This window comes from Gossypium hirsutum, chromosome A03 (assembly GCF_007990345.1).
Source record: "Gossypium hirsutum isolate 1008001.06 chromosome A03, Gossypium_hirsutum_v2.1, whole genome shotgun sequence".
NCBI lineage: Eukaryota > Viridiplantae > Streptophyta > Magnoliopsida > Malvales > Malvaceae > Gossypium > Gossypium hirsutum.
In genome coordinates, this window is record NC_053426.1 from 58,839,967 (window position 1) to 58,912,055 (window position 72,089).

The window sequence follows — 72,089 nt, forward strand, 5'->3', positions numbered from 1 at the left end:
TCTTTCACTTGCAATTGATAGTATCCAGAATGAATATTTATTTTAGAGAACACAGCAGTACCTTTCAGTTGATCAAACATGTCATCAATTCATGGCAATGGATACTTGTTCTTGATGTAACCTTGTTGAGTTGCCTGTAATCAATACACAGCCTCAACGATCCATCTTTCTTCTTTACAAACAGAACCAGTGCACCCTAAGGTGAATGATTAGGTAGAGCAAAGCCCCTATCTGTCAGTTCTTACAACTGTGCTTTCAACTCTTTTAACTCTATTGGGGTCATTCGATAAGGTGCTGTAGATATAGGAGTTGTTCTTGGAATAAGATTTATAGAAAATTCCACCTTTTTGACTGGCAGTAATCCGAGTAATTCTTCTAGAAACACATCAGAAAACTCACAAACAACTGATACTGACTTACTCTTCGATTCAAATACTTTAGTGTCCAACACATATGCAAGATAAGCATCATACCCTTTTCTGACATATTTCTGTGTAGATATAGCTAAGATTACATTAGATAACCCATCAAGTTTATCAGATTCAACATGAAGTCATTCACCATTCTGACATTTCAACACAATGTATTTTGGTTTACAATTCACCACCGCATCATGTTAAGTTAACCAGTTTATTCCCAAAATTATATCAAATTTATCAAAAAGGCAGTAGCATCAAATCAGTCGAGAAATAATAACCCTTTACCATCAACAGAAAGTTTTTACAAACTTTATCCACCACAACATACTGGCCCAGGGGGTTTGAAACTTTAACCACAAATTCAGTGAACTCAACAGGTAAATTTTTAATAGACACTAAATTTGTGCATATGTATGAAAGTGTTGAACCAGGATCAATCAAAGTAGTAATATCAGTATCAAGAAGAGAAAATGTACCAGTAATGACGTCTGGTGTAGAGGCATCCTCTCTTGCACAAATAGCATATGTTCTTGCTGGTGGTCGCGCTTCAGATTTAACTATTGGATCTTTCGTGGCACTTTGGCTACCATTAACATTGCCAGGGTGTCGGGGTGGTCTACCTCTTGAGGCGGGGTTAGTCGGCTTCGAAGTCTGATCAATATCTTTTTCAATCCTCTCTGGACAATCTTTAAGATAATGGTCAAGAGAACCACATCTATAGCAAGCTTCACTTCTCATATGACACTCCCTAAAATAAAATTTATTACAATGTTTACACCTCAATTTGGGGTTACCAACACTTCTAACACTTGTTACAGATAGAGACAAAGATCTTGAGTTAGAGCGTTGAGAACCTCATTCTTTTTCGAAATATCCCACAAATACGGTAAAATGATCATGATATTTCTTTGATTTCTTTGAAGCAAATGATTGTGACTTGCCCATAAATCTTTTACCAAAAATCTGGGCTTTTCTCTCTGCTTATTTCTTTTCTTTGCTTAATTCCTCAACTTTGTGTGTCCGATCAGCCAGTACTACAAATTTTCTTAATTCAAGAATTTCAATCGATAGCTTGATGTCTTCATTTAATCCTTCTTCAAAACGTTTACATATATCAGCCTCAGTCGAAACCCATTCTCTGGCATACTTGCTTAACTGAATGAATTCCTAATCTTATTCAAATACTGTCATATTTCCTTGTTTAAGCTCTAGAAATTCTTTCTTTTTTTAATCTAAAAATGTCTGGCTAATATACTTCTTTCTGAATTCTGTTTGAAAAAACTCCCATGTAACATTTTCCTTTGGCACAATAGAAACCAGAGTATTCTACCACTGATAAGTTGAATCTTTTAACAATGATACAACGCATTTCAGACACTCAGCTGGTGTACATGATAATTCATCTAAAACTCTGATAGTATTTTCCAACCAAAATTCTGCTCTTTCTGGATTATCTTTGGCAGTGGCCCTAAATTCTTCTGCCTCATATTTACGGATTTTATCTACTGGAGGCTTACCAATTCTAACAGGTTCATCACTTTGTGGCATATTGGGAATCGATTGAGGAGCAAGAGGGAGAGGTTGTTGTACAAAAAGATTTATTTTTAAGAATTCTGTGAACTGCTCGTTCATCATTTGAAAGAGGGCTTCTTTTGCCTCCTCACCTCGGCCCTCAAATATGGGCCTTCTACTACTACTAGATGCAGCTCTTTGTATAAAAGCTTGAGCAGTGCTCTCAGCTTCCTCGGATTCAACTCTAACTTGGTTGGATGATATTACTATATGAAAAACATGTTTAAAATGGTCAGGAGATATCACACTATCACAAATTATATAATGGCATGTATAGCTAAACTCGTACTTGCTACATTAGTCTGAGAATCGGCTAAACCGTAGCTTTGATACCAATAAATGTAATACCCCTAACCTCCATCTGTCACCGGAATAGGGTCACAGAGCATTAACAGAGTTTACAAATCAATTACAAAAAATTTCATATCTTTTACTATTCATATTTGAAATCAATCATATCGTCCCTTAATTAGATCCTCAAGGACCAAAATACACATTAGAATAAAATCGGGACTAAACCAAAAACTCAAAAAAATTTCGCAAAATTTCAAAATTTTTCTTAGGTGTAGGGGACACACGCCTGTGTGGTCATGCCGTGTGGCTCAAACGGCCAAGTGATACACTAGTGTCTTAGGCCGTGTGGGCATTTGATGTGAGATACACAGCCGTGTCCCAGCCTGTGTTCAAATTAGGGTAGCTACTGACTTGGGTGACACGACTGGCTACACGCCCGTGTGGACAATTTAATTTTCAAAAATTAGGTGCATGATTCACATGGCCAAGACACACGCCCGTATCTCTGCCCGTGTAACCAATTCTGAGCATTCTGTTTCTTAATTTTTAAGATGCTGAGGACAAACGGCCGAACCACACGCCCATACACATGGCCGTGTGTCACACATGGTAGAGACACGCGCCCGTGTGTCTGCTCGTGTGGACAAAATAAGGTTATTCCCAAGCCTTATTTCTCACCCTTTTTACCTTGCACCTATACAAATATATTCACCAACCAATTCGAAGCATATAAATCAATCAAATAATCAAGTTTTATGCATGACACATTTACTCATGCTTTCAAGTATCATATTTATATTAAAATTATATACTTACCCAAACTTAATTGCATCTAATATATTAAACCAAACACATTCATATACTAAATATAATAAACCTTATGCATAAGTAGGCATTAAATTTACTATCACTAGCCATTCCAATGACTAGTTATAACCAAAACATTTGCATACTCTCATTTATTATCATTAGCTTATACATGCCATTATATCAAGGTAAGATTCCTATTTATACCAAAACGAGCTGGAGGATAGTGTGATGATGCTCCGACCGATCTCCAACCTCTACAACTTTCCGAGTACTATAAAACAGAGGAAAGAAAACCTAGTAAGCATTTTATGCTTAGTAAGTTCATATAACAAGAATTTAACTTACCAATCATGTACATTCAAAATAAGTATACAAACATGCATCCAAATCATTATGGTCATTTTCCTAAACACATATGATATCAAGAAACTTGTTAGTCATGTATATCATGTAAACATCAAAAATCAAAGATGAGCTCATCATTTAATATCTTTCACAAACATGTGCTTTCCATATCATATTTCCATATAACATGTACATTTCCATAATCAATCATCTTAATCTCATGTTTTCTTATAACAAAAGTTTTATCCGTTGAATTATTGAAATGTCGATGGATACCCAAGTAGCATACGCGAGGTATACAAATCAATGATCCGTCAATTCATGTTTAGGGGTACCCATATGAGCACATAATCAGGAAGCACACTCTCGAGTCATATATCATGATGCTCATATGAGCCATGTAACAGGAAGCTTATCCGGGCTAAACAGGAAACTCAAAAGAGTTTAGAACAGGAAGCTCATTGAGCTTAATAGGTATCTCTGAAGAGTTATTAACAGGAAGTTCTGGATAGCATAACAGGTATTTCAAGCGAGCCATGTCAGGAAGCTTATAAGAGCCTATATTGGGATGCTCATGAAGAGTTGCGTTTGTGTCTACAATAAATGCTGGACCACAACCGATCGAATCGTGTAATAGGATGCTCACAGAGAGCTGCGGTAGTGCGCAACACATGCAAGATCACTACCGATCAAGATGCTCGCAGGAACTATATAACAGGACACTCGAGAGGGCTTATAACAGGATTGCTTGTCTGAGCTATATTCTATCCGCAACATATGCAGGACTATCATCAATACGAAAAAATACTGTATCCATCGCATTTCATTATTCAAACGTAACTATCATTTTATCGAGCAATATCAGGCATGTAATCAGTTTCATACATTAAACGTTTATGCAATTCACACAAATACAATATTCTATTCAAACATATTAATACACATAATTAAGTTACACGAACTTACCTCGACACTTGTTCGTATACAGAAATCTACTAATCCGACACTTTTCTTTTCCTCGATCTAGCTTTGTATTTGAAGTTTTTGGATCTAAATAAATAAATTTAATTCCAGTTTAATCCATTTCATACCTAATTTAATTCAATTCACATCCTAAGCAAAATTACCAATTGTGCCTTTATACTTTTCATAAATGATGATTTTGTCCCTAGGCTCGGAAAATGAAATTCATGCAATTTAATCCTTATTTCAAGCCTAACCGAATTTTACATGTTACAATAATAGCTCATAAATTTCACAAAAATAATAATTTTTCCATGGATTTTACCATTTTTTCAATTTGGTCCCTAAATCATAATTTCATAAAAATTCTCTTTGTAAAAGTTGTTTATCTATCAACAACCTTTCATTTTCTACCATAAATTTCAAAATTTCAACATTTACATCCATGGAAAAATTTCTATACTTTGACATCTTTACAAATTAATCCCCAAAATAGATAGATTAAGTTGTTACAAACTCGAAAATATAAAAATTACTAAAAACGAGACAAGAATCTTAACCAATTAAGCCAAGAAAGCTTGCTTGAATGTTTTTCTCTTTCCTAGGGTTTCCATGTATTTTTGGGGAAGAAGATGATAATAATAATAGGTTATTTCTATTTAATTTAATTATCATCCATTAATTTTTTTTAACATTTCAATTTAATCCTTTTCTTTTTCCAATTTTGCATGGATGATTCACCAAAAATATCTACTAACTTTTCTTAATGGTCTAATTACCATATAAGGACCTCAAATTTTGAATTCCATAGCTATTTGATACTTATAGCAACTAGAACTCAACTTTTGCATTTTATGCAATTTGGTCCTTTCCATAATTAAGCATGCAATCAATAAAATTTTCTTATCAAAATTTTCATATAACATTCCTATCATAATGCAAACCATGCAATAATATTAAAATAAATTTTCTTTTTGACTTGGATTTGTAGTCCCGAAACCACTGTTCCGATTTCACTGAAAATGGGCTGTTATAATATGGGGTTAACATTGTTAATAATTGGCAAGCCAACCAATGTAATTATGTCAGGATAAATATTTTATCCAAGCTATTAATGTCATGTGTAATACTAAAATGTGGCTATTTGCAATGTTTCAAAGAATAGATCGGTGATTGAACTGATCAAATCATCAAATCTCGATTCAATTGATTTGATAATTGATCTAATAATAATTAATTAAATTTCATAAAATTTTAAAAATTATAAAAAAATTCAATCTTCAATTTTTTTTCCTAATTTCCAATTTTTTTTTACCATTTTCGAGCCATTTTCTCATAGGTTGATTCAATTCTTTTTATTTGGATCGATATGTTAATTGATTCTTGATTGGCCGAACAAGTCCATTTCAATTCCAACAATAATAGCTATTTGAATATTAAAAAAAAAAACTAGAGCTGTAAAAACAAAAATGTAGAAGGAAACTAACACTCGACAAAGTAAAAAAAAATATAAGGAAAGTAAAAAAAGCAAACTCTGTAGGCTTCCGTCTCTTGAAATCCGTCTTCTCCGAAAAAAAGAACCATTCAAAAGTTCATCATGTTCAAAGTTAAGCAACTGAATCCTTAATAGCAGAAGTTTGATATTTATCTTCTTTAAATTATGTTTCGAAATCTTTACCTTTTTCTAGTTTAAGAGGAACTAAAAATTTTCAAAAACAAAATATGGAGAATCACATGGTAGTTAAAAAAAACATTTTATGTATCCTCTAATTTAAGCTCAATAAATGTTTTTGCAGTGTGCATTCTCCAATTCGGGTGTCAAAAACAAACAAAAATTCAAAAAGAAAATTTTATGGTTGTGAAAAATCACAAGAGGCAATTTATTTAGGGTTAGGAATGATATATATAATTTATAGTAAAGCTTTTAAGCGAAATTGACAACATTTTAAGTGACAGGCTTCATTATTTGTAACAGCCTATTTTTAAGTGAAATCGAAACAGTGATTTCGGGACCACAATCCGATTCAAAAATAAAATTCATTTTTATTTTATTATGAGGTCCGTAATATGTTAGAAAGGTCATGTGAAAATCCCGATAAGAAAATTTTATCGATTATGTGCTTAATTACGAGAAGGACTAAATCGCATAAAATACAAAGGTTGAATTCTATAGCTACAAGGATTAAATAGCTATGGAATTCAAAACTTAAGGTCCTTATATGATAATTAGACTATAAAAGAAAAGTATGTAGATATTTTGGTGACTCGTCCTTGGAGATTTAGAAAAAAAGGGTAAGGACTAAATTGGAAATTGAAAAAAATATTTAATTAATTAAAAGATGATAAAAGATATCATCTTATTTTTATGTCATATTTAACCTAAAATACATGGAAACCCTAGGAGAGAGAGAAGAAACTTTCATGGCTTAATTGGGTAAGTTTCCTTGTCCCGTTTTTAGTAATTTTGATATTTTTGAAACCAGGATAGCTTAATCTATCTATTTGGGGTATCAATTTGAAAACTTATCAAAGTATAAAGTATAAAAATTGGTTCATGGATGAATATGCTGAAAATTAGAAATTTATGGTAGAAAATGAAAGGTTGTTGATAGATAAACAATAGTGATTTTTGATGAAAACATGATTTGGGGACTAAAATGTAAAGTTATGAAATTTGATGAAAAATTTTGAATTTTTTTGAATACATGTGCTGTAAATTTTTTGATGGGATTTTGGTTAGGCTTGGAATAGGGAGTAAATTGAACAAATTTCATTTTCCGAGCCTAGGGACAAAATTAGAATTTATGGAAAAGTTAGGGGCAAAATGGTAATTTTACCTAGGATGTAAATTGAGTCCAAATGAATATGAAAGTTTGAAATTGATGGTTAAATTCATTTATATAGATCTGAACAATATAAATTCAAGGTTAGACTTAAGAAAAGAAAATGTTTCGGATTAGTAGATTATATATATGAACAAGTGTCGAGGTAAGTTCATGTAACTTAATCGAGCATGTAAATATGTTAAATTGAATGTTGTGTTTGTATGGAATGTGATTTATATTGATGTGAATTGTTTGATTACTATGATGAAGAATTGGATACATGTTTGAAACGGTGAAAAAGGGTTAAGCTCTGTTTGAATATTGAATTCTGATGAATATATGTGCTTTCCCAAATGAATGAGGTCCTACAATTGTTGTTGACGGGATTTAGCTTGAACAAGTAATCCTATTGATCTCATTATAGAAAGGATTTAGCCCGGACGGGTAATTCTGATGTAATCCCTCTCGAGCATATGTTACAATTAGGGTTTAGCCTGGACTAGTAATCCTAATTGAGCTCTTCTGAGCATATGTTACATAAAGGATTTAGCCTGGACTGTTAATCTTGTAATACGATATGTGGCTCGAGAGTGTGTTCTTTGATTAAGTGCCCGAATGGGCACCTTTAAATATGAATTGACGGGTTATTGAATTGTACACCTTGAGTGTACTACTCGAGTATCCATCAGAATTTCAACGATTCAATGGACAAAACTCTTGGCGTAATGAGAGAATTATGAGATGAAATGATAATTTCTTGGAAGAATATTGCATGATGAGATCATCTATGTTTACTTGATGTATATGTAAATTTTGTGACTGACATGTTTGATTGAATACATGTGTTTAGGCAATTATGCCAAATGGATGGAAAACATGATATTGTATGCTTAGATTTAATAAACGGGATTGGTAAGTTTAGTTTCCATTATATGAACTTACTAAGCATGTAATGCTTACTCTGTTTCATTTTTCCCTGTTTTATAGTGCTCGAAAGCTTACAAAGGTTAGAGATCATTGGAGCATCATCACACTATGTATTAGTTTATTTTGGGTATATATAGTAAAATCATTTTGGTATGATGGCATGTATAGGCTAATTTGGCCATAGATGGCTTAAATATGTGGTTTGTAATCTAGCCATAGGAATGGCTAGTAATAGTTGTTTTTGATATACTTGTAATGTCATACTATGGTAGTTATATACATGTTAAAAGATTGTTCAAATTATGCCTATCATATGTAATATACCAAGGTAAGATTATAAACATATATGCATGTAATGATATGCCATGTTGAATGATAGAGTTTGCTTAATTTGAATGCTTGAAATGGTTGGTATTTGGATGTGAGTTTAAGTGCAGGTCATTGGTGTGATTTTGGGTGAGAAATGAAGCTAGAAATGACTTTATTTTGTCTACATGGGCAGACACACGAGCGTGTGTCTAGACCGTGTATGACACACCGCCTGGTACATGGGTGTGTGGTTAGGCCGTGTGTCCCCTGCACCTTAAATTTGAGAAAGCAGAATGCTCAAAATTGAGCACACAGGCAGAGACACGGGTGTGTGTCTTAGTCGTGTATGCTACACCGCCTAGAACACGGGCATATGTCTTGGCCTGGTGAAACTTGCACCTAATTTCGAAAGTATTTAATTAACCACAAGGCCTAGCACATGGGCGTGTGGCATGGTTGTGTGCACAAGAAAGAGAATTACACGGGGTCGAACACGGTCAGTAGAACGGGCATGTCCCTTGGACCACACGGGCGTGTGAGCTCTGCACCTTGGAAAATTTTTGTAATTTCGCGAAAAATTCTTAGTGTAACACCCCTAACCCAAATCCGTTGCTGGATTAGGGTTAAAGGTATTACCGGACAAATCAAAACATTTCACAATCATCCAAGCATCAAAGTCACACTTCAATATAATGTCCTTTATGTAGGTCAACGAACCTCAAACATGCTTTAGAAATGGGTTGGGACTAAACCGAGCTTATACAAAATTTTTCCAAAACTTAACAAATTTTCGAAGTTATACAAGTCACATGTTCGTGTGAGTAGGCCGTGTGCCTCACACGGCATTAGACATGCTCGTGTGTCTAAGCCGTGGCAAAACAGGGCATACATACTGAATTCACACACGGACACAAGACATGCCCGTGTGTCTTGGCCGTGGTCGAAACTGACTTAGGTCACATGGCTGACCACACACCCGTGTGTCTAGCCCGTGTACCCTTTGAAATGGCCACACACACCCATGTACCAAGGCTGTGTGCCTCACACGTCACCAGACACGCCCGTGTGTCTAGGCCATGCTTGAGACTGACTTGAATAACTAAATTACAACAGACACACGATCGAGACACACGCCCGTGTGCTCAACCGTGTAGGGTGAAATTAGGCTTGGTTTAAGCCATATTTTCCACCTATCTCAAGCACTCCAAAACCACTTGATTTTAGCATTATTGCATACATTCATAGGTAACCAATTTAACCATTCTGTATATATTTCGTGCCATTCAAATACTATCCAATTCACTACTCAATTTCTCAACCAAAACATACCTAATCAATGTACCAAAATCATCACAACTTATATAAGTTTCAAATACATAAACTCATCATTTTATCACATACTTCATACCACAAAACTTGCCAATTCAACATTCCATATTCAAACCATCACATGAACATTATATACATCATATGACTTACCTATCAAACACATCATTTAGGCCAACATAAAAGGCCATACATACCAACATTTACAAGCCAAATCTCATGGCTAGATATTCACATCACAAAACATACTATGTGACAGCCCAAAGTTGACCCTAGTCGGGAAGTGGTTTTGGGACCGCTAAACCGAGTCACCGAAATGTTTGAATGTGATACTTATTGTCTAGAATATGTAATTATGAATGTGTGAAAATTTCAAGCTTCAATTTGGTTGATTGCATGTGAATTTAGTCAATAGGACTTATGTGAGAAAATTCTAAAATGTGATAGGTCAATGTGTGAGGACCTATTAGTGCATGTGGACAAAGGGGGGACTTGCATGTCAAATTCCCCCCCTACTAGTAGTGGCCGGCCATGACAAGCATGGTAGACCAAGTTTGATGGCCAAGACATGTCATAGACATGTCTTGTTGGTGCATCATGGGTGGAAAAAATAAAATAATGGGCATGGAAATTAAATAATGAAAAGGAGTATGGTGAATACAAAAAAAGAAAAAAGAAAAACGTGTGTAGTTGTTTGTTTCCCCCCATTGCCGTGAGCTAAAGAAAAGAAATGAGAGAATTTTTGTTCATCCTTTTCTCATCTTCATACTTGCCGAAACTAGAAAGAAAAACAAAGAAAAAAGAATTACTCATCCTTTGGTTCATCCTTGGCCAAAAATTTTAAGGAGGAAAGAAGAAGAAAGGTGAAGAGATTCGGCCATGCATGTAGCTAGGCTAAGGTATGTTGATGATGTTCCATGAGATGCATGCATGTTTTAGTTGTTAGCTTGAGTTCTACCTAGCCCATGGTCTAAATCTTGCTATGTGATGGAAATGACATTTGACCATGGATGCATCATTCTTGGTTGATGTTTGATTTGGTGGTGATGAGGCAAGAGGATGAGTTAAAATTCGGCCTAGGTAGAGGTTGTGTTAATGCCATTGCATGCTAAATATGAAGTTTGTTAATGATGCATGTGATGATGACTTGATGATTCTTGAACCTCCTTGTTAGCATTTTTGTGTGAGCACATATGTGCATTGGTTGCTAAATGGAGAAGAATCGGCTAGCAAGTTGTGTGCTAAGGCCGAATGTAACTTTGCATGTTAATGAGCAATGCATGTGTTGAAATCGACCCCAAAAATAGACATGCATATTCGGCCAAGGGGGAAAAATTAGCTAATATGTTGTGTTGATGCATGATTTCACATGTATGTGACTTTAATTTCTAATGTATAAATATGGGTTAAGTGCTTCGTGTTCATCTTTTTGATGCCTAAATGATGAAATCAATGTATTTGTTTAATTAAGCTCAAGAGCAAAGGGGAAATAAATCCGATAAAGGGAAGGAAAAAGTGGTCAAATAGTTAGCAGGATCGTTCGACAACACCCGAGGTAAGTTCTTGAGTAAGAGAGCTTAAATTACGATGTGATTAAATCATGTTTTAAGCAAATGAAAATCATGCTCTATGTGTCGCTATTGAGCCGAATGTGCAAGGATGATATGTGCCTTGTGTTTGAGTTTTGCAAATGAAAATGAAATACGAATGTGCCATGAATTATTGTTAGATGTGCATGATTAATTGAATGCTGTCCGGGCTAAGTCCCGAAGGCTTTGTGCTAAGTGACTATATCCGGACTAAGATCCGAAGGCATTTGTGCGAGTTATTAATTCCGGGTTAAGTCCCGAAGGCCTTTGTGCGAGATACTAATTCCGGGTTAAGTCCCGAAGGCATTCGTGCGAGTTTTAAAATCCGGGTTAAGTCCCGAAGGCATTGTATGAGTTACTATAACCGGGCTATGTCCCGAAGGCACTTGAACGAGGAGCTATATCCGGTTAAATTCCGAAGGTACGTGATTTTGGTAATGAATGAGCTTGCTGTAAAATTTCCAGCTAATACTCGAAAAACATCCCAATATGGGGATATGTTACGTATGTGTTGAATTTAATCGAGCCCTTACAAATAAATATTCGCTCAGTTGATGAACGAGCTACCGGCCTTCGGCTAAGTTGGTCTTTTGTGTATGTACATAAGGGTTAACGTTGTGAAGTAAGTTTGATATCGGAAAAATTGTGTATTATGAAATATTCCGTTTAGCTAAATGTGTGCTATGCTTTCGTTATGCTGGAATTTCTTGCTCAAAACTTACTAAGCATAAATTGCTTACTTCGTTCCATTGCTCCTCTGTTTTATAGATTTTTGGTTCTCCAGCTATCGGACTCGGGATCTTGAAGTCGAAGTCGTCCACACTATCAAAGGCTCTTTTGGGTACTCTTTTGGTTGAATTTTGATATGGCATGTATAGGACGACCCATTGTTGTTTTTCGAGTACTTTATGTGATGTATAAGTTTTGGGTAGCCATGTGAAAATGGCTTATATGTGTTTAAGTATAATGTTATAATCATTTAGTGTGGATATGCTTGACAAGGATTGGTCACGGGGATGGTTAATCACTTTCATAAATTGTGCTATGTATGCAAAAAGGGCTAGCTGAACCATGAAATAGGTAAAGCCTACCTTAAAGGTAGATGCTGACAGCATCAGTGACGTAGATTTGGAAAATCACTAAAAATAGTAGGAATGGAATTAAATAGTAAATAAATTATGTAAACAAACTTTGAATAATCTATTTTCATAGGAAAGTAACGAAACAATCATACGGACAGTATGTTAAGAGATATTAAGGTTCTCGTGAGATAGGGTCAGAACGGGTTCTGGATTCCTTGTTCCGACTTTGGAAATTGATTATAAATTAACCAGAGATAATTAGGAGTCATACCATATATGTATAGATTCCTCTCTGAGTCTAGTTTCTATAGAAACAAACATCATCAGTATTGGAGCCCTGTACAAGGAGATATCCAAGTCGTAGTGCGCAAAGGTCAGGGTAGTCGATCCCTGTAACATGGGAGACTTTAACTAGTAAACTGTACTAATTGGCCTGACCAAAAATTCTAGAAAAAAATATGTAGATTGGCATATGAGTCTAGTTTCAGGAAAAAATCACAAAACTGATTTTCTAGTTGTGAAGCTCAAGATATGATTTTTAAAGCGACTAGTACCCAGATTGGGCAGTGTCTGGAAATTTTTCAAAGTTTGTTAACACCTCGTGTTCGACTCCGGTGTCGGACTCGGGTTCGGGGTGTTACATTTTATTGGTATCAGAGCTACGGTTTAGTCGATTCTAGGACTACCGTAATATGTTGGGTCTAGCTATACATGCCATTTTATGTGATTACTTGATAGTGTGGTGATTTCTGACAATTGTAAATGTGTTTATTTATAGTAATGGATCCCGATCGTGACCGAGAGGTAGCTGATGATCTTGAGAGTGTAGCGCCTGCTCCCGCACAAGGGACAGTGCCGGCAGACTCTCAACCTAATGCTAGTAATCCGAATGATGAAGCTAGACAAGCATTCTATAGCGTGATGAATGATTGGTTCAACCAATACATTCGAACTAATATGGCTGTTCCACAACCTCCATTCCCGACAAGTACTACCCCCGCACCTACAATACCACCGGTAACGGACCAAATAAGGTCAAATAAGCCCCCAGTTGACAGAATCCGAAAACATGGGGCTACTGAATTTAAGGCTATGGATAGCGATGATGCCGAGCAAGCTAAATTTTGGCTGGACAACACTATCCGGGTACTCGATGAGCTATCTTGTACACCCGATGAATGCCTAAAGTGTGCTATCTCCTTGCTACGTGATTCTGCCTACTATTGGTGGAGGACTCTGACTTCTGTTGTGCCCCGAGAGCAAGTAACTTGGGAGTTTTTCCAAACTGAGTTTCGGAAAAAGTATATCAGTCAGAGGTTTGTTGATCAAAAACGGAAGGAATTTCTTGAGCTTAAGCAAGGCTCCATGTCGGTTACTGATTACGAGCGAAAATTTGTTAGACTTAGCAAATACGCTCGGGAATGTGTTTCGTCCGAAGCTATTATGTGTAAACGCTTCGAGGATGGGCTGAATGAAGATATAAAAATGTTCGTTGGCGTTCTTGAAATACGAGAGTTCGTGGTACTTGTTGAACGAGCTTGTAAAGCCGAAGAGCTTAGAAAAGAAAAGCAAAGAGTTGATGTGGGAACTGGAGAGTTTCCTAAAAGATCTTCGGGAAAGTCTCTTCAACAGGCATCGAAGAAATTTCGAGATGATGCGGGCCAGTTTAGAGGCACTTCGGGCCTTTTTAGACGAGATCGTGATCAACCCCCTGTGGGTACACGAGGCACTTCGGTCGATAGTGTTGGGAATGAACGTCGAGATAGAACGAAATGTCGATATTGCGGTAAATGGCATTCGGGGAGTTGTAGATTCCCTGACCGCTCCTGTTACAAGTGCGGATCAGTTGACCACTTCATTAAAGATTGCCCGAGGTTGTTTGAACAGAATGAAAATCAGAGTGGGAAACCGGGTGCTACCACTGCTCGAGGTAGACCATTTGGAAATGCAAGCAATACTGGTGGTGGTCAGAGAGGATCTAGAGATGATATAACCAGATCCGAAGCTCGTGCGCCTGCTAGAGCTTATGCTATACGTGCCCGCGAGGATGCTTCTTCGCCTGATGTTATTACCGGTACATTCACTCTCTTTGATACTAATGTAATTGCTTTGATTGACCCCGGTTCTACTCATTCTTACATATGTGAAACCTTAGCATCCAGTAAGACTTTACCTATTGAGTCTACTGAGTTCGTAATTCGGGTGTCAAATCCCTTGGGTCGTTACGTGCTTGTCGACAAAGTGTGTAAGAAATGTCCCCTGGAAATTCGAGGTTCCTGTTTTCCGGCGGACTTGATGCTTTTGCCGTTTGATGAATTTGATGTTATCCTTGGTTTGGATTGGTTGACCGCGCATGATGCGATTGTGAATTGCAAGAGCAAGACTATTGATTTGAGGTGCGCAAATAACGAAGTAGTCCGAATTGAGTCTGCGGACTTGGAGGGGAGGCCAGCTGTAATATCAGCAATGTTGGCACAGAAATATGTAAGAAAAGGGTGCGAAGCATACCTTGCGTATGTACTTGATGACAAAGAATTAGAAAAGAAACCCGAATCTGTGCCAGTGGTTTGTGAATACCCGGATGTTTTTCCGGAAGAATTACCGGGTTTACCCCCTGTTCGAGAGGTAGAGTTTGGTATTGAGCTTGTACCTGGGACTACGCCGATTTCGATAGCTCCGTATCGTATGGCACCAACCGAGTTAAAGGAGTTGAAAGCTCAGTTGCAAGAACTGAAGGATAGAGGTTTCGCTCGACCAAGTTTCTCACCTTGGGGTGCACCAGTATTGTTCGTGAAAAAGAAGGATGGAACCATGAGGTTGTGCATTGACTATCGTCAGTTGAATAAAGTGACGATAAAGAACAAATATCCGTTGTCGCGCATCGATGATTTGTTCGACCAACTGAAGGGAGCCTCAGTGTTCTCAAAAATAGATTTGAGATCGGGCTATTATCAGTTGCGAATTCGAGATTCAGATATTCCCAAAACTGCCTTCAGAACGAGATATGGTCACTACGAATTCTTAGTGATGCCGTTTGGGCTCACTAATGCCCCTGCGGTATTTATGGATTTGATGAATCGGATCTTCAGACCGTATTTGGATCGGTTCGTAGTTGTGTTCATTGATGACATTTTGGTCTATTCAACAGATGAGACCGAACATGCTGAGCATCTGAGGCTAGTGCTGCAAATTTTGCGGGATAAGCAGTTATATGCTAAGTTCAGTAAGTGTGAGTTCTGGTTAAGAGAGGTTAGCTTCTTGGGTCATGTGGTATCCGCGTCGGGTATTCGAGTTGACCCGAACAAAATTTTAGCCATACTTGACTGGAAACCTCCGAGAAATATTACTGAAGTTCGGAGCTTTTTGGGGCTCGCCGGTTATTACCGACGATTTGTCAAAGGTTTCTCGATGATAGCCACACCAATGACGAAGCTACTTCAAAAGGATGTTAAGTTCGAGTGGACGGAGAAATGTCAGAAAAGTTTCGACCAACTGAAAACTCATTTGACTGAAGCTCCAATTTTGGTGCAACCCGAATCAGGTAAAGAGTTTGTCATTTATAGTGACGCATCCCTACTTGGGTTGGGTTGCGTATTGATGCAAGAAGGTCGAGTCGTGGCCTATGCGTCGAGACAATTGAAGCCACACGAGAGGAATTATCCGACCCATGATCTCGAACTAGCTTCCATCGTGTTTGCTTTAAAAATATGGCGACATTATCTGTTTGGTGAGAAGTGCCATGTATTTTCGGATCACAAAAGTCTCAAATATTTGATGACTCAACGAGACTTGAATCTGCGACAAAGACGTTGGCTTGAGTTGTTGAAAGATTACGAGCTTGTCATTGATTACCACCCGGGAAAGGCTAACGTGGTTGCGGACGCCTTAAGCCGGAAGTCATTGTTTGGTTTACGAGCGATGAACGTGCATTTGTCTGTTCTACCAGACAATGTGTTAGTAGCTGAATTAAAAGCTAAACCATTATTGACTCATCAAATTCGTGAAGCTCAGAAAGTCGATGATGAATTGGTTGCAAAACGGGCTAAGTGTGTTCCGAACGAGGAATCGGAGTTTCAAATTGATGATGATGATTGTTTGAGGTTCAGAAATCGTTTGTGTGTTCCAAGGAATTCGGAACTCATTTCGATGATTCTGAACGAAGCCCATTGTAGCCGAATGTCAATTCACCCGGGGAGTACGAAAATGTACAACGATTTGAAACGTCAATTTTGGTGGTATGGTATGAAACGGGACATCTCCGACTTTGTTTCGAGATGTTTGATATGTCAACAAGTGAAAGCGGAACATCAAGTGCCTTCAGGATTACTCCAGCCGATCATGATACCCGAGTGGAAATGGGATCGAGTCACAATGGACTTTGTGTCCGGACTGCCCTTGTCAGCAAGTAAGAAGGATGCGATATGGGCTGTTGTTGATAGACTGACTAAGTCGGCTCATTTCATCCCCGTACGTACGGATTTTTCATTGGATAAACTAGCTGAATTGTACGTTTATCAAATTGTGAGATTACAAGGGGTACCTGTTTCTATCGTGTCGGATAGAGATCCGAGATTCACCTCACGATTTTGGAAGAAATTGCAAGAAGCTCTGGGTACCAAGCTGCATTTTAGCACTGCTTTTCACCCCCAAACCGATGGTCAATCCGAGCGGATAATTCAGATACTTGAGGACATGTTGAGATGTTGCATCCTCGAGTTCAGTAGTTCATGGGAACGGTATTTACCTTTGATTGAATTCGCTTACAACAATAGTTTTCAATCAAGTATTAAGATGGCACCTTACGAGGCTTTGTACGGTCGTAAATGCCGTACACCATTGTTTTGGACCGAGCTCGGTGAAAGTAAAATTTTCGGAGTTGATTTGATTAAAGATGCTGAATAGAAAGTAAAGGTAATCCGTGAAAGTCTGAAGGTAGCCACGGATCGTCAGAAGTCGTACGCAGATTTGAAACGAAAAGACATCGAGTATCAGGTGGGAGACAAAGTGTTCCTCAAGGTTTCACCTTGGAAAAAGATACTCAGGTTCGGCCGTAAGGGCAAGTTGAGCCCAAGATTCATTGGGCCGTACGAAATCTCCGAACGAGTTGGTCCGGTTGCGTATAGATTGATTTTGCCCCCGGAGCTTGAAAAGATTCATGACGTCTTTCATGTTTCGATGCTTCGACGCTATCGATCTGATCCATCGCACATAATTAGCCCATCAGAGGTTGAAATTCAAGTCGACATGAGCTATGAAGAAGAACCGATGCGTATCCTAGCTCGTGAAGTGAAGGAGTTGCGAAACAAAAGAGTTCCGCTAGTAAAGGTGTTATGGCTCAAACACGGGATCGAGGAAGCTACTTGGGAGACCGAGAGCTCGATGAAAGAACGATACCCAAACCTATTTACCGGTAAGATTTTCGGGGACGAAAATTTCTTAAGTGGGGGAGAGTTGTGACAGCCCAAAGTTGACCCTAGTCGGGAAGTGGTTTCGGGACCGCTAAACCGAGTCACCAAAATGTTTGAATGTGATACTTATTGTCTAGAATATGTAATTATGAATGTGTGAAAATTTCAAGCTTCGATTTGGTTGATTGCATGTGAATTTAGTCAATAGGACTTATGTGAGAAAATTCTAAAATGTGATAGGTCAATGTGTGAGGACCTATTAGTGCATGTGGACAAAGGGGGGACTTGCATGTCAAATTCCCCCCTACTAGTAGTGGCCGGCCATGACAAGCATGGTAGACCAAGTTTGATGGCCAAGACATGTCATAGACATGTCTTGTTGGTGCATCATGGGTGGAAAAAATAAAATAATGGGCATGGAAATTAAATAATGAAAAGGAGTATGGTGAATACAAAAAAAAAATGTGTGTAGTTGTTTGTTTCCCCCAATTGCCGTGAGCTAAAGAAAAGAAAGGAGAGAATTTTTGTTCATCCTTTTCTCATCTTCATACTTGCCGAAACTAGAAAGAAAAACAAAGAAAAAAGAATTACTCATCCTTTGGTTCATCCTTGGCCAAAAATTTTAAGGAGGAAAGAAGAAGAAAGGTGAAGAGATTCGGCCATGCATGTAGCTAGGCTAAGGTATGTTGATGATGTTCCATGAGATGCATGCATGTTTTAGTTGTTAGCTTGAGTTCTACCTAGCCCATGGTCTAAATCTTGCTATGTGATGGAAATGACATTTGACCATGGATGCATCATTCTTGGTTGATGTTTGATTTGGTGGTGATGAGGCAAGAGGATGAGTTAAAATTCGGCCTAGGTAGAGGTTGTGTTAATGCCATTGCATGCTAAATATGAAGTTTGTTAATGATGCATGTGATGATGACTTGATGATTCTTGAACCTCCTTGTTAGCATTTTGTGTGAGCACATATGTGCATTGGTTGCTAAATGGAGAAGAATCGGCTAGCAAGTTGTGTGCTAAGGCCGAATGTAATTTTGCATGTTAATGAGCAATGCATGTGTTGAAATCGACCCCAAAAATAGACATGCATATTCGGCCAAGGGGGAAAAATTAGCTAATATGTTGTGTTGATGCATGATTTCACATGTATGTGACTTTAATGTCTAATGTATAAATATGGGTTAAGTGCTTCGTGTTCATCTTTTTGATGCCTAAATGATGAAATCAATGTATTTGTTTAATTAAGCTCAAGAGCAAAGGGGAAATAAATCCGATAAAGGGAAGGAAAAAGTGGTCGAATAGTTAGCGGGATCGTTCGACAACACCCGAGGTAAGTTCTTGAGTAAGAGAGCTTAAATTACGATGTGATTAAATCATGTTTTAAGCAAATGAAAATCATGCTCTATGTGTCGCTATTGAGCCGAATGTGCAAGGATGATATGTGCCTTGTGTTTGAGTTTTGCAAATGAAAATGAAATACGAATGTGCCATGAATTATTGTTAGATGTGCATGATTAATTGAATGCTGTCCGGGCTAAGTCCCGAAGGCTTTGTGCTAAGTGACTATATCCGGACTAAGATCCGAAGGCATTTGTGCGAGTTATTAATTCCGGGTTAAGTCCCGAAGGCCTTTGTGCGAGATACTAATTCCGGGTTAAGTCCCGAAGGCATTCGTGCGAGTTTTAAAATCCGGGTTAAGTCCCGAAGGCATTGTATGAGTTACTATAACCGGGCTATGTCCCGAAGGCACTTGAACGAGGAGCTATATCCGGTTAAATTCCGAAGGTACGTGATTTTGGTAATGAATGAGCTTGCCGTAAAATTTCCAGCTAATACTCGAAAAACATCCCAATATGGGGATATGTTACGTATGTGTTGAATTTAATCGAGCCCTTACAAATAAATATTCGCTCAGTTGATGAACGAGCTACCGGCCTTCGGCTAAGTTGGTCTTTTGTGTATGTACATAAGGGTTAACGTTGTGAAGTAAGTTTGATATCGGAAAAATTGTGTATTATGAAATATTCCGTTTAGCTAAATGTGTGCTATGCTTTCGTTATGCTGGAATTTCTTGCTCAAAACTTACTAAGCATAAATTGCTTACTTCGTTCCATTGCTCCTCTATTTTATAGATTTTTGGTTCTCCAGCTATCGGACTCGGGATCTTGAAGTCGAAGTCGTCCACACTATCAAAGGCTCTTTTGGGTACTCTTTTGGTTGAATTTTGATATGGCATGTATAGGACGACCCATTGTTGTTTTTCGAGTACTTTATGTGATGTATAAGTTTTGGGTAGCCATGTGAAAATGGCTTATATGTGTTTAAGTATAATGTTATAATCATTTAGTGTGGATATGCTTGACAAGGATTGGCCACGGGGATGGTTAATCACTTTCATAAATTGTGCTATGTATGCAAAAAGGGCTAGCTGAACCATGAAATAGGTAAAGCCTACCTTAAAGGTAGATGCTGACAGCATCAGTGATGTAGATTTGGAAAATCACTAAAATAGTAGGAATGGAATTAAATAGTGAATAAATTATGTAAACAAACCTTGAAGAATCTACTTTCATAGGAAAGTAACGAAACAATCATACGGACAGTATGTTAAGAGATATTAAGGTTCTTGTGAGACAGGGTCAGAAAGGGTTCTGGATTCCTTGTTCCGACTTTGGAAATTGATTATAAATTAACCAGAGATAATTAGGAGTCATACCATATATGTATAGATTCCTCTCTGAGTCTAGTTTCTATAGAAACAAACAGCATCAGTATTGGAGCCCTGTACAAGGAGATATCCAAGTCGTAGTGCGCAAAGGTCAGGGTAGTCGATCCCTGTAACATGGGAGACTTTAACTAATAAACTGTACTAATTGGCCTGACCAAAAATTCTAGAAAAAAATATGTAGATGGGCATATGAGTCTAGTTTCAGGGAAAAGTCACGAAACTGATTTTCGAGTTGTGAAGCTCAAGATATGATTTTTAAAGCGACTAGTACCCAGATTGGGCAGTGTCTGGAAATTTTTCAAAGTTTGTTAACACCTCGTGTTCGACTCCGGTGTCGGACTCGGGTTCGGGGTGTTACATACTAAATACTTCTAGCCTATATATGCCATATACCATATATACAACTCTCAAAATGGTACCAAAATAGATGTCTGATAGTGTGATTGATGTCGCTGACAAGCCCCAGATTCGAGCTAGCTTTATAACACTGTAAAACAGAGGACATTTCACGCAGTAAGCTTACAACTTAGTAAGTTCATGATATAATACATTTAACTCATCAATCCACTAATTCAATCTCTTAACTAACATTTAATATTACTCATCACATTACTCATAATTATTCAAAGCTATATCTTACTATCATACTTCATCTTTAAGAATATGATAAGCATTCACAATGCCATACAATGAAACTTATCTCATCATTCATTTACATAGTCTCTCATCTATATCATACACAATATCATCAACCACATAGGTTTCGTACATACCTGTATCATCATATCCTTACCTATCACATTTATCTCTTCAATGTTCGATACACAATGTCATTCAATCATTTTTAGATGTTCTTTGAACTCGCACACTTAGTGCCAATTAATTAGCTGAAGCTATAATATTATTGAACACTTTGTGCCATTTTATTAAGCTGAACTTATATCGGTATCGCACACATAGTGCCATTTATTCAGCCATTGCTGTTATATTTTCGCACATTCAATGCCATTTTTAATAACCGTAGCTATTTCATTTCTCGCACACTTAGTGCCTCAAATTCGATTCACATTTCACATACTCCAACTTATCAATCTCATTTCTATTTATTTCATCACATACCAACATTATACCAATAATATGTATTACACATGAACTTACCTCGAACGTAAAAATGACGATATTAGTCGATCAATCGAGCACTTTTTTTTGCCTCGATCTAGGTCCAAATTTCTCCTTTCTTGGTCTATATGTATTCAAAATTAACCTTTTTATTCCATAAATCATTCAATTCAATCCATATATACATATTTAGGGCATTTTACAAATTAGCCCTCATATTTTCACATTTTGACAATTTAGTCCCTAATTCACAAAATCACAAAATACACAAAATTCCCTTTTACACATGTTAGGCCGAATGTTCATAGAGTTCATATAAGCCCACATATTTCATTTATTTCACATTTTAGTCCCTCAATTTACAAATTTCACAATCTAGCCCATTTTACTCAAATTCATCAAAAATTCAAAGACAAAGCATGTTAACCCAATACATATATTTCATTTACTAACATCAAACTTCATAAAACTCATAATTTCATCAATGGATTAACTCAAAATCATCAACAATTTCAGAAATTGAGGCATGGGCTTGTAGATTATTAAGCAGCGATTACAAAAACGTAGAAATTATCAAAAACGGATCAAAACACATACCTTAATCACCAAAATCAATAGCCGAACCCTAAAACCACAACCTTGGCTTTCTTTATTTTGATTTTTTGCAATATCATGAACAAAATGGCTAATTTCATGCTTTTAGTTTTATTTTAATTAACATTAATATTCATTTCACCATTGTACCCTTGCATTAAAACATTATTAAACCATTATATTAAGGCCATTAATGTCCACTCATATGTTCAATGGTCAAATAAAAACATAAAGACCTCTCAATTATAAAGACATAACAAATAGGCACTTTAACAAATAGAAGGCCACTTATACATTTTACGCGATTAGGTCTTTTTTCAAAATTAAGCAACAAATTAATAAAATTTCCACACGAAACTTTCACACATGCTTAAACACATACTGTAAACATAGAAAATAATATTAAAATATTTTTCTAACTCAGATTTTTGGTCCCAAAACCACTATTTCGACTAGGATCTAAGCCGGGCTGTTACACTTAGAGTTTTCGATTAAGTCCTGACTTGATTCTAATGCTCGTTTTGGGCCTCGAGGGTCCATTTAAGGATCGATATGAATAATCTCAATTAATGAGTAGTAATTTATGTGAATCATCTAAAAATGTTCTGAAAGTTTTAGTAATGCTTCGTAACCCTGTTTCGACGATGGATACGGGTTAAAAGGTGTTACAATGTTCCTACATATGGTGCCAAAATGTTAGTCTTCTTTGGATCGGGGAGAATTTGAGCTTGGAAAGGGGATTTTTAAATCAACTAGATTTATAAAGTGAAAGAGGGTGAGCTTTAGGGCTATCGAAGTTGACACTTCAATCACTCTTTGATGTTTATATCAATTTAGGGTTTAAGGGAAAAAAAGATTGAAAGTGATGAAGAGAACCTAAATACGAAAAATACTCGTAATGGTCTTTTTATGCTTACCTTGTCCTTACCTCCCACATGATAACCTTCTTAACCTTGGAGTCCAAGATGATTGGGATTGGCGCTATTAGTAATCCCACATTACTAATATATATAAAGTTAAAGGATTTAAATAAAGAATGCATTATTACTTAAATATTTGAGTTGGGTGCCTAATTCATTAGATAAGTGAATTTACCTATTAGGCTTTATGTATGTATACATATATTAAAGTTAAGAGATTTTATTTTTCAAAATAATAATAAAATTTTCATTTTGCATCTAAATAGATTTATTCAAATAAATATAAACTTTCCGACACATAATGAATAAACATATAACTTTTTTAAAATTTGTGATGTTGTGAAAAAAAAAACTTGTGGCACAAGTTACATACTAAGTGACATTCTTTCATGAAAAGACATAATATATAGAGATATAAAATTCAATAATGCTATTTTCATTGTTGTGTTTTGTTGTTTTAGAACTTGTTACATCTTAGAGACAAAATTAAAATCTATTTCTTTCCTCTCATAATTTTCTTTCTTGCCTCACAAATTTCTTTTATATTATCACATTTTTTTCTAACGAGCTCTTCTCTACTTTATTCGTTTTCTCCTTTGTCTCTTTGTTGTTAGTACTTTTACAGCTCAATTCTTTGTTGTTTTATTATTATTATTATTATTATTATTATTATTATTAATTGCACTATCATTTATTTTATAACTATGCTTTTGGGCTGTTTGGGCCCTTTTATTACGGGGCTTGGAGCATGATATAACATATTTCTTATATTTTATTTGCAAATTTTGCTTTGATGATTTTAGTTTTAATTTTTAATTTTGATATCTCTCTTTTTTTTTTTACTTATTTTGTGAAAAGATAAAATTTTAATACAATCATGCTAACTGTTATTTATTAATTTTATATTTATGAATACAATTTTTATTTTTATTAGATTTGGCTCTCATAACTCTGCAAGGGAGGGATTGCCTCTTCCACCTTTACTCACGTTTGCATACATTTTTACCAATGACTTTTTAATTTAATATTATAAAAATATATTTATGAAAATGATTTTGCTATATATAATTATTTAATGTATGTAAAACATAAGTATATAAAATATACATATATGTTGATGTCTTCTTGGCGGTGGACTCAATCTAAAGATAACTACTTGAAGAAGGTTAGGCGTTCTTGCAAAATAAATGTAAGCTTTGGAAACGTCGGAGCTTGTAATTCGTAACATGCTCCAATGCTTAAGTTAGCCAAAGTGAAGTCGGAGTAAGGAAGCATAAAAGCTCAAGTTGAAAATGTAGTTAAATCATACTTGGTATTTAGGCTACCCATAGACCGTTCATTGGCAAGTCCTCTGGCCTGCCTAGTAATAAGTTTGGTAGCCTTGAAACTTTAGTTGCTCAAAGTCTTTTCCTCACGAGGTTGTTAATACTTATTGCCCAAGATGGTTGGGTCTCTACCTACCAGCACAACTAGTTGGATGCTTAGGGCCTTGTGGGCTTAAACACTGAGATATTCAAGAATGGTTTTTTAACAACTTCCAATAGTGAACAATATGCTGAGTAATTCAACAAGTCAAATAGACTTGAGTTGATGGGTGTTTAATTTATTATTAAACTCAATAGAATGAAAAGAAACTAGAGATGAGTCAAATAGATATATTCCAATTAAAATAAATATTTAAGCATTATAAATCAAGTCATGTGATTTGAGAATTCAGTTAAAAGATCATGGGATTGGAGAAAAAATGTTTAAAGACCAAAAAGTATAAAAATTGACCACGACGTGATTCCCCTTAAAAATAGTATCACATATTTTAATCATCAACCATAAATCTCCTTTCTTAGCTATCTAATATAAAAAATTACATAATAATTTATTTGGATTTCTAATTTTAAAAATTATTTTAACTATTCTTTTAGTTTTTAGTTTTTTTTATTTTTACGTTTTTTTATTAAATCACTCTAAAATGAATAAAAAAATTAATATTTTTTTAACTTTTTTTCATATAGCATATACACATATATTATTACATTAATGACACGTTAATATTTAATTAATTTTTTAAAATTTTAAAAATTTAAAAAATTTAAAAAATTCAAAATCATTAAAATTATTAAAAAAGAATAAAAATAAAAAATACTTTTAACTATTTTTAAAATTTTAAAAAATTAATTAAATACCAACATGTGAATAATCTAAATGATAATTCATATGTATGCCAATTAGCAAAATTAGCAAAATGGTAATTTTTTTATCTACTTTGAGATGATTTAAGAAAATAATGTAAACTTAATAACTAGAAAAAGTGAAAATTAAATGGAGTGTTAAAATATTTTTTTTATAAACTCATTAACCCTTTAAAACATAATAAGGGAAAATTCGAAAATTTTCATTGTTTAGACTATATATCTGAATGGTCTATTAATTAGACGAATTAACTTGATTGGTCAAAACCAACATCAGTCCTCTAAACATTGTGAAAAGAAAAGTCTGGTAAGTTGAATTACAATTACTTATTTAAATTATTGGAATAATTAGGGGTTGAAGGAGGTGCTGTTAGTATTTTTTTTTCTCCTGTTGCTGTTTTCTGGGTGCTGACAAATACTAAATAATCCATTGGTGGTCCGATCTTATAAACACAGTTCACTAGAGCTGCTTGCCGGCCGGCTGCTTTTGTTAGGATGAAGGAGCTGCAACAAAAGAAAGCAGGTTAAGTCAGATTTAATTATGATGTTTTTGGGAAAAGCAAGCAGCTCAATACTGGTTGAATTCCATGTTTTTTTCAACTATAAAATAGAACCCATGTTTACTAGGTTCATGAAAAGATACTCTTTCCAAATCCAAACCAGGAAATTTCCTTCTTTCACATTCATGCTTTAATGAAAAACATAAACCCCTTTTCTTTTTCTTGGGTGCAATTGAACGCCTGTACTTTATAAAGACGACAATTCACAAAGCTATGTAACAGACTGCCTTAAGCTATAGATGAGAAAATGATTTGTCTAGAATAGTATTTTAAAAAAAATTTTGTTTTTTTTTTCTCATGTAAACATATTTCTTTTTCATCCAAACATATATCTTTCAAAAAACTTTTTTTTATCAATGATTGACTGGGTATTTATTGAATTAAAATTAAAGAAAACAGAGGGTTCAAGCTTACTAAGGCTTAGTTTGGATGGGCGGTGTGTTTAGCTCCGGTGAGGTTAAAAATAGCGGTGGCGGTGAGATTAGTTACTGTAGCGGTGAGATTGGGTATTGTAGCAGTGAGATAAGAAACAGCAGTGGAGTGTGTGTTTGGATTCAAACGCAACTGTAGCGGTGAGGTGAAAATAGAAAATGGCTTTTAAAGACATTAGATTAAAAATGATATATAATAGAAATTTTTAAAATTATTTAACAATTATAAAATTAATAAATGATTAAAAATTATTACAATTATATTTATTTTCAATAATAAATAATTAAAAATGAATTATTACAATTACATAAATATGCTACTGCTGGTTTTTACTAATTCCTAGCACATAAGTTACTGAACAGCTCAGTTTAACAAGAAGGTTTAACAGTGTTACTCAATTGAACTAATTTCGTTATCTATGTTTGTATGAAATTTTGCCTACATACCAAATCCTTTAAAATGTTTTACTAATACAATATTATAAGACATTGGGGGTGATAAAAATTAACTTAAACTTTAAGTTTGATTTAGTTTAACATTGGAGTTATAATATAAGATTAAAGACGTCAAAATATGACTTTATAACATTAGCATTGTTAAATCCCTGTTTAGCCTACAATCAATCAAAACATTATTTCAACAGAAATTGGATAAAATATTTTTAAAAATGTAACATTCATATTTTCAAAATATTTTTATACTTTTCATTTCATTCTTACTATTTATATAATAAATCAAATTTAAATATATAATTTCTGCTTCATTTATATTGAAACCCAAGGCATACAATTCAAATCTAGATCCATGTTGTTTCCAACATCACACTAGTGTATTTGTCCAATAGATTGGAATATTCATCAGAAGAGAAAATGCAAAATGATTCACATTTGAGCTAAAGATGAAGCAATGCAATGATGAATGAAAAATGATTCATTTCTTAATTTCAGAAGAAATCCAATAGAAACCACATGTTCAATTCTTCATCAACATATCTGATTCATTTCTTATTGTTCATGGTTCAAAAACCATCAAAAGCTTGAACGAGTCAAGTATAAGATACATGATTAAAGCCTAGATAGAATTACAAACAAAATGTAGCTGACATACCAGCTATAACATCAAACATAAATCAACAACTACTCCTACTAACTTTAAGTATAAATTACATTGCAACTAAATCAAGTTACAAATGAACAAAATAAACAAAATGCTCCTGCTTATCTGGTTCAGCTTGGATGCCGGTCTGCACGCTGGTTTGCTGCTGGTTTCCTATTGCATTGCAGGCCAAAGTTCAAGAACATCCTGTGCACCATCCTTTGCAACAAAAGAAAACCATTCAAAACAAAGACTTATTGATTGAATCCAGGAAAAATGGACAAGCTCCAGCCTTAGGATCATTTTTATAGATAAAAAGTTATTAAGCATCTAACCTAAAACCAATAGGCAATAGGTTGAGAGGCCCAACCTGAATATAAAACCGAAACAAACCCAATATTTAATAACTTTGGGATAGCACTACTTAAGGCCCCTTCAAGTGTAGATCAAAGGGCATAGACATGGACAACCTCAAGAGGGTTCCTTGTACTGCATTTTTTGGTTAATGGGTACCACCAGAGATGCAATAGACAGCAGTAGGTATCTCAATTTTTAGATAGAACTTTATCTAAGCACAAACAAGTCTAAACCAATGTGCATATGTGCACACATGACACATGCCATACAAACACCATTGCATTAACCATATGACATAAAGTGGTATGTAGTTATATGAGATTCAATTATTTCTAACAATTTGAAGTGACTACCAGTACCTAAATATAGTAAATATTAACCAGTTGGGCCTTGATTTCTTCTTGTAAGCTCTCCATGTCAGATTTTAGCCGGTTGACAATGCTTCTCTGGGGAGAAAAGTAAATGTAAGATAATTAAGAGATTTTTAAGAAGGATTGAGAATACAAATTAGGATAATGAAATGACAGAAAGTGCTGCAATGGAGAAGCACGATGAACTGATAAAAAAAACATATCATGACCATGACAGCCGGTAATGCTGCTAATCTAATATTTGGAAACAAACCTGTTGGTTATAACTATCAGTCAAAGATGAATTTTCAGCAGCCAAAGATTCTGCTAATGTACGTGAGGCCTCAAGAGCTCGTTGCAGTGAAAACTTTTCCTAAGTCAAGTCTTCAATATGCTGCAGAATAAGGATGAATAGATTAGAAAAGCCAAGATAATGAACAGAGAAAACATTAATAAACAAAACCGTTAACAAATTTGTAACAAGCTCCCTAACAATTTGAACATCACCAGACAAAGAACACAAGAGAATAAAATGCAGATCAGCATACAGACAGCATAGCATTTTAAAAAATACAGCATAAAACTGAATTCATCCTGCGCACCATCCTTTGCAACAAAAGAAAACCATTCAAAACAAAGACTTTATTGATCAGACTATTGAAGAGTCATAAAAGAAGTCACAGGAGTCTAACAATAAAAATTCCCACTGCAAGCATCTTTAGAAGCAAAAGTTTGCAACATTGATCATAAGAACAACTCTGATTCTATAGAATAGCAAATAAACTCACCGATTCTACAGAATAGCAAGGAACCATAAGAACAATATATCACGTTTGCAGTGATTCTTTGATTCTGGATATTAATTGATCCAAAATTCGACAACTTAGGTTATACATACTAAAACGAGCTATTTTTTAATGCTTTTCACGAGTCACGACTTCCACCATATGCCAAGAAAATAAGCAAATGGCATTGAACCAATCTGGTAGATACCACAAAAGTTCACTGGTTTTGCAAAAGTTTTAACAACCTCTCCCAAAGCCCAGTGAAAATAAAAGGAAAAATGTAAAACTTAAAATATTTTTGGGAGACGAGAATACTAGATCAAAAATCCACAGGACGGATATACTCCAATGACCATCATTACAGAGCCATAAAGCTATGTAAAAACTCTCTGAGAAAGAAAAGTGAAAACAGATTCCATCAAGGTTTACACCTGAGCATAACAAATGTAAGTCCCTTAAATAAGAGAAAAAGAAAAAAGAGGGATCAAATAACAATGTCCTCAGTACACCCCCCATGTTATCACTGAAATAATATGGATTATGGACTCATAGTACATGCATATCTGATGCAGAACAGGGGAAACTTAAGATTAGAAAATAATCAAAAAAAAATTGAAACACGATATTGAAGCATAATTACAAAGGCCTTACAGAATGTTAACCAAGCAATAAATAATAGAAATGAAGGAAGACAGTTTTATTATTGAACTTCCCATCAAGAACTTTTGCTCCTGTCAATCCAAGAACACAGAATTTTAAAAAAAAATGCAAAACCAAATAAGGAAAAAAATGAAAATTTCAATTAGAAAAAAGGAGAAACACAGAAAATACAAGAACACTGATTTGCAACCCAAGGGGAAGGGGAAAGGGGAGAAGAAGGGTAACCAAACATCAGAAAAGCCTGAAGAAGAATGCAACGGAAGAATATATGGGTAAAAGAGGAAAAAAAAAGCAATTGAAGTTACCCAATTTTCACTGGAACAAAAGGCTCCAGTCTGAAATTAAGCCTCTGGTGAGGTGAAATGCATTCTCAACGCACTGAAGAATGCTTTCCAAACAGCCTTGCGTTTACTAACGTTTCAGTTGCAATTTTTTTTAGCCTAAAACAGCCAACGTACTGAGATGCAGTTGCATCCAAAGGGAGCCTTAGTCAATCTTCTATCGGATGGAAACCATTAATCCCTCTTGACATTTCTTATCATTTGTCCCATCCATTCCATTCGTTTGACGATAGCTTTGCCCGATATTTTCTTTCTTTGCTATCTGCTTTTAGAAACAAATCCTCTCCCAATCTTCTTAGTCCGGATTTCTTGCCCATTGCTCTGCTGCGCTCATATCGTGATGAATCGGCTCCTTATTCCCCAGGTAATTCCTCTTGCTGTTCTGTAATGCCTCCTTTGCAGTATTATGGGCTCTTGTATTCTTTGTTTTCTGTATGTGCTTGAACTCTATCTTCTGGAAACATGGTTTCTTTTTCAAGATTTCTGATAATTGCTCCAATAACTGAGTAATCGGTTGCAATTGACTAACATTTCTTGATTACTGTTAGTGAATCGCCCATTATTTGTATTTCCTGAAAACTCATTTCGATTCCTAACTTGACTGCTTCTAACCCTACATATGCTTCTGCGCAAACGGAGAAGCAATATTGCGATGAATAGTCGATTTCGAAGCCAAATACTCATTCATCGAACCCCTGACCACCAGCCCCGATGCTGATCTGAACTCTCTATTGTTGAACGTAGCATCAAACTGGATCTTCACAATCGGTAAGTCTTCCACATTCCTTTGGTTGTGCATCGTATGTGATAAAGTCATCTTTACTCTAATCCCTTTGTATTCTGCCATGTGGTTTTAAATTTTCCGTGCAAGGTCTCTGCCCGTTGTGTGTACCTCTTCATGCAAAAACTGATTCCTTGAATGCCAAAGTACTCATAAGCCATAGCAAAAATATCTGCATTGTTCGTTTGACAAATTTATTCCACTATAAATTTTATAATTTTTCAGTTTGAATATTCTCTTTCTTCATGTTTTTTTTCGGGATTTATAAAAATATTTGACAAATTTAAAATTTTTTCTATTCAAAAATTTCAAAAAAAAAAAAAACTATAAACATTAACATTTTGAAAATTCTTTATTTTTTAATTTTACAATTCTCATCTAAAACAACCTAAGAGTCCTACATTTTCAATGAAAATAATTGAAATAAAATAAAAATACCATTTAATCTTAAACTATTATTATAAAATATTTGATTAATAGTAAAATGTATGTTCAAAAAACTTTAAATTCAATGAAAAAATTTCTCTACATTGGCTCTATATATTGATTATATTCATTGTTGCTCTAATTACTTAACGTTGCTACACTGTAATTTTTTATTAGTAATTTTTAATTTTATATTATATGGTTTATTTATTAAAATATATCTATATATATTTATATAAAATATGATATTCGTCTTTACATGATTTTGATATAAATGATTTTGATATAAAAAATCGATATAATCCTTAATTCCATTCCTATATTTTATTTTATTATGTTAGTCTCTTTATTTTAATTTTTCAAAATTTGATCCTGATATTTTAAAACTGATAAATTAGTTCAATTGAATGCTGTTGAACCTTACTGTTAAATTTTTTATCTATCAATTAATAGTTCCGAAAGTTATTTGTAATGAATTAACGAAAAAAATAACATTTCAACAATTTATATGCAATAAACTAGCAAAAATTAGTAGTTAAAATTTATGTATTTACCAACAATTAAGCTAACTTCTTGATTATTCTAAAATAAGATGATTAAATCCTAACACATTAAATTTTAAAAAAATCAACTTTTGAATTTTCATAAAATAAAAGAATGCAATTTATAAGTTTTTTTTAAAATAATGAAACTTACATAACTTAAAAAAAATTATGAATAAAATCATATCAAATATTTAACACATTGAAAATTCAAAAATTTAGTTTGATTCTCAAATTAAGAATCTTACACGACATTAACCAATAAAATATAAACAACTTATGCAATATGTCGAAACCATTTTTCAAATTTAAAATTTTAATGAAAAAAATGGGAATCGACTTTTTGAAAAAAGAAAAATGTGGAGTCACCACCGATCTTTTTATTTTGGTGTGATCGGATCACCTAAGAATTTGGTTATTTTAATAAAACGTTTCTTGGTTTACTAAAACAACGATTTTGGTCTACGAACTTTTGAGAAAACAGGTTCGGGAGTCTGTACACATGAGGAAGGATTAGCACCCTCACTACGCCCAGAATTGGTACCAAATCGATTAAATACTGTCCTTATGTCTAAAATTAAAAATATTTCTGAAATGTGGTTCTTTTTAATAAAATTTGAATAACCCGAGTTGGTCGTCAAAGTCTTCTCGTTTTGGAGGAATATAGCATCATATCCAGCACGATAGGACACGATCCTTTATACCCTCGAAAATACGATAAATTTTGACTTCCAAAAGTTTATAAGTTGAAAATTACAGAAGGATGCCCGATTATTTAGTCCAACGTAAAATCGAAACCCAGCACAGTAGGGCACGATTCTTTGAATTTCTAAACATCGAGCATTGCTTTATTTTTAGAATTTTTAAGAAGCATGAGTGAAATTCTAAGGGGGATATTCAATTATTTTGAATCAACAGGAAATCGCAACCCAGCACGATAGGGCATGATTCCCGAATTGCCAAATATCGAACATTACCTTCGTTTTATAGAATCTTTAAAGACATGGGTGAAATTCCAAAGGAACATTTGATTATTTTAAGCAAACGAGAAAATGGCAACCCAGCACGTTAGGGCACGATTTCGCGAATTACCAAATATCGAACATCGCCTTCGTTTTAAAGGATTTTTAGAAAACATGAATAATTATAAAATTAACTTAAAACGGGTTAATTCGACTCGAAATAAGACGAAACAAGTCATAAAAATTTGGATTTTATAAAATCACATTTCGTAAACCAAGCGGAAAACAATGATATGGGATAATATATGTATGCATAAAAGTATGACAATGGAAGAATGAAGTTAATGCAATTTATTTAATCAACTAACAAGCACTTAAACAATTAAGTATAACTAACTTGGAAATATAACTCATTTCGATCATGCATAGAGAATAATTAACATGACAATATAAAGCAATGAATAAATAATATGCAACGACAACATACATGTCATAATATAAAATGATTACTACTAGGTGTACAAAACAAAATGCAAATCAAAGAAGCAACATGATATAAAACTATTTTAAAACAATGATAAGTACATGATACACACTATATGAATTGATGGATTGATAAATTAGAAAATATTTGTAAAGACAAGCTTAATATACACCTGCAATCATTAAAAAATGTGTTATAGAATGAATATTTTTTAAAAAATACATAATGTATAAAGTGTTAAAAATATTGGCTAAAATACACACAATAAAATAAAATTTAAATAACATATGTAGTATATAAAAAAATAGCAAGAATGCATGATAAAATATAATCCTAGTAATATACACAATAGATTTACAAAATATATATACATAAATAACTTTAAAAACAATTATTTGTAAAAACATAGAAATACATACAAGGTTAAGTTAATTTTATAATAAATTATATAATAGCTTTAAGAATGTGCTTATATATATAAGAAAACTATATGTATAAAACGTATAGATTTAGAAATATATATCTAGATGAAATATAGTCATTAATAAATATATACACGCTTACGATAATAATGATTTAAAAGACACATCATGTAGGATTATATAACAAAAATACAAGAATAAATTTAAAAGAAATCATGTACGTAAAATAGTATAAGGTTAATAATCTGTACATAGAAAATAAAATTAACTTTAATACAAAGTATACATATATATATTAATATTTAAACAAAAAGTTATATAAGGATATTAAAATAGCTTAACGCAAAAAAAATAAATTAAAATGATGACTTTATAAAACAAAACAAAATTATGCATGTACAAATATATATATATATATATAAAATAAAAGAAATACGAAATATTAACATAAAAAATCTTCAAAACAATTGTACAAATAAGTAATTAAGAATAAAAGTTATAAACTAAAAGGATTTAATTAAAATTAAATTAAAACAAGGGGAAAATTAGGAAATAAAAAAAAATGACGACAGGGACCAATATGCCATTCGCGCAAATGCAAAGGGACTAAAACTGGCAATATGCCAGGTCCCAAAGTGCTGCGTTTAGGCGCGGATCCAATTGCAAATAAGCGCAAATTACAGGTCGAATTAAAAAAAAAAGAAATACAAAATAGCTAATTGAGATGCAGCGCAAAAGAGGAGGGACATATGTTGAAAATATCCCATCAGCGACTAGACACGCGGATCTTAAGCGTGTGCGGGTCGGGTCATCAGGCTGTAGCCTTGAACGCAGTTGTTTTGAGGCCATTAATTTAGCCTAAAACGGTGACGTCTGAAGGGCCCTTGTGGTCACCGAAAGAAACCCTAAAAGGGTCTGCAGCCATTTTCAAAAAGCAAGAAAGAAAAAAAAATTAGGGTGCCGCCAACCCTTCGTCGTTTAACAGCCCTTCGAAGGTTTGTTCTCCTACCTCTCTTTTCGACTCATTCAAAAGTCAATTAAGACTTCATCGAACCGAAAGACTCGTGTGTCCTGCTCACAAACCCCAAATTGCCACTTGGTTTCGATCGTGGTGTAACAAGTGAAAGATTCGAAGGCATCAAACGCAGGTAAGTTTCGTTCCTTTTCTCATGCCTTTTTTTGCCCTTTTTTTTGGTGTAAAATGATAAAGAAATCGATTGAAATAAGTAAAAAGAACAGAGGATTAAAAAGAGAAGGAAAATCACATTCCTTATTTTTCGATTAATTGCGATTGTCTCTGTGTTCGTAAATGTGCGTGTGTTCGTAAAAAAGGAACCCCTTTACAATCGAAAATCCTAGGCTTTATAGCCGAATGTTCAAAAATAAAAAAAGAATACAATTTTTGTTCTTTGTTTGTATTTGCTGCTGTATTTGCCTCATTTGTTGCAGGTACGGAGCATGCGTTGGCGCGAGTACGGGGCTGTGCTGGCACGGGCGTGGCTGCTGGACGGTACGGAGTGTACGGTGCTAGAGGCTTGGCTGTGGCGCAAAGGAGAGAACCCTAGGGTTCTGCCTGTTCTAAAATTTTTAGGCCATTTGGGCCGATGTAATTTTAGGGTTTAATTTGGGGTTATTTGGGTTTTAGGGTCTGGAATTAATTTTGGGCTTTGGACTGTAAAAGGACATTTAATTAATTATTGGTTTTTTGTTTCTTTATTTTGTATTTTGATTTTGACGTGGGCCCGGGCAAATTGGCCCGTTTACACAACAAATAAAATAAACGTAATTAGCAAAGCATGAACAAGACCATATGCGCAAATTATGTTAACTAAGACTTTTGTTTCATGTTTGAAATTTAGAATCAAGAGAGTGGTGTTCTTTTCATCTTTTTAACTAGTGATTATATATACACATAACGATCATGTGAATATGTTAGCTCGACGAATAAACTCGAAATTAACAAGAGAGGGTGAATTGGCCTTTTAAAAATTTATGGTTGCTAAGAAAAAAAGGTAGAGACAATGAACACGTTGATATATAGTTGTTCGACCCCAGTTGCCTACTCCACTACCTTAGCTTTCCACAACTAACGATTTTCCCCAATTCACTAATTTGACAACCTTTGAGGACAATATTTAATCTTACAAACTCCCTTAAGGTTTTTACCCAAATTTAAAGACAAAACCTTCTTAAAGAGAATAAAAAATAAGCAAACTAAGAACAAACCCTTACAAGATTAGAATGTTTGCAAATTAAGCTCAATTACAAAGAGAAATATTTTAGCTAAATGAATACAATGAAAACTCACAAGTGTGTTTAAAGAATATTGTTGAGAATAGTAAGCACAAGGTTGTTTTTGATTGATCTTTAAGCTTGATAATATCTCTTATTGTTTTCGGACCTTTGGAAGCTGATATTTATACCTTCTAATTGATTTCCAACCATTTCGGTTGTTGGAGAAATGAAAGCCATTGGGGATGAAATAACCAGCACATTTACTTCACTTGGAACTACGAGTATCGATACTTGCTAACAAGGTATTAATATTTTTTACATTTAATGCAAAATTCAATAACCATTGGTATCACATCCCGAAATTGGGTCTAGAAGTTTTGAGGATAGTTTTGGAATTATGGCTTGAAATGGCGTTCGAGAATTGAAAATATGTAGCCTAAAAATATCTTCGTCTATGGTTTTGAAAATTTAAACTGATTTATGAAAATAATGTTAAAAGACTTTCAATTTTAAAAAGTGGACTATTTTATAAAAAGGGTTTAATTTAAAAGTAGCTTAAAAATAATTATACCAAGTGTTAAAAATTAGCCCATTTTCCCCCTTTCACCTTATTATTGACGTGAAAAAAAAGAAACACCTATTCTCCCCTTTTCTTTATGTTGTTTATTAGAAAGAAAAAAAAATCTAAACACCATTCTTCAAAATTTGGTCTTCACTACTCCAATCCTTTGTTTTCTATCATCCTCTAAACATCAAACCTTTTTTAAATACAAAGAAGAACACCAAAATACCATTTATTGTATTGATATTCTTCAAGTTGGTTTTCTCAAATTTCAATCAAACAATTTGTCGTTTTCTTCAATCGGGGTAAGTCTTGTATTTCTAATAGTTTTTAATGCACTCTAGCTATTTAAATCAGTTGAAATAAGGATTTTCCATGTTAGCCGAAATTGGGGTTGTTAATGGCTGATTTTATATTTTAAAAAAGAACTACTATTTCAGTGCATTTTAAAATTTATTTTGATGTGATTATAAGGTTTTTAAACTTCCTTTAAAGTTTCATTAAAACATATGAAGGTTTTGATGAGTTTTCATTAATAATGGCTATGTATGTCAAAATTTTCGAAACCATAAGTTTGAGGAGTTTTGGGTGATTTTAAGGTTGAGAATTATTCTTAGACGAGTAATTAGATGTTTAGAATCAGTTTTAAGTGTTAGGAATGAATGTGGAAGATATTTGTGTATCGACTATGCTAGTCAAAAATTTCAGTTCCAAGTGGAACCAACCTTAGATTTACATTTTTGTTTGATTATGGAGTGTTTGGATGCTAATTAATTGTGTATGTTGTGTGGTTAATATGTGAGGAAATTCAGAACTGTTGGAACCCTCAACGAGCAAAGCAAAAGGTACGAAAAAGATAGGTTAAGCTTTCAATAAATAGGCGAAAGCGTGAACGGTGAATGTTTGGAATCACTATTTGTAGACACGATTCATAGTGGGAGCTTAGGAGTAACTTAAACACCTATCCTAAGTTCCAAGTGTAAGCTTTTTCTTACTCTTTTTGTATACTTTACAACATTGTGGTTATGTGATTGTGTTAGTTTGTAATATGAAACTACTGTTTTATGCATGTATGTGTGACTTATTATGATTATAGCTCACTTAGTTATATGTTAGCACTTGTAAGTGTTGCAACAGAGAGCATGGTAAGCATGTTGTGTGGTAGTGACATGTTGTGTGTATGATGTAAAATAGCAGTGAAAATGTGCAGAAAGCAATAAGTAAATGTGTATAATTGTGGATACTTTGGCCTTGTGACCTTTTGAGACTGTTGGATATAGTTGGCATGCTATAGAATTTTGTGAGTACTCACCCTTGTGTTGCGATTTGGGGCATTGATGCCTAGGATAGTTTGGAGGGATAAGAAATGTGAGCTAAGCTACATTCATCAGGATATATTGGTGTGTTGGAGAGTGTTAGCTTGATGCTACAGTTATGAGATATGTTCGACTTTTCGAGCCATTGGTGTGCTGGAGATTTGTGTATCCAATATGTTGTGATAGTGTCACACCCCGAACTCGGCCTAGACGTTATGACTGAATCCAGATATGTCACTAAGAAGGATTTGAAAACAGAGTTGTTTCGATAAACCTTTGTGTAGTTGTTTGAAAAATCGTCCATGTTTTATAATCATCATTGATAGGGTTATTTAACCAAATCATTTGCAAAACATAACTTACAGCGAAAGTTTTAGAAATCATTATATTTTGAAAGTCCAGTTCATGTTTTCAGAAAAACCTTTATTTTAGTAAAAACTATGTTTTTAGTCAACTGTCGCAGATAAAGAATCAAAATGAAAATCCAAATCCATAATAAAAACCAAACAGTCTGGAGAGTCCAATTAATACAAAATTCTCAGAAATAATCCTTAAATAAATAAAACCTTTATTTAAAGTCAGTTTATAGACTAGTGGTTACCGTGAGACTCTACTGCACTAATCCACCTAAGTCTGTGGATTACCTGAACAGAATAGACAAAAAGAAGTGAGTTTACGTAAACTCAATTTGTAACCCAACAAAAATAGACATGCTACACATACAGAAATCACACACACAGTCAGATTCAGATTCAGATTCAGACTTAGGTCCTTTATAGATTCAGATAACAGAAATAAATATGTAGAACAAATGTATAGAATCCTACCCCCATCCTCGACACACCAACTCTGACCATCCCATCACACCATGTGAGGTTAAAAACACCCACCCAACCCTACACACCATATTGTGCCATTACGACACATGTCAGATAATGTACAGCTAAGCTGCCAGAGTAAAGGCGATGGTCGCCATACAGAACACTTCCTCCACATATACAAATCCCACCCGAATTAGATATGTATATTCAAAATTATCATGCTTACATGCTCATATACATATATCAAATGAATATACATTAGAATAATCAGGCATGCATAACAATGTCATACTTAGAGCAAAATATCAAACTATCAGATCTCACAGTGTTAGGGTTTGGTTAGCCCTTATTGACCTACGGTAGGCCCACAGTGGATCGGAATGACCCTTGTGACCCTAGGGAAAATTTCAGAATGGCGTGTGGCCCACACGGCCTGGCCCAAAACTCATACGCCCGTGTGGGCTGACATGTCCAACTTGGCCTAGCCTGTATGGCCCACACGGCCACATTCACACCACCATACGGCTGTGTCTTGCTCACAGCCATGCCTTTGTCATACACACGGCCGTGTCCCACACATGGCCAACCATACGGCCAAGTACACGCCCGTGTGGCATCGACATTGTGGTTTTTTGGCTTTTACCGAAGCTTGATTTTCTGTGTTTTGGGTACACACTTGATACAGTTTTGATGTGAAACCACTCTCGAGCCCTCCAAAATATAAAAACAGAGTACCCCACACCTTTTAACAACCAATTTACAAGTGTAATACGATTTACCCAAATATATAAAATCGACTTACCCCTAACGAAAAATGATCCCAACCTTGAATCAAGCTGTTGAAGTGAGATTTTTCGCCTCACAACCTTCTCTAGATCATAAAATCCACCAATTAATACCACAATCTAACATCGTTAAATGCAAACCAGAAGTTAAAGGGGATGTAAAATCACTTACCCACCGAATAAAGAACCAGGAATCATAATAACGACGATTGAACTCAGGATTCACAAATCGAATAAAAGGAAACGAAAGAAAGTTTACCGAAAAGAGAAATGTCAGAAGATGGAAGAAAGAAAAATATTTGACGTCAAAACTTTTAGGGATTTTTGGAAGTGAGAGAAAAGATAACAAAATAAAAATAAAATAGAATAAAAATAGAAAATATGCCAACATATCCCTAAATTTTCTCTCCCCACTAACCCATTAACCATTCAGAATTCTTGCTCAATAGAAACTCTAACAGACATGCCAGATAAAAATAAACATCCACGTCCACGCCAAGACTCGAACACGAGACCCCAATACACTAACTCCTTACCACTCGAACCAACAGGCTCATTTTGATACATATTAACAAACATTTTTAAATAAGCCCACTGAATAAGGGTAAGGCTTAAATCTAAAATATCAAAATGTGCAAATATGAGACTTGAACCCTAGACTTCATACATACACCCATAACACTTAACCACTAAAACAGATAGATATTTGTGTACAGAAATAGAAATAAGTTATTCAGGGCGTTATAGATAGAGCCCACTTTTATATTTCATAGTCTCAAGTGCTAAATTTGTCAATTAACGATTGTTATGAACTATGCTATATATGTAACAACCCGTTTTTAGTCAAATCAGAACAGTGGTTTCAGAACCACAAATCCAAAGTAAAAATAATTATTTTATTATTATTTTAATGTCTACAACATGATAATATGTTTGTGTGAAATTTTCGTTAAGAAATTTTATTGTTTCAGTGTTCAATTCAATAAAAAGGACTAAATTGCGTAAAGTGCAAAAGTGTTGTTCTAATAGTTAAAGGTATTAAATAGCCATGAAATTAAATAGTGAAAGTCCTTAAGATGTAATTAGACCATTATTAAAGTAAGTGGACAAAGATGGACATGCATTATGTAGTTTTTAATGTTTTAACTTAAGGTTAACTTTGTAATTTAGTAAATAATGTTAAAATAACTTAAGTGAAATATATCCATCTTCTTCATCTGCATCATCCATAGCCGAATTTATCAAGGAATCCATAGCTAGGGTTCGGCCAAGTTATTTCCTTGCACTGGTATGTATTTTGACTCTATTTTTAATGATTTTTGTGTTTTTAAGATCGTTGCAGCTAGGTTTAGCTAGCCCAAGGACTATTTTACAGAACTATTAAAGATTTAGGATGTTTCCATTGATGAATAAGCATGTATTTTGATGTTTAATGGTAGATTATGAATGTTTGATGTTAGTTATACAAGTTTTTTTAAGTGATTTTTAGTGAAAATGTAAGTTAGGGATTAATTTGTGAAATGTGGAAACTTTGTGGTTAAAATGTGAAATAAATGAAAAATATGGGCTGCTAGGGACCTAATTGAAATTCGGCTAGCATGGGCTTGGGTGGAATTGCATGAATTTGTAATTTTATGAAATCAGGATAAATTTGTAAAAGTTGTGAAATACTTGGGGCAAAAATGTAAAAGTGCTTTATTGAGTGTTTTGGATTAAATTGAATAGAAAGATTATTAAATAAGCTAAATTTGATATTATATAGATCAAGAAAAATGAAGTTCGGATCTAGATCGGGGGGAAAACAAAGTACTCGACTAATCGACTTATTTTACCGTTTTTTGTGAATTGAGGTAAGTTCGTATGTAATAAGTTTTGTTATAAATGTATTTTAAATGCTTTGATATTAAACTATGAATACGAGACTACGAACATGTTCTACAATGATTCGGCAACGATTCAGCATTTGAAATCCCGGTTGAACCTTAGGAATAGATTAGGATACACATGACATGTCATTAGGGGTTATTGTGATATTTTGATCTGGGTGCTAGTCTTGTATGTCCTATCGGTGGCTGAGTATACCGACATGTGTTGCGGTTACTTGATAGCTTGTGTGTGCAACACCGTGTAGCTACTTCTTGACCCATAGCTTGTGTGAGCAGGCCCGTTGATAGCTCGAGAGTGAACATATATGTGATATGAGATTGAGATAACATTGGCTATGTATGTGGCACTTTGGTGCGAGTTTCCTGAGTATCCGATAGTATTCTGAATGGTTCAACTGGTAAATGATAGACGTGGTTGAGTATGAAATTGATACGAGATGGTACAGGTATGTACATGAACCGTATAAGCTTTAAATTGAAGGAATTTGTGAAAGATACGTATAATCTTAGGATTGATTATATGAAAGGTTTGTTAGATAATATGAGTTACATGTTGACATATTCAATTTGTTGAATTTTATATTTATAATCATATTGCATTTATTTCATACGAGCTTACTAAGCTATAAAGCTTACTTTATTTATTTTACCGTGTTTTATAGTGATCTCGAAGCTAGCTCGTATTCGGGGATCATCAGAGACTTTTTCACACTATCCTACTATCAGTTTAGTACTTTTGAGCTTATGTTTTAGGTATATGGCATGTATAAGATTTATGGTTATTTTGGTTATGAGTTGATAATGATTTTTTCCATTTGAAATGGCTTGTGAATGTTAAATGTTTTGGGTGTATATAGCCATGAGAGTTGGCTTGTTTAGTTGATGTGGTTATGTATATATCAATGTGCATATGGCTTGGTTATGTGATTAAAGATGAATATGTTATGTTTGTTGGTATTTGGTATTTAGAAGTACTAAATGATTGAGTAATGAACTTGGTATGTTTATGAAATTAGGTAAAATAATGTATGTTTAGAAAATGACCATATTGATGATTTGATAAAGTGAAATATGGCATGAAATTGAATGGCACATTGTGGTATTTGTGTTTTATATTGGTTGGTAATGAAATGGTATGAATTATACTTGGTTGGAGTGGATTTAAATGCTCATTTATGCTATGTTTTGGTACTATTGAGTCAGGTGTAGGTGTGCTCAAGTTTGGGTGGTAAATTGGCTTCATAAATAGCCTATTTTTGTCCACACGGGCAGAGACACGGGTGTGTGTCTCAACTGTGTGTGATACACGATCATGCACACGGCTGTGTGTCCACTAGTGTTGAAATTAAAATTAAGTCAGTATGCTCCACACAGCGTCACACACGAGCGTGTGACTTCGCTGTCTGGCATAAGTTAGTATTATCCTACATGTTTGGCACGGGCAAGCACACGGCCTAGCACACGGGCGTGTGTGGCCATTTTTAGGGCACAGGGGTAGTCACACGGGCATGTGTGTTGGCTGCGTGACCCAAGTTAAAGAGTTACACGGGGTCGGACACAGGCTGAGACACGACCATGTGCTCCCATTTCGAATGTCCACACGGCCTGCGACAAGGGCGTGTCTTTGGCCATGTGAGAGACACATACAGGCCACACGAGCGTGTGTCCCCTATTTTTTGAGAAAAATTTTCTAAGTGTTCTAAAAGTTTCTAAAGTTACCGGTTTAGTCCTGTGTAATAGCCTAATTTTGGTGAGGTCGGAACAGTGGTTTCGAGACCACAAATCTGAGTTAAAAATTAAAAAAAATAATTTTATTTTATTTTATGGTTGGCATCATGATAGGAAGGTCAAATGAAAATTTTGATACGAAAATTTTATTGATTGTGTGGTTAATTAGGTAAAGGACTAAATTGCATAAAATGCAAAAATTGGATTCTAGTAGCTATAGGTACCAAATAGCTATGGAATTCAAAACTTAAGGTCCTTATATGGTAATTAGACCATTGAAGAGTAGATAGTAGATATTTTAATGACTCATCCATGGAAAAATTAGAAAAGGCAAGGGACTAAATTGCAAAGCACTAATATTAAAAGATTGAAATTAAGTAAAAAGAAATATTCATCTAATTTCATATCATTTTCCCTAAAATTTCTATGGAAACCCTAGGAGAGAGGAAGACAACTTACCAAGCTTGAAAAGGTATGAAATCAAGTCCCGTTTTTCATGATTTTTATATATTTGAAATTGATATAGTCTAATCTCTCTATTTAGGGGATTAATTTGAAAAGTTATCAAGATGTGAAATTTGGGTCATGGATGAATATGCTGAAAATTAGAAATTTACGGTAGAAAATGAAAAGTTATTCATAGATAAACAACTTTTACAAAGAAATTTTTGATGAAAACTTGATTTAGGGACTAAAATGAAAAATGGTAAAAACCCATGGAAAATTCTGAAATTTGTGAAAAATGTGTCCTGTCTAACAGTTTATTCTTTAAAGTCACCCCTGTTTCGCTATCCGACAGTTCTGACTCCTCTTCACTAAAAATTAATTATCTCCTTATACGGGATTCAGATGATGTTCCATTTTGTCTCTTTTGAAAATAGATTCATTAAGGATTCTAAGCATATAAATTATAACCTTCTATTATTTTTGTACAATTTTTAATGATTTTCCTAAATTGGAACATGTGATTCTGAAATCAGAATTTCTGACTCTATCTCACAACAATTCAAATATCTCATAACATGGACTTCTTTTGCTTACACCATTTCTTTTATATGAAACTAAACTCAATAATCTTTAATTTTGTATTTTATTCAGGCTCTAATTCGATTTCTACAATTTTTGGTGGATTTTTAAAGTCAGACTGCTGCTGCTGTCTAAAACTGTTTCAATACTAATTTTACATTTTCATAATTATCTTTAAATAGGCTTTTATGCCAATCAATTTCTCTTTCCATATTTATTAGGCCACAAGGTGAAGGGGTAAACATATCATTTCCCAATTTAATTCGACCTAAAAGCCTCATACATAATCATCAATCAAATTTACGACATAATTACCCACCATAGGTATCGACCTAATATTTACAAGGTCGTCACAAAGTTATTCTCATAACTATGACTTACTCATTTACATTCTTACCAAAAGTCCAATATGCATCGAGCTCATCACTCATGAATTTCTAGTACATACCTGTACCCTTTCAACATCATCATAAACATAGCTTACTCATTTTCATAGCTAGAACTTACTCGTATCATTCTTACCATCAGGGCAACATAACTAGAATCATATCTCATGGGTTCAAATAAGAACTTGTACCGCTCACAACATGATTATATCATTCCATATCATTATCATGAGCTTTAAAATAACCCGTGAACCCTTTTGGAATACTAATGGATATCCGATAAGCCTCACACAAGAGGGTGAATTACCGATGTCATGTCCCAGACATGGTCTTACACTAGCTCTCGTCTCAATGTCGAGGCCATGTCCAATATGGTCTTACACTGGCTCACAGTCAACGCCGATGCCATGTCTAACATGGTCTTACACTGGCTCTCATAATATAGCCGATGCCATGTTCCAAACATGGTCTTACACTGGCATACGAAATGTGGCAGATGCCATGTCCCAGACATGGTCTTATACTAGCTCAAATGTTACCCCAAATGTCATGGCATGGATATCCAATCTATTCCTCAGTTAAATCGAGACTCTACTACATTAAATTTCATCATGCATTTTCAATCATATTACGCAAAATTAATCATTCAACACATAAAAATGATATAGTTACCTTACTTATGTACAACTTACACGTTTCAATGGAATATCATATTCCATCCAATTTCCAATGTATTCAATCATCAAATAAATGTTATTAACATTTGACATCACTTTCTCATACTCAATATCATCAACATATAATTTAATACAATCATAGCAAGATAGATTTCAAGTATATTAACAATAACATGGATAACATGCTTATTTAGTCACACGGACTTACCTCGAATGGAATTTCGGCTAATTATTCCATTTTAGTCCATAACCTCGTACCTTCCAATTTAAGCCCGAATCTTGATTTTCTTGATCTAAAATAATAAAATCCACTAATTAAATCATCATATTAACCAATACATTTCATAATTTATACTTTGGCAAAATGACTATTTTGCCCCTAAACTTTCACAAAATTTACGATTTTTCCCCTAGGCTCGTAAAATGATTTTTATCAAATTTTCTCACTAACCAAGCCTAGCCAAATTCTTTTTATACTAGAAGCAGCCCAAAATTTTAATTATTTCTCACACTTATCACTCATTTTATAAACTTTACAAAATGGTTCATTTGAGGTGTTTTCATGAAAATCCTTTCAGAAAAGTTGTTTATTAAACATACAAGATTCATTTTCTTTCACAAATTTTCAGCAAATATTACAAATGCTCTCATGGAAAAACCCTAGAATTTCAACCATTTTGCAAAATAGTCCCCTCATTAGCTAGCTCATGCTACAAGGGTCCTAAAAATGCAAAAATCATCAACAAAGGCTATCTAAATCACTTACTTGCAAGGGATATAATTGGCTGATATTTTTGAGCTTTCAAAACCCCCTATTTTCTGGTACTTTTGGTGGAGAAGAAGATGAGAAAAAGATGATATCATTCTCTCTTTATTTTATTTTATTTCTAGCCAATTTAGTCACCAAAACTCACCTAACTTTGACAACTTTCTTCTTTTTGTCTCTATGGCCAGCCACCACCAATTTAAAGGCCAATTTTCACTTTAAAGACCCCAAATTATGGTTCTCTAGTTGTTTAACACATTTGGCTAGCAAAACAAAACTTTTTCCCTTTATGCAATTTAGTCATTTTTCTCAATTAAGCTCGCAAACACTAAAATTAATTCACCAAAATTTTCATGCACTTATATAATCATGCTATGAAACATAAAATAATATTAAAAATGATTTCTCAGACCTCAGATTTGTGGTTTCGTAACCACTGTTCCAACTAGGCCCAAAATCGGGCCGTTACAGTGTCCCTAGACCACACGGGCGTGTGAGCCCTGCACTTAGGAAAATGTTTGGAATTTCATGAAAAGTTCCTTGAGTTATCAATTTAGTCCCGATTTGATTCCAACACTCGTTTTGGGCCTCGAGGGTCCATATAAGGGATGATATCTATGATCTTGATAAATGAATAGTAATTTATGTAAATTAATTGAAAAGTGTTCTGAATGTTTTAGTAACACTCTGAAACCCTGTTCTGAAAACGGATACGGCTTAGGGGTGTTACATCTCGAATCACCTAGAATGCATGTTTTGGGCCTCGTAGGCTCGTAATTTGGACAATATCATTAATTGTGAATGAATTGTATTTGAATTGACTAATTGTATGAGAATTGTATGTTTAAATATGTGATAAGTTTAGTAATGCTCTGTAACCCTATTCCAACATTGAATACGGGTGAGGGGTGTTACAATATATATAAGTATATGAGTACAAAGTTAGATGTATTTGTAAGCAATGCATAATTAAATTTGTTTGGCGTTATAGTTTAGTATTGTTGTAATTGTGCTTTAGATGCTCTTGTTTAACATATGATAATATGTTTATTTGTTGTAATTTTGATCATTCACTAAGCTCGTTAAGCTCACACACTCTTTCCATACCATTCCAGATAATTAATGTTTCTGATGTGAATGGTGCAACCAAGAAAGTAATCCAGGTTCGGCTATAGTAAATTGAGAAGGTGACATTATTATTCTTTTGAACTTTGGGAATAAAGGCAATGTGTTTGGTTGATTGTTTTTGTGTCCTTAATGGTTTATTATGATTTTAGACTTTTAGGATTTTGATGGATTTATTATCATTTTATTGGTTTTATTTTGGCTTGAATAGTTAAAGTTTTGATGGTGCTTTAGACTATATGTATGGTCAATTTGATGTCGGATAATGTGTTTGCTGATGCATGTCGAAGAGCAATATGTTTGAGTATGAATTTTGCCTGATGTTGTTGTGTTTTTTGTCAAATAGTATAGAGGTATTGATATTTAAAGTATAAGTATCGATACCTCAGTACTAGAACGAATGTGCAGGTAAACAATAACTTAATTTGGTATCGATACTCTTTCACGAGTATTGATACTTGAGGTAAAAATACTGATACATTTGTTTAGGTATCTATAAAACTTTTGGTTTCAAATTTTTAAGGAAAATGCTAAAATGGTATTGATTTTCTTAATGGTACTGATACCTGTCTTGATAAATATCGATACCTACATGATTTCTTTATAATTTTTCTAAATGGTCCTTAAGCACGTTTTTAAATTGTTTCTAGTGACGATTAATGTTTGTTAATTCGTGAACACCTTTGTAATTGATTAAGTTATTAATAATTGACCTCGCTTGAATGTTGTGCATGTACGTGTAAGTTACGATGGTTGTTATGGATTCCTGTTACTCGGGTCTAGTGGCCGGGCCAAGTGTGGGGTGTTTCATTTAGTGGTATAGAGTCTAGATTCTCTAACACTCAGACCTAAGTTAACTATGTACAGATTGAGGTTACGTAACCCATGTATCCAGAAACCTAAGTGTCTAAATTTTCTTAATACTTGAACTATCTGATTTAGATATCTCTGCTTGAAAGTGTATAAACTTGCTTGAAATTATGGTAGGATTGATAATGCATTACCTTTATACAAAAGTTTTCTTTTAGAAATATGCCTTGGATATTTTCCGCGCCACTCTCACCTTTAATTTTTTTTTGTGTGCGATATTAGATACAAGATTCCTCATAGACGTATGAATGTAAAGGAGAATGCTAAAGAGGATGATACACCTTTTTCACATCATGTGCTACCGCATAGAGTGAATATACCTAATGAGGGTGTTGGTCCTTTGATGGAAGATTGGGGCATTTTAGAGGATTGCTAGTGGCAACTCTGCTCTAGCACTTGCCAATCAGGGACTTCCACTTGAACGTTTGTAGGATTTGAGAGGTAAAGATTTTACTAAAGTGAAAGGAGCTGATTCGACTGTAGCAGAATACTGGCTTGAAGATGTTGAGAGGATCATCGAACAAATGTCCTATACTGACAAGGAGAAGTTGGATTGTACCGTGTCCCTACTCGACGGTAAGCCTATCGTTGGTTGAATAAGGTAAAGAGAGGTACCATTATAGACCGTTTGACGGGGGGTTATTTCTTAGAGGTTTTCAAAAGGAATTTTATAGGCAAACAATACATGAAAGCCTATAAACATGAGTTTCTGGACATGGTTCAAAGTAGTTTGACTGTGGCTGACTATGAGTCAGAGTTTGTATGACTCAGTCAGTATGCTCTTGAGATGGTTCTTACTGAGAAGGTCTAATGCAAGAGGTTTGATTTTGGGTTTAATCGAGAGATTCGGGTTTATTTGGTAGCTCAAAATACTGAGCTATTTAATGAGTTGGTAGAGAAAGCCAAAGCTGTTGAGGAGACTTTGGCTAAGCCGCTGCGCTCAATAGTGAATGAATCGAGAAAAAAAATCTTTGATAGTTCTACTGTATTTGGGAGACCACCTAAGAGAGGATGTGATACTCAGAGTTCTAGTAGATGTAACATCCTGATTTTGGGCGTAATTGGAACAGTGGTTTCGGGACCACAAATCTGATGAGGAAAATTCATTTTTATTATATTTTTATGGTTTACAATTTCACGGAATGATTTTGTGAAAATTTCGTTCGAAAATTTCGACGTTTGGGCACTCAATTTGGTCAAAAGGACTAAATTGTAAAAAGTGCAAAAGTTGAGTTCTACATGTTAGAAGTGTCTAATTATTATGAGTTTTTAAATTAAAGGTCCTTAAATGGTAATTAGACCATTTTGAAGTTTTTGGACAAAAATGGACATGGTATGATAGGTTTTTAAAAGTTTTTCATTAAGGGCATTTTAGTAAATTGGTAATTAAATGAATTAAAAATGCCAAAATAAGCCAAATTTGCTCATCTTCTTCCTCATGGCCAAATTTTTCATGAAAAACACCATGGCTAGGGTTTTCAAGCTTTCCAAGCTCATTTTTAAGTGATCTCGAGCCCCGTTTTTAATGTTCTTTACATTTTTGAAGTCTCGGTAACATGTTCTAGCTATTTCTACCATTATTTTGAGCTAGGGTTTGTGTTTAAAAATTTACCCATGAATGATATGCATGTATTTTGATGTTTAATGGTAGTATATGAAGCTTGAAATTGTGTTAAACAACTTTTGCTAAGTGATTTTACGTGAAAACGAGTAAAACGACATAATCGGTAAAAATACCTAATGTTCGTAAGTACATGTTAGAGTGAGAATTTGATGTTTCCATAGAACGGAAAAATGATCAGCATGTCATAAAACATAAGAAAATAGGATGAAGTTTAATTTCCGAACCTTGGGGAAAAAGTGCAAATATGCAAAAGTTTAGGGGTCAAAATACAAATTTGTAAAAATATGATTTTTGGACCCGTATGAATAATGTGACTAATTATTAGGCTAAATGTGATAATATAGATGAAGGAAATCGAGATTCGGGCTTAAATCGGGAAAATACAAGTTATGGACTAAAATAGTAAATTACTGTTTCTGGATTGAGGTAAGTTCGTGTGTTAATAATAATGCAATACCATGCATGAATTGTAATGCTCTATTGATATGGCATAAATTGTATGATTTAATATGTTTAAGAGAGGTTGATGGATGGTATGTATGATATGGAAAAATGTAATGCTTGTTGTCTCATGTGAAATTGAATGGCAAATTATTGTTACATGAATTGAGTGTTAAATTACTATTACCTGGGTTGTATGAATTGCTACACGATTGTACCTGATGAGATTTCGACAAGTTTGTACATAAATAATTTATTGATTCTTTTTATTTTATTATATTATGTTATCATATGAAATGTGGCTGCCTATAGAATGACTATTTGTTGTAAATTGCAAACAGAAAAAGGACTATGAATAAATTTGTAACATGTTGGAAAGTGAGGAATTTCCCGGTTGAGCCTTCAAAATAGAAACGATACGAATGATCTATTGTGAGGTCACGTGTGTAGTACTAAGTGCAGGCTACTACGTGTACCGGATAATTGGTCGCATGTGTAGTACTAAGTATAGGTTACTATGCGTACCCGATAACTTCGATAACGTGTGTAGTACTAAATGCAGGCTACTACGTGTATCAGATGGTTAGGTCACGTGTGTAGTACTAAGTGCAGGCTACTACGTGTACCGGATAATTGGTCACATGTGTAGTACTAAGTGCAGGTTACTATGCGTACTAGATAGCCTTGTCTACAAGTGTGAAAATATGTGCATGCAACTGAGAATCAGTTATTATTCTGAAGAGTTCAACGGGAAAATCGATTAAGTAAAAATACATGTGAACATGATTATATGATGAATAAGTGCAGGTATATGTTTATGAAAATTATGAGCAATATGCTCTATATTTGAGTGAACTTCGATAAGACAAAATGGATTAAGTGAAATTATGTAAGAGTGAATTTTAGTAGTAAAATAGTGTTGGACAGCAGTAATTGCGTGACTTTGAAAATTCACCAAAAATCATGTAGGTTGAATTAAATTTCAAAAAAATTACGGAATTAAATATTAATGAGTCTATTTTCATATACAATAAATAGGGGGAGCAAAAGAGTTCTATATTATGTGATATTCTAATTTTTGTGAGACAGTGTCAGAATGAATTCGAGATCCCCTGTTCTGACTTGGAAAAATTGTTAAAAATTGTAAAAAAATAATTATGAGTTATAATTTATATGAATAGAATATTAAATGAGTATACTTTCAGGATGAATGAATGGGAACGTCATCTGAGTCCCGAAATATGAGATAAATAATTTTTAGTGAAGAGAGGTCAGAACTGTTGGACAGCAAAATAGGGGAAACTTTAATGAATAAACTGTACTAATTGGCTAAACCAAAAATTCTGGAAATTATATGGGAGAAAGGTATATGAATCTAGTTTCATGTAAAATTAACAAAACTAAAATTTGAGTTTTGTAGCTTCAGATATGAATGATTTAGTAACTATAACTTGATAAAATAACTTAACCTGAACATGTGTAATTGTACAATTATAGTGTTTTATCTTGAAAAGCATGTTAGTAATTTCTTATTAATTTCATATGGACTTAATAAGCATAAAGCTTACCCATACTCTCCATCTCTTTAGTATTGGCAGGTTGGCTCGGGGTTGGAGATCGTCGGAGGCAAAATCACATTATCAAACTATCATTTTTGGGAGAATTAATTCAAATATTAGAAATATCAAGTGAGTGGCATGTATAGGAAGTTGGTTTGTGATATGTATTATTATTATGAGTTTGACTATATGTATCAGTTTGCATTGAGTTATCGTATATGATCATGAGATGTGGTCCTTATCCATTATGGTTTATAAGTTTAATTAATCATGCCTTGTCTTATGTTTTGATGTGATGATATAGTTAGCTTTGTTTGTTATGCATGATTGGTAATACATCAGGTAAGTTAAATGCAGGCCAGTGGATCATGAATGAAATGGAAATGAGTAATGTTGCCTTGAATATGGATGTTTAATGGAAAAATTGGTAACTACGTTATGATGGTATAAAACGAGAATAAGATTTAGCATGTCTAGTTCTAGTTAATGTAAGAATGTATATTATATACAGGATGGTAAGCAAATATGTTTAAAGTGAAAGACATGTTATTGCATGATTATGGATGTGCAAGTGCTTATTTATGCCACGTTATATGTCTTTAAATATGAGTCTATGCATGTGTTCGAAAAGTTTTGAATTAAATGAAATTTTATGGCCTGGTTTTGATCTATGTGTATGGTTAAGTCTGGTAATGCCTCGTACTCTGTTCCGGCCTTGGATACAGGTAAGGGGTGTTACAGTAGAGGTACTAGATATGGGTTTCAACTAAGTTAGTCTAAGCAGTAGAGTAGTGTGGTGGTTAGTACTGGTAAATCATCAGGTGGTTCTAAATGGTCACTTTGTATGCATTGTGAGCATAGGCATTTTAGATAGTGCCAGAAATTGTCAGGTGGATGTTTCAAGTATGGCTCTAAGGAACACTTGTTAAGAGACTGTCTAAACAAAGTTGAGGTTTTGGTGACTCAGAGTTTTACACCTGCATTTATGCCTGTTAGAGGCTGTGGTCGAGGTAGAGGAGGTAATGGGAGACCGGTTAGGCAACGATTCATTGCTCATACTATTGCTACTCATGTTGAGTCAGGAGGTCCAGTTCAGGTTTATGCTGTTAGAAAGCTGTAAGATCAAAATTTGACAAACATTATCGCATGTACTCAGTTTGCTGTCTATTCCATTATTTTCTTTGGTTGATTCTGGCTCTACGCATTGGTATATTTTGAACGAACTGGCTTGTGATTTAGAAATTCTTGTAGAAATTATTGGTTTGGGCATGACTGTTATTAGTTCCTTCAGTGAAAGTGTTATGGTGAATTGAGTATATTGTAGGTGTCCCTTCATGATTCAAGGGCTTGTATTTTTGGTAAACTTTATGAAATTGCCTTTTTATGGTTTTAATGTGATTCTTGGTATGAACTTGTTAACTGAGCATAAGGCTAAGGTAGATTTTGAAATGAAGTGGATTGTTCTGCAGAGTAGTGATGGATTGGAAATTGTAGTTGTCAGAGAAAGGCCTAAATTTTTGTCTAATGTGGTTTCGGCTATTAAGGTTGAAAAGATGATGGAGAAAGATTCTGAAGCCTATTTGGCTTATGTGATGAACTCAGTTAGCAAGGAATTGAGAGTTCAGGATATCTATATCGTTAAGGATTTTCCTGACTTATTTCTGGCAGAGTTACCTAGTTTGCCATTGAATCGTGAAGTAGAATTTGACATTGAGCTCTTTCCTGGTATTGCATAGTTGTCTATTGCGCTCTATTGTATGGCACCAAAAGAGCTTAATGAGTTAAAGATTTAGTTGCAAGAGTTACTTGACCGAGGTTTCATTCGACCAAGTGTATCTCCGTGGGGTGCATCGATTTTGTTATTAAAGAAAAAGGATGATACGTTGTGATTATGTATAGACAATTGAACAAGTTGACTATCAAGAATAAGTATCCTTTTCCTTGAATCGATGATTTGTTTGATTAGTTCAGAGGAACGACGATGTTTTCAAAGATAAACTTAAGATCAAGGTATTATTAATTGATGGTGAGGGAGTCTTACATCTTGAAAAATCACTTTTAAGACTCGATATAGGTATTGTGAGTTTCTAGTCATGCTGTATGGTTCAACTAATGTCCCTACTACATTCATGGACTTGATGAACTGTGTTTTTCATTCATACTTGGATCAGTTTGTGGTTGTCTTCATAGATGACATTTTGGTATATTCTCATTCTAAGGAGGATCATGACACACATCTGGGAATTGTTTTGCAAATATTGTGGGAAAAATAGTTGTATGCTAAGTTGAGTAAATGCGAATTCTGGCTAAAAGAGGTAACGTTCTTAGGCCATGTTATGTCAGCAGATGGGATCCATGTAACACCTTTTACCAACGTCCATCGTTGGAATAGGGTACGAGGCGTTACTAGACTCAAACGCATGCATACAAACATTTGTAGGTCATAAAATTTTGTTCAAATTTAAAACTTTTCAATTTCTATCTTGAAGTCCCTTATATGGGCCTACGAGGCCCAAAACATACATTGGAGGTGGTTAGGGACTAAACTGAGAACTTTTGAAACTTTTGAGACTCTAAGAAAATTTTCATATTTTGGAGAGTCACAAGCCCGTGTGGGCAGGTCGTGTGGTCACACACGCCCGTGTGGCTCAGGACACGCCCGTGTTCTCCACCTATGTAACTCTCTGTTTATGATGTCATCGCCCATTTTGGGCCACACGGCCATGTCACACGCCCATGTGCTAGGCTATGTGGCCTTCTATGTGGATGATAGTTAGGCTATTTACCAAGTCTTTTTCCATCCAAAAAAAACTTGCACACCCATATTAAGTTTATGAACACACAACATGACATTTTTAGACATCCCAATAACCACACCATGGCATTCACACACTATTTATAAATCACATTCAACATGCACAACCACACACACACTTAACTAATTACAACATATAACTTACTCAACCATTCACATTTAGTATTTTCCACACATAATTATCACGCATTCACTCATCCAACCCAAACAAGCATGCACATCCATGTAATACTTCATCATAGACTTATAACATAGCAAATATTGGCCACACTAAATGGCCTTATACAAAAATGACCTTCAATTAGCATAGGCCAATATTCTAGGCCAACTCATAATATCATGTACACAATAACCAAATCCCTATACATGCCATACATTTAAAATGCTAGAAAATCATTGATACCCATCAATAGCTTGTTAGTGTGATAGGATCTCCGACAACCTCCAACTCGAGCTAGCATCCGTGACACTATAGGAAAAAGGAAAGGAAGAGAAAGTAAGCATATAGCTTAGTAAGTAGGTATGTAAATAATAAACAATTTATTAACATGCTTTTAAAAATCCTCATAATATGTTCTCAAGATAATGCAATCATAATTGCAGAAAGTTCCATTATTCACTTATGTTCATATGAAGTTGTCTACGCAAGTTATAGTCACTAAATTATTTATATCTTGAGATACGGAACTCAAAATTAAGTTCCACTAATTTTTCCTGAAACTAGACTCACATATCTCCTTACCATAAAATTTCCAGAATTTTTGGTTTAGCCAATAAGTACAATTTATTCTTTAAAGTCGTCCCTGTTCTGCCGTCAGACAGTTTTGGCCCTTCTTCACTAAAAATTAATTATCTCCTCGTACGGGACTTGGATGATGTTCTCATTTAATTATCTTGAAAATATATTCATTAATAATTTAAAAATATAAATTATAACTCATAATTATTTTTATACTATTTTTAATAATTTTTCAAATTCAAAATAGGGGATTCCAAATTCATCTTGACCCTGTCCCACAAAAATTCAAACATCTCATAATATGAAATTCTTTTGCTTACATTGTTTCTTCTATGTGAAACTAGACTCAATAATATTTAATTTAATATCTTATTCAACCTCTAATTAAATTTCCACAGTTTTTGGTGATTTTTAAAAGTTCTACAATTGCTCCTGTCTAGAACTGTTTTACTGCTAACTTTACTCTTTCATGATTTCTTTGTATTAACTTCCATTTAATCATACATAACACCAAAGCATATCCTTAACTAGCCATTCCAATAGCTAGTCATTGTAAAATATTTACATACCATTCATTGGCCAATTTAACCTATACATCAACAACAAAACTTAAACTTATCATGTCTTAATTTAATTTGGCTTGAAAGCCTCACACATGATCATCAATCAAATTTACCACCTATTTATACATCATAAGTATAGACTTATAATCACAAGGTCATCGCAAGATCATTTTCACAGGTAGGAATTACTCATTTACATTCTTACCAAATGTCCCATATACATCGAATTCATTACTCATGAATTTTGCGTACATACCTGTACCCTTTCATCATGATCATACCTTGTCATTTCTTTGACAAAATCCTTGGATTTACCCGTTGAACCTCTTGGGATACCAAGGATACTTGGGAAAACTCGTACATGATGTATTGTACCAATGCAATGTCCCAGGCATGGTCTTACATGGAAATCTCATATCTATGCCAATAGCCCAGCTATGGTCTTACACAATACATCATGCCGATGCCATGTCCCAGACATAGTCTTACACTGGCTCATATAACGATGCCGATGCCATATCCCAGACATGGTCTTACACTAGCTCACATAACGATGCCGATGCCATATCCCAAACATGATCTTACACTGGCTCACATAACAATGCCGATGCCATGTCCCAGACATGGTCTTATACTGGCTCACATAACGATGCCAATGCCATGCCCCAAACATGGTCTTATACAGGATCACATGTCAATGCCATATCCAAGATATGGTCTTACACGGTTACACATATTGCGATGGTCCAACCATGGTCTTTACTGTCAATTCATAACATGTTGTAATTTGATCATGCTCAACCCTGCATTTCTCTTAATTTGATCTTTCAATACGATCTCGTATTTTTATATTATTCATGATCCAATAATAACATACGAAATAATACATGATATCAATTAAGCATTTAAACATATCAAATTTAATGCTTATTAACATACGAATTTACTTCACTATGAAACGACGAAATAAGTCAATTACTCGATTATTTTGCTTTTCCCCCGATCTAATTCTGAATTTCATCTTCCTTGACCTATAACAACATATTTAATTTATTTATTCATCATGCTACTCAAATTAGCCCAATTTCACATTTTTGGTAAAATTACATTTTTACCCTATACTTTATCATATTTACATGTTTGCCCCTAGGCTCATAAAATGAAATGTGTTCAATTTCTTTACTACCCATGCATAGCCGAACCATTTTCATGCTTAGGGCAGCTCACATTTTCCATTATTTCACACATTTACCACCTATTTTACAACTTTTACAAAATGACCCATTTTAGGTGTTTTCATGAAAATCATTTAACGAAAGTTGTTTACTTAACAACCAATATTCATTTTCTTCCATAAAAATGCAGCAAACAACATGAATATTCTCATGGCAAAACCCTAGACTTTCAACCATTTTGCAAAATAGTCCCTCATTAGTTAGATTAAGCTACAAGGGTTCCAAAAATATAAAAATCATCAAAAATGACCATCAAAATCACTTACTTGCGAGGGTTAGAAGTTACTGAAATTTTCAAGCTTCCGTGGCCATTTAAGTCACCTAAAGCCACCAACTTTGACTTTTAATTTTTTTGTCTCCATGTACATCCACCACTCATTATTAGTAGTCTATTTACTCAATAAGGACCTCCACATCTAATTTATTTAGCTACATAACACTTTTGACTAGTAGAACATAATTTTCACTTTTTATGCGATTTAATCCATTTTTCAGAATTAAGCATGTAACTACTAAAATTAATTCACCAAACTTTTCAAATATCTATAAAATCATGTTATAACACATAAAATAATATCAAAAATAATTTCTCCGACCTTGAATTTGTGGTTCTGAAACCACTGATATGACTAGGCCCAAAATCGGGATGTTACAATCCAGGCGGATCTGAAGAAAATTGAAGCGATCTTAGATTGGAAACCATCGAAGCGTGTTAAAAAAGTTTAAAGTTTCTTGGCTTTAGTTGATTATTATCATAGGTTCATGGAAGGGTCTTCCCTTATTGCTGCACCCTTAATGAAACTAATTTAGAAAAATGTGTTGTTTGAATGAATTGATGAAAGGCAGAAAAGTTTTGAGAAACTCAAGGTAGTTTTGACTGAGGCACTTGTATTGACTCAATTGGAGCCCGAGAAAGATTTTGTGGTTTATAGTGATGCCTCGTACTTGGGACTTGGTTGTGTTAATACAAGAAGGCTAGATAGTGGATGATGCCTCAAGACAGTTGAAGACACATAAACGTAATTATTTGACCTACGACTTGGAGTTAGCTGTTGTGATATTTGCGCTTAAGATTTGGCGCCATCATCTGTATTGTGAAAGATGTATTATCTATACAGATCATAAGAACCTTAAGTATCTCCTCACTTAAAAAGAGTTGAATATAAGGCAAATGCGATGAATTTAACTTTTGAAGGATTATGACTGTAACACCCCTTACCTGTATTCGATGTCGGAACAGGGTATGAGGCATTACATAACTTAAAACACAAACAAACATACATTTTTGAGCCATGAATTTTCGTCCAAATTAAAACTTTTTGTATTTAACCATAAAGTCCGTAATACGAGCCTATGAGGCCCAAAACATGCATTGAAAGTGGTTTGGGACTAAACGGAGAACTTTAGAAAATTTTGAAAAACTTAGAAAATTTTTCACTTAACAGGGGTCAAACGCCCGTGTGGATATGGGACACGCCCATGTGGGCAAGCTGTGTGGTTATACACACCCGTGTCCCAACACCGTGTAACTCTCTGTTTGTCACCTAAGAACAAAGTGAAGACACACGGCCAAGTCACACGCCCGTGTACTAGGCTGTGTGGTCGAATTAAAATTTTATGATTTTTCATAAAATAGGTGCAAACATCACATGCACAGGACACACGTTCATGTCTCTGCCCGTGTGCTCAATTCTGAGCATTCTGTTTTGCAAAAAAAATTAAGGTGCAGGGGGCACACGACCTAAACACACGCCCGTGGGGCAAGTCGTGTGAAGCACAGAGCCTAGACATACGCCCTTGTGTCCACCCATGTGGACAAAAATAAGGCTATTTACCAAGCCATTTTGCCACCCTTTGATTATCACACCTACACAACACAACAAAGCACCAATTCAAGCATTTACATAAAACCAAATTAGCCACAATCAAGACATCCACACGTCAATTACATGCTACCATCTGTTATACACAAACATCACATACTCATCAACTCAAATCATGCAAGTTTCCACATTCATGAAAGGCATCATTATATACATTGCTTATACGTAACACCCCTAACCCGTACCCATCGTCGGACTAGGGTTAAAGGCGTTACAGGACATATCGAAACATTTAACATTCATTTCACAAACATCATAGCATCAAAGGTAAAATATCAATACAAAGTCCCTTACATAGGTCAACGAGACCTTAAACATGCTTTAAAAAAAAGGTCAGGACTAAAGCAAGCTCAAACAAAATTTCTCAAAACTTAAACATTTTTCAAGGTTGTACAGGTCACACACCAGTGTGAACAGGCCATGTGCCTCACACGGCTTTAGACATGCCCATGTGCCTAGGCCGTATCAAAACAGGGCATACATATTGACTTAATCACACGGCCACAAGACATGCCCGTGCGCCTTGGCTGTGGTTGAAACTAACTTGGGTCACACTGATAGCCACACGCCCGTATGCCTTGGTCGAGCTCAAGACTGACCTAAAATCGTAGGGTACCCCAGGGGACATTCGGCCGTGCAACATGACCGTGTGTCGCACACGGCTTAGACACACGCCTGTGTCTCTGCCTATGTGGACAAAAATAGGCCATTTGTAAAGCCAATTTGCCACCCGATTTGGGTCAAACCTACAAGCATCAAATCAAGCACATTTGCACTATAATTTCAGCCAATTTCAATACCAAAACTTACATCATTCATGCCATATTATTATCAACCAAATTCAAGATTATAATTTATACTCAATCATATCAAATCATGAGCTAAAGTCATATTAAATCATATGTTTCATAACTCTAATTCACCTCATCCATTCACATGCCAAAACATAAGACAAAATCATATCTAAACATTTGTTTCATAACCTCACTTTTTTACTTCATTCAATCACATGCTATAAACTTACCAATTTCTCAAATATGCACATTCCAAAACTTACCATAATTGACCATTTCCTTTGGTTATTCATAAACACATCACATAAGCATAGTTTACATCACATAACATATACTAAAATCAAACCATAATTTCAACCACAAACTAGCCATATCACATGGCATGATATATACATTACAAAACATATCCAAATACTTCTAGCCTATACATGCCATATTCTAATATTCATAATGTCAAAAGGTACCAAAATAAGGTTCGATAGTGTGGTGATGATCCTTGACGATCCTTAAGCTTCTAGTAGCTTTGATATCTATAAAATAGTGCAACACACAGTAAGCTTTCAAAAGCTTAGTAATCCATATACAAATAAACTTAACAAATAACATCAATTCATTCATAAAATTTAAGGCAAAATACATTCACTTAACCACGTATCTCTTATAATTCATTTGAACATAACTCACATATACATGTCATAACTCATTCTCATAGTAACTCATAATTATATCAAACATTCATCAAGGTACATATACCTACCTTTCATTCTTAAACATGGTATATGATTTAAACGTACCTGAGTCAGATACAAATTCACGTAGTCATCTATTTTCTCGAAATGATCGTTGAACTGTTCGGACTCATAAGGATACGCGGATAGCTCGGAAAGCTCATAAATGCCAACGTCCCAGATGTGGTGTTACATGTAATCAAATATCGAGGCCACTATCCTAGACAGGGTCTTACACGAAATCAAATATGATGCCGATGTCCCAGACATGGTCTTACACATAAATCATAAGTCGACACCAACGTCCCAGACATGGTCTTACACGGTAACACATATCGGATCCTATGTCATGACATATGTATCCTAACTATTCCTAAGGTTCGTAGGGGACTTTTCAGACGTCGGAACTTTGTAGATACTTTCTCGGATGTCTCATTTTTCTCAACTCATATATTCATTCCTCATAGTTCAATAGCATATAATCTATAGTAATTCAATTCACATTTATTTGTATATACACTTACCTCGTACGGATTCGGATAGACGGAATCGGCTACTCGACGACTTTCGACTTTCCCCAATCTAATTCTGTTTTCTTTAATTCTTGATCTATATAAATTCAAATTTAACTCTTTTATTCACCAAATCATTCAAATCAATCCAAAAACACATATTTAAGCTATTTTACAAATTAGCCCTCACATTTTCATATTTTGACAATTTAGTCCTTAATTCATAAAATAAAAAAAATACACCAAATTTCTTTAAACATATACTTAGCTGAATATTCCTAGTGCTAATATAAGCCCACATATTTCATTTATTTCACATTTTAATCCCTCAAAATATCAATTTTACAATTTAGCCCAAATTACTCAAATTCATCAAAATTTCAAAGACAAAACATGTTAACCCAACATCAAGCTTTCACATACTATCTCAAACTTCATAAAACTCCTAATTTCATCAATGGCTCAACTCAAAATCATCAAAAATTTTAGAAATTCAAACATGGGCTAGCTAGAACACTTAACAACGATAAAAAAAACGTAAAAATCATCAAAAACCGAACAAAACTCATACCTTAATCACCAAAATAAATAGTCGAACCCTAGCTTGTATTTTCTTTTCTTTTCCTTTTGTATTTTTCGCAATAGCATGAACAAATGGCTAATTTCATGTTTTTTATTTTATAAATATGGCTTTAATTACCAAATACCAAATTTGCCCTTAATAATAAACATTTATAACATTAATATAAAAGGCCATAATTGTCCACTCAAGCTTACAATGGTCAACTATCAACATAAGGACCTTTCACTTACAAAGACATGTCAAATAAGCATTTTAACAAATAGAAGGTCACTTTTACATTTTACGGGATTAGGTCCTTTTATTAAATTAAGCACACAATTTTCTGAATTTTCATACGAAACTTTCACACATGTCAATACACATATTTTAAACACAAAAAATAATATTAAATATTTTTTTTTGACTCAAATTTGTGGCCCCTAAACCACTATTCCGACTAGGGTCTATTCCAGACTGTTACAATTCTCCCCCTTAAGGATTTTCATCTCCGAAAATCTTACCGTTGAACAGATTCGAATATTGTTGTCTCATAACATCTTCAGGCTCCCACGTAGCCTCTTCAATACTGTGTCGATTCCACAACACTTTTACTAATGGAATTTTCTTGTTTCACAATTCTTTAACCTCACGATTTAGGATACGGATCAATTTTTCATCGTAGGTCATATCAGATTGAATCTCAATCTCGAACGGAGGAATCAAATGTGAAGGATCGGATCTGTATCGTTGAAGCATTGATACGTGAAATACATTGTGAATCTTTTCTAACTCAGGTGGCAACGACAATCGATAAGCAACCGACCCGATACACTCGGTAATCTCATACGGCCCGATGAACCTTAAACTCAATTTGCCTTTTCTTCCAAATCGAAGTACTTTCTTCCACGGGGACACTTGCAAAAACACTTTATCGCCAATCTCAAATTCAATGTCTTTTCTTTTCAAATCTGCATATGATTTCTGACGATCAGATGCTGCTTTCAGACTATCTCGGATTTTACTTTTTGTTCAATCTCTTTTATCAAGTCAACCCTGTGTATCTTATGTTCACTGAGTTCTGACCAATACAATTGTGTACGACATTTGCAACCATATAAGGCTTCGTATGGTGCCATTTTAATGATCGATTGAAAACTGTTATTATAAGTGAATTCAATCAAAGGTAAATACTATTCCCACGTACCTTCAAACTCAAGAATGCAACATCTCAACATATCCTCGAGTATCTAAATAATCCGCTCGAATTGACCATCTGTCTGCAAGTGAAAAGTAGCACTGAAGTGCAATTTCGTACCCAGAGCATCTTGCAATATCTTCCAAAATCGCGATGTACATCTCGTATCTCTGTTTGACACAATAGATAATGGCTCACTATGTAATCTCACAATATTGGAAATGTATAACTCAGCTAAATTATCAAGTGAGTAACCGAATCGTACCGGAATAAAATGGGCTGATTTTGTCAATCGATCAACTACAACCCAGATTGCATCTTTCTTTCTCGGAGGTAGAGGAAAACTCGAAACAAAATCCATCGTCACTCTATCCTATTTCCATTCTGGTATCATTATTGGTTGTAACAAACCAGAGGACACTTGATGTTCAGTTTTAACTTGCTGACAGATTAAACATTTAGAAACAAAGTCAGAGATATCTCTTTTCATTCTAGACCACCAGTAATGCTATTTCAAGTCATTATACATTTTCATACTACTCGAATGAACAGATAAATGACTATTGTGAGCTTCATCCAAAATCATCTGAATCAATTCTGAATTTCTCGGAACACAAATTATATCTCGAAATCTCAGACAATTATCTTTATTAATGTAACACCCTAAACCCGGCCCAGATGTTATGGCCGAATCTGGCGATGTCACATGAAAGTGCTTTAAAAAAATAAGTAGTAGTTAGGCCATTTTTGTTATCTTGTGTTATCACTAAATCAAGTTATTTGTTTTCAAAACATTATCCATTTATTTATAAGTCGTTATAATTGGCCGAAGCTTTTAAAATAATTTACGTAGCGGTGAGTGTTTTGAAAGAAAACATTTGTAACTATTGAAAACCCATGTTTTCTTACCACCAGTGATTATGAATCATAAGCAATGAAAAACAAATCCCAAGTTAAGTTAAAAATCCATAGAGGCCTTATTACAGTAAAAATTACCCCAAACAATATTACTTATAATCACAATCAAATACGAAAATATACGCGGTTGTGTGGCCAACTTTGAGTCTCTTGCTGCTCCGATCCACCTACGTCTGGGGATTACCTGCGTAGTGAAACAAAACGGGTGAGTTTACAAAAAATTAGTGCGTAATCCCCATGCACAAAAATAGATAGCATACAGATAATCACAATCTGGCATAAGCCCTTTTTCAGTAATAGTGTCATATATGCAATCACAAGATTCCTACCCAACTAGCCTCTACACACCATCTCCATTCAACCCTGCACTCCATGTGGGGATATAATCAACCCACCCAACCCTACACTCCAAGTAATGTCGAATGCGACACCATATAGTAATATGCAGCTGAGCTGCCAGTAAATCAGGCTCGAGGCCTATCAGTGCACTTCCTCCGCATAATATAACCCCCAACCCAATGCAGTGCAATATACAACATGTCATGCCAAGTCATAGTACTATACATGCATTCAGAATAGTTTTAGCAGCATGCCTCATATACAGTCATACAAATGTTTATATCATATAAAGGTATAGCAGTCATTTCAGTCAATTGGGGGTCTAAGTACACTTACCGACCCTATAATAGGTTCACAGTCGTCTTGGGCGACCCGTGCAACCTTAGTAGTTTAGCAGTAAAAATGGGCCTATAAGCCCATGTCATTTGCTTAGGTGGGCCCACATGTCCATGTAGCCTACAGGCCCAAAAATGGCCTTAGCCGTGTAGATCACACGGCCTGGCCCAATATTCCCACACGCTCGTGTGGTTCACTTGTGTGGGGCCCATATACTGTAGGGCCCACTAACCTAATTTGGCCCTGCTCATGAATCGTACATGGCCTGCCTCATCGATCACACGTCCGTGTTCGAACACACGGCCTACCACATAGACAGTCGCACGCCCGTGTGGCGTTGACAATTCACATTTCTGGCTTTTTACCGATTTCAGTTTGAGAGGTTGTGTTTACATGCACCTGATTACGAAAAGTGCGCACATCGTTCTTGAGCACTCCAAACCTATATCCAACCATAACACACAATTAATCACATAACAACTATATTAAAACGATCCCTCGTCAAAATACTTGTCCAAAGATCGATTGTCACTTTCCTTGATTGAACTACTGAGGCTTTGCACAGTTAAACCGTTGTAAAAGACTGATCACTAGCTCCTTAGTGATTACCTGCATTCTAACCGAATCCTATTAACTATTATTCAGACAAACATTTTGAACCAAATGAATATCCAACTTACTGAAAGTACAGAACCATGAAAAAAAGATGGGTCAATTGAAGACCAAAACCGAGAAGGAACGAGACCAAGGTAACCACAATCCGACAGAGAGTAAAACTCAAAGATCAATAGCAACAAAGAAAGAAAGAGATGCACAATGAGGGAAGCAGAATAAGAAAAAGAACCGACAACAGAGGGGAAAGAACGTATGTCGTGGGAAGTGACAAGGTCGAAGGGAATAAAAGATATAGCAACCATATAACTAGCAATATTTGACATAGGTTTTCAGGATTAACAAAATACAAACGAAACACTGGGGGTGGAAAGCAGAAAGTTGATGGAAAAGGGAAGTATTTGGGGAAGCAAATGGTAGCAAAGGAAGGAAGTTTTTGGGAAACAGACCAATTTGGCAAGAGAGAACTAGAAGGGTGAAATTCGGCAGGAAAGCAATCAAGATGAAAAGCAAGACAATGGCCAAAACTAAAAGAAAGTGCTCGGCCAAAGAAAACAAGAAAGGGATGTTTCCTAGAGGAGAAAAGGAAAACAACATCAGAATAGAATAAAAAAGAAAGATATTCGTATGCGTCCTCAGCAAAAATCGACCTCCAAGAAGTGAAAACAGTCAAAAGAAACAGTAATGGGGAGAAAGTACCATCCAAAACCGAAAACTTGAGAAACAACAATTCAAGTTCGACACCAACTCTCCTACTATCTTCAAACTCCCACATTTTTCTCCCCAAATCCCTAAAAACTATCCACTTCTCCCTCAACCACCAAATTCAAAATCCACCACAACTCTTCAATAGTTTGATTAAACTCAAACACCCATTCGACACTAGCAGCAAAATAAAACACTCCACTACGTACACCAAGACTCGAACTCAAGTCCACCAACACTTTGCCACACTACTTAACCACTAGACCGGCAGGCCCATTCTGTCATGTTATACCCATATTTATTTATAAACCTACTGACTAGAGACAGGGTTTATTCATTTAAAATAAAAATTTTGCACAAGCCAAGGCTTGAACCCAAGACTTCTCAGACTCTTCCCAAGACACTTAACCTCTGAAGCAGACATGCACTTGTGTAACATAAACATAAATAAATAAATATTAAAGATTTTTAGGGCGTTACAATTAACTCTGAATTCTGAATCAGAATCTAAATCACACTGAGCTCGGTTTGCTAAAATCTCATTATCAACCATTTGAGCTTTAATAATCTGTTGAATAAATAATGGTCTTGCTTTTAATTCGGCTAAAACTGAACCATCATCAGATGCAACCAAATGAGCATTCATCCATGCAATGCAAACAGTGATTTTCTACTCAAAGCATCAGCAACAACATTTGCTTTTCCTAGATGATAATCAATAACAAGCTCATAGTCTTTTAACAGTTCTAACCATCTTCTCTGTCGCAGATTCAAATCTTTCCAAGTCATCAGATATTTTGAACTCTTATGATTAGAATAAACATGACATTTCTCACCGAACAGATAGTGGCGTCAAATCTTCAAAGCAAACACAATAGCCGCCAATTTTAGATCATGATTCGGATAATTCTTTTCATGCGGCTTTAACTGTCTCAAAGCATAAGCAATAACTTTGCCATCCTGCATCAAAACACATCCCAGATCATTCAATGAAGCATCACTATAAATCACAAATTCTTTACCCGATTCGGGTTATACTAACACTAGAGCTTCAGTCAATAGCGCTTTCAATTGATCAAAACTTTTTTGACACTTTTTGGACTATTCAAACTTCACATCTTTCTGAAGCAGTTTCGTTAACGGAGTTGCAATCATAGAAAAGCCTTTTACGAACCTTCTATAATAACCGGCAAGTCCCAGAAAACTACGGACTTCAGAGACATTCCTCGGAGGCTTCCAACCCAAAATAGCTAAAATTTTGCTCGGAACAACTTGGATACCTGATGCTGATACAATATGACCCATAAAATCGACTTCTCGTAACCAGAATTCACATTTGCTAAACTTCGCATACAATTGCTTATCACGCAAAGTCTGTAGCACTATTCTTAGATGCTCGGCATGCTCGGATTCATCACGTGAATAAATAAATATGTCATCAATAAATACGAAAACAAATCGATCTAAATACGGTCTGAATATTCTGTTAATCAAATCCATAAAAATAGTAGGTGCATTTGTTACTCCGAAAGGCATAACTAAGAATTCATAGTGGTCGTACCTCGTTCTAAATGTAGTTTTCGGAATGTCTGAGTCTCTTACTTGCAACTGATAATAGCTTGATCTCAAATCTATCTTTGAAAACACGGTAGCTCCTTTCAATTGATCAAACAAATCATCAATTTGAGGTAAAGGGTATTTATTCTTGATAGTCATTTTATTCAACTGACGATAATCAATGCACATTCTAATCATACCATCTTTCTTTTTCACAAACAAAATTGGAGCACCCCAAGGTGAGAAACTCGGTCTAGAAAACCCTCTATCGGTCAACTCTTGCAACTGTGACTTTAATTCTTTTAATTCGACCGGAGCCATTTTATGCGGAGCTATCGAAATCAGAGTAGTTCCTGGTACTAACTCAATGCCAAATTCAACTTCTTGTATTGAAGGTAATCCCAAAAGTTCTTGAGGAAACACATTAGGGAATTCACAGACAATAGACACTAATTCAACTTTCTTTTCTGACACTTTTGAATCAATCACATAGGCAAAGTAAGCTTAACAACCGTTTCTCACAATACTCAAAGCTTTCATCGAAGATATCACAGCAGACAATCCATTCAAATCACTAGATTCAATTCAAACTATTTTATCATTCTTGTGTCTCAAGTCAATAGTTTTCCGTTTGCAATTCACAACAGCGTCATGCAAAGTTAACCAATCCATACCCAGAATTATATCAAACTCATCAAAAGGTAATAACATCAGATCGGCTAGAAAATAAATGTCTCGAAACATTAACGGAGAATTCTTGCAAACTTTATCAACCAAAACACATCTGCCTAGGGGGTTTGATACTTTAATCACGAATTTAGTAGACTCTACAGGAAAAGTCTTACTGGATACTAAATTGATGCATATATACAAATGTGTTGATCCAAGATCTATCAAAGCAATCACAAAAGTATCATAAAGTGTGAAAGTACCTGTAATCACATATGGAGACTAAGCTTCCTCACAAGCTCGAATAGCATAGGCTTTGGCAGGAGTTCTAGCCTCAGATCGAATAGCAGTGTCTTTAGTCCCTTTTTGACTACCATTGTAACACCCCAAACCCGGCCTAGAAGTTTGGCCTGAATCTGGCATGACACATTGAAGTGTTTTTCGAAAACGATGTTCTCATTGAAAACCCTTCTTACTGCTCAAAACCTCTGGCCATTTTAAAACTTGTGAAACATTAATTCCCTTAAAAAACCTTACTCGCTGTAGAAGCTTACTTTTAAATAGTTTGCGGAAACGTGATATTTTGAAAACCAGTTGTTGTTTTGGAAAATCGTACCCTACTTCTAACAGATATTAAGCATACTAAATAAATTTCCCAAATAAAAAGTTAAGAAAATAAAGAGGCCTTAATACAACCCAAATCAAAAACCAAAGTTCTTAACTAAATAAACGAAATAGAAAAACATATGCAGTTGTGTGGTCGTCTCTGAGTCCCTCTGCGACACCGATCCACGTAACGCTGGGGATTACCTGCACAGTTAATAAACGGGGTGAGTTTACGAAAACTTAGTGTGTAATCCCCTTACTAGAGTAACAGTCAGTAAACAGACAGAATTTAGAATCAGTCTGGGCCGGAGCCCATTATAGTAACAGTACAGTCCAGTTTAGAGCATACATGGGCCAAAGCCTGTTACAATATCATTTGGGTCACAGCCCATAATAGAATTAATTAGGCCTAGCCCATCTTAGCCTCAGTTGGGCCGAAGCCCGCATTGCAATAATATCACGATAATATCATACATGCAATGCTGTGCAACCTACCCCAATAATCCAACCGCTACACACCAACTCCGTCCCCCGGTACACATCATGTGGGGATATAAATATCGACCCACCCATCCGATACACATCAATGGTAGTCCGGTTGTGGTACTACCTTCATTGTAGCAAGCTGCTAATCAAATATTAGGCTGAATAGCCATCGGTGGATCCACGGTCGTCAAGAAACCATGCCATCCTCATATACTTCCTCTGTTCTATAATTCCCAACCCATGCAATATGTCGTGTATGTCATGCTCAATCATCATACGTGTATGCAGAATGGCCATACTCAGTAACAGTATTTTAAACATATATTAAGAGCATATTATTCATACAACCACAGTCAAGTCAATTAAAACGCAATCATACATTCATAATCAAATCAGTCAAATTCGAAGTCTAAGTCGGTCATTTACCTTCAACGAAAAAATAGTCATTTTACCCTATAGGGCTATGTCGGTCATTTTACACTACAAGGGTATTTCGGTAATTTTACACTACAAGGGTATTTCGATAATTTTACAAATTGAGGGTATTTCAGTAATTTTATAAATTGAGGGTATTTTTGTAATTTTACAAGCTAGGGGTACTTCGATAATTTTACAATTCGGAGGTATTTCGGTAATTTCACTTTATTATGGGTTTATTACTTACCTTGGCCCGTTAACAAGTCCTCGTTGGCTAAAGTGAACAGATACTATGCACTAGGTAGGATTCCAGAGAAGAGGAGGTGAGCCATCAAGACCGCTTAAGTACCAAGCTCTCCCTAGATCCAATCCTAGACATGCATATACCCATTGCCAGACCTTAACCCTATGACTCGTCCACGGTCGCGATTAATTAATTATTTAAGTTTTATGTCTGCTTGAGTAGTTACTAAAAACTAGGTCCACAACCCCTTTACTAAACACTAACAGATCCACACTTATTCATTTGGCCTCTTTAGGCCCAATGTCGTTCACATGGCCCATCAGGCCCAACTACTTTCCACCTAACAGTTAGCTTTACATAAGTAGGCTCACGGGCCCATTTGGCCCATCGAGGCCCAGAACAGTCCCAGCACAAGAGAATACTCGTGGCGGCTTTCAGCTTTTGCCGATTTCTAACAAAGAAGGGCGTGAATACACACCTGTTTATGAGAACGTGCCGAAGTCCACGATCACCAACCTTGGCACATCCTGCATTGGGTCTTAATCCCCTTTTTCTTTTTCCCTAACTCATCTGGTTCGCTCTATTTAAAGCCAACTTCTCACCAATTCCCATGTTAACTTCCCGATGTAGGAGTACTTTCAACCATTAGGAAAATTCCTTATTTTCTTATGATCACCTCAACCACAGAGTTCCAGTCCAACTCCACCTCCTACACAGCTCAAACAGCAAAATAAATACTCCATTGCGCATCCAAGACTTAAACCTTAGACCTCACAGTTACATAACATGGCACCTTGCCACTCCACCACAGGCTTTTTCTGTGTCATATTTTATCCTCAATTAAATATAAGGTCTATAGGCCAAAGTTCAGGTTCCTTTAAAAGAAAAACCAACATAAATTGCAAGAGCCAAGACTTGAACCCAGGCTCCCTTACAACCTTAATGATGCCACAACCACTAGACCATATGCTTCCTTGTGACTTTTATTTACCACAATAATTTAAAAGGCCTTTATCCAAGCACCCAGGGTTTTATTCACTTAAATCCAAAATATTTGCTAAAGCCCAAGTTTGAACCCAAGATTTCTCCAACACTTCTTAGGGCCATTAACCATTAAAGCAGACATTTAATTGTGTCATTTCCTTGCATAATTAAATGCTTATATACAACCTCTTTACAGACCCATACTCAAGGCCCAATACTTCTAGGCCCAAATTCAGGGCGTTACAACTACTCACATTTCCCGTATTTTTGGTAGGTCTACCACGAGATGCATTGCCACTTGGCCTCAGATTTTGTACCATTTCTTGCTTAATAGATTCGAGGCAATCACAGATGAAATGGTCTAATGATCCACATTTAAAACAAGCCCGATCATACAATCTACAATTGCCGGGATGTCTTTTACCACAGTGTTTGCACTTAGGGTGATCAGATCGAACATTTCCCACACTTGCAACAGATGTAGCTGGAGCTCTGAAACTCGAATTCGATCTTGTACGATCTCTACTCGCATGTCCCACATTAGCCTTTGAACGGCTATAATCATCTCAAAACTTGTTTGATACAGATTGAAATGGCTTGCTCGATGATCTCTTTCACACTTTTATATCTTCTGAATTAGCTTTTCTTTTCTCTTTCCCAAGCTCTTCAGCTTTACATGCTCGTTCAATAAGCACTACAAATTTTTTGATCTCAAGAATCCCGAATAACAAACAAACATCTTCATCCAGACCATCTTCAAATCTTTTGCACATTATTGCCTCAGTAGATACACATTCTCGTGCATATAGACTTAGTCTGACAAATTCTTGCTTGTATTCTGTAACAGACATACGGCCTTATTTAAGCTCAAGAAACTCTTTACGTTTCTGGTCTATAAATCTCTGACTGATATATTTCTTTCGGAATTCAACTTGGAAGAAATCCCAGGTGATTCGCTCTCTTGGAATCACCGGTTTCAAAGTCTTCCACTGGTGATACATCGTATCTCTCATAAGTGAAACGACACATTTTATGCATTCATCTGAATTCAAAGACAATTCATCGAACACTCGTATCGTGTTCTCTAACAGAACTCGGCTCTTTCAGCATCATCATTCGTAGTAGCACGAAATTCTTGTGCCCCATATTTTCTAATTTTATCAATTGGAGGCTTATTCAACTAATTCAGATTAACTTGTGGCATAGCAGGGACTTGCGGAGGATTGACTGGGGTTGGGGGTTGTTGAACAGCCGAATTAGTTCTAATGTACTGACTGAACCAATCATTCATCATTTCATAGAAGGCTTGTCTAGCCTCGCCATCATGGCTACTCGTAGTCGGTCTAAAATCGGATGGCACTGTCCCTTGCGCGGGAGCAGGCGCATTACTCTCGACATCATTAGCTATGGCTCATTCAGGATCCATTTTCTATTTGAAAACACATTTTCATTGTCAGAATTCATCACACTATCGCAGTTCATAAAAATGGCATGTATAGGTAGACTCACATACGCTACGTTAGTATTAGAATCAACTAAACCATAGCTCTAATACCAACCAAATGTAACACCCCTAACCCGTACCCGTCACTGGACTAGGGTTAAAGACGTTATTAGACATATTGAAACATTTAACATTCATTTCACAAACATCATAGCATCAAATATCAATACAAAGTCCCTCACATAGGTCAATGAGACCTTAAACATGCTTTAAAAAAAAGGTTGGGACTAAACTGGGCTCATACAAAATTTCTAGAAACT

The 72,089-nt window shown here is 35.0% G+C and overlaps 2 long non-coding RNA genes across 2 annotated transcripts; one reads left to right on the plus strand and one right to left on the minus strand.

Moving 5' to 3' along the window:
• Window positions 1-27,329: 27,329 nt before the first annotated feature.
• Window positions 27,330-30,876, minus strand: LOC121219585 (uncharacterized). The gene is made up of 4 exons (XR_005916453.1): window positions 29,967-30,876; window positions 28,491-28,610; window positions 28,247-28,312; window positions 27,330-27,728 (listed from the first exon to the last, which is right to left on the minus strand). It is a non-coding gene; the product is annotated as an uncharacterized lncRNA (long non-coding RNA).
• Window positions 30,877-34,131: 3,255 nt separating this feature from the next.
• LOC107948082 (uncharacterized) lies at window positions 34,132-35,335 on the plus strand. Its single transcript, XR_001697236.2, has 2 exons — window positions 34,132-34,767; window positions 35,069-35,335. It is a non-coding gene; the product is annotated as an uncharacterized lncRNA (long non-coding RNA).
• The last annotated feature ends 36,754 nt before the right edge of the window (window positions 35,336-72,089 follow it).